The sequence below is a fragment of the Bactrocera neohumeralis genome, unplaced genomic scaffold, assembly GCF_024586455.1.
Source record: "Bactrocera neohumeralis isolate Rockhampton unplaced genomic scaffold, APGP_CSIRO_Bneo_wtdbg2-racon-allhic-juicebox.fasta_v2 cluster09, whole genome shotgun sequence".
NCBI lineage: Eukaryota > Metazoa > Arthropoda > Insecta > Diptera > Tephritidae > Bactrocera > Bactrocera neohumeralis.
This window is the reverse complement of record NW_026089622.1, coordinates 35,799,500-35,871,588: the sequence shown is the minus strand read 5'-3', so window position 1 is coordinate 35,871,588 and position 72,089 is coordinate 35,799,500. Positions and strand designations below refer to the sequence as shown.

Below are 72,089 nucleotides of genomic sequence, written 5' to 3'. Positions count from 1 at the left end.
TCTTAATTGGCGTAGACACCGCTTATGCGATTATAGTCGAGTTAACAACAGCGCGCCAGTCGTTTCTTCTTTTCGCTACGTGACACCAATTGGATATTCCAAACGAAGCCAGGTCCTTCTCCACCTGGTCCTTCCAACGGAGTGGAGGTCTTCCTCTTCCTCTGCTTCCCCCGGCGAGTACTGCGTCGAATACTTTCTGAGCTGGAATGTTTTCGTCCATTCGGACAACATGACCTAGCCAGCGTAGCCGCTGTGTTTTAATTCGCTGAACTATATCAATGTCGTCATATATCTCATACAGCTTACCGTTCTATGGAATGCGATATTCGCCGTGGCCAATGCGCAAAGGACCATAAATCTTTCGCAGAACTTTTCTCTCGAAAACTCGAAACGTCGACTCATCACTTGTTGTCATCGTCCAAGCTTCTGCACCATATAGCAGGACGGGAATTATGAGTGACTTATAGAGTTTGGTTTTTGTTCGTCGAGAGAGGACTTTGCTTCCCAATTGCCTACTCATTGTCCGAAGTAGCACCTTTTGGCAAGAGTTATCCTGCGTCGGATTTCCAGGCTGATATTGTTGGTGGTGTCTACGCTGGTTCCAAGATAGACGAAATTATCTACAACTTCAAAGTTATGACTGTCAACAGTGACGAGAGAGCCAAGTCGCGAGTGCGACGTCGCACGATAGGGAATCGCCTTGTCTGAAACCTCGCTTGGTATCGAACGGCTCGGAGAGGTCCTTCCGGATCCTGACGGACCTCTTTGTGTTGCTCAACGTCAGTTTACACAGCCGTAATAGTTTTGCGGGGATACCAAATTCAGACATCGCGGAATAAAGGCAGCTCCTTTTCGTGTTATCGAAAGCAGCTTTGAAATCGACGAAGAGGAGGCGTGTGTCGATTCTCTTTTCACGGGTCTTTTCCAAGATTTGGCGCATGGTAAATATCTGGTCGGTTGTTGAATTTCCAGGTCTAAAGCCACACTGATAAGGTCCAATCAGTTTGTTGACGGTGGGCTTTAATCTTTCACACAATTCGCTCGATGGAACCTTATATGCGATGTTGAGGAGGCTTATCCCACGGTAGTTGGCGCAGATTGTGGAGTCTCATTTTTTATGGATTGGGCAGAGCACACTTAAATGCCAATCGTTGGGCATGCTTTCGTCTGACCATATTTTACAAAGAAGCTGATGCATGCTCCTTATCAGTTCTTCGCCTCCGTGTTTGAATAGCTCGGCCGGCAATCCATCGGCCCGCCGCTTTGTTGTTCTTCAGGCGGGTAATTGCTATTCGAACTTCTTCATGGTCGGGCATTGGAACGTCTGCTCCATCGTCATCGATTGGGGAATCGGGTTCGCCTTCTCCTGGCATTGTACGTTCACTGCCATTCAGCAGGCTGGAAAAGTGTCCCTCCATAATTTAAGTATGCTCTGGGCATCGGTGACTAGGTCACCTTTAGAGGTTCTACAAGAGTATACTCCGGTTTTGAAACTCTGTGTTGCGAGGTAGGCAGTCTGTTTTTTCTCCGCTGCGACACGGCACTCCTCGTCGTACAAGCTGTTCTTTTGCACTTTCCGAAAACCAATGGTTTCGGTTGCAGCTGTTCGCAAGGAGTTTGAAATGCCGTTCCACAGTTCCCTTATACCGAGTTGTTGACAAGTGCTCTCAGAGAGCAGGAGTGCAAGTCGAGTAGAAAATCGTTCGGCTATCTGTTGTGATTGCAGCTTCTCGACGTCGAACCTTCATTGTGTTTGTTGACGTGCGTTTTTTGCTGCACAGATGCGGGTGCGAATCTTGGCTGCAACAAGATAGTGGTCCGAGTCGATGTTAGGATCTCGGAGCGCACGCACGTCTAGAACAGTGGAGACGTGTTTTCCGTCTATCACAACGTGATCGATCTGGTTGGTGGCTTTTCGATCTGGAGACATCCAGGTAGCTTAAAGCATCTTCTTGTGCTGGAATCTAGTACCACAGATAACCATATGTCGGGCCGCGGCGAAGTCAATCAGCCTCAACCCATTTGGGGATGTTACGTCGTTTCTTTGCCCACCCTGGCGTTAAAGTCGCCAAGTACGATTTTGACATCATGGCGAGGGCAGCGCTCATAGGTGTGCTCCAAGCTCTCATAGAAGGCATCTTTGGTAACATCGTCCTTCTTTTCCGTCGGGGCGTGGCCGCAAATGAGCGATATGTTGAAGAACCTCGCTTTGTCGTTTTGTTGAGTCTCTCTTCCACCACGAATGCCACACCAAACTTGCGCTCCTTTATATGGCCACTGTAGTAAATGCCATAAGAACCTACTCGTCCTTGTCCTTGTCCCGTCCATTGCATTTCTTGGACGGCGGTGATGTCAGCCTTTATATTCGTGAGGACAGCAACCAGCTGGGCAGTGGTACCTTCCCAATTAAGGCACCGGACATTCCAGGTGCATGCCTTCAATTCGTAGTCCTTATTTCGTTTGCCAAGGTCGTCATCAAAAGGGGGTCTCTCATCCGAGGCTGGTTGCTACTTTGCATTGGGGGTGTTTTTTTACATGGCGGGTCCCAAACCCAGCTCACAACCCTATGTAGGCGATGTTTCGCCTTCTCACTTTAGCTCGCCTCCAAACGGATGTTCTTAGGCTACCCAGAGGATACTTGGTCAAAGACCGGAAGTCGTGAGCTGCTTGAGTCATATGTAAAAGAATCGTTTCTGGCCACTCCCAAGTGAATGACGATCAGAGAACTATCCTCACTTGCGTGAACTTCTACACATGACTCCATCCTCCGCGAGACCCGAGTTGAACCTTTGGGTTTTGGAAGGTATTGGGGTAAATATGAGCATCGGTTAACTTATGCGCACACCGATAACTCGACTTAGGATCTTATTTATAAAATTGGACTATATCTGAACAAAATACGCGACCATTTTTTAAATCAACTTTATTTTTCATGTTTTGTAAGCTGTTTCGACTGCATTTTAATAAATGAAGGCTATCGTAAACAAAAAAAAAATATTTCCTTACTGGCTTAATGAGTCTCAAACCCCCCTCGCAATATTACACTTCCACACCATACACATTACATTCACCACATCATCATTCCACACCACACCTTCATTTCGCACCACATCATCATCACATTCCACATCACACAAAAAAGAACAAAAGGGACCGACGGACAAGGCACTAGTCTTTTTTTGGTTTTCGATTCGACACACCGCAGACGTGCTCCGTGCTCCAGCTTTTAATTTCGATTTTCGTACCGAAGTTTTTTTTAATACAAGGTGAGTGCCGGGAAGACTAATAGAATAAACACTTACCATTAACGTTAAAAAAAGAGGTGATATTGAGACACCAAACAAATTAGCTAAATTATGAAAATTGGTAAGTTGGTCACAAACAAAAAGTCAAGGAACAGGCCCTATATTTTGAAGTTGGGTAATGGCTTCAGGAATATATTTCTTGAGGACGTACCCTTTGCATGAGCCTCTATCAAAACAATAAGCAAACAGATGGGGCCAAGGTTCACGACTTATACCTTGCACCATTATGGTCATTGCAGTTGTGGCTGTACAATTGAGGCACTTGTATACTTACGTGCGGAAAGTATAAATCGAATGTGAGAGCGCAAACTCGTGAGATTACTTAAACGTAATAAAAATGTATTATTCAATATAATTACAAGTTTTGAAGTAATACGTTCTGTTTATTCTTTAAAAAATATTTTTATTTCTTGTGAGTTGGAGAAAGCCATTCGTCCTGTATTATAACGCATTCTCCTACATTGGCTTTCTTCTGGGTCGTTTTTCACCAATATCACTTGTGGAGATCTTTGAGATAGTCCTCCTTCCATCTGTGGCTGAGTTCGTGATGGAGAATCTCATTGTCTCTCATTTTATTTGAAGGAAATCCACGACGTCCGACAAAGCGCGCAAATGCTGCAAGAAAAGCCGTAGTAGTCATATCTGAACAAAGCTCGAGGTGTACTGCCTTTGTCGTAAAACATACAAAGACAGCCACATACCCTTTTCTAAATGAGGAAGACTTTAACATCGAGGCCTTTTTCTGGAAAGGTAAAGCAAAACCCCAGAGACGGTAAAGGGTAGAGCATAATTGCAGCGTTCAGGTGGTAAAGCTGCCATGATCTGCGTACGCATTTTGTGTTTGTACATGGTAAATGGTTTACACATGAAAATCGTCCTTTTGATTTGTGGCTTTAGTTCGGTATATAAAATTCTTGACGGACCATTTTTTGCATTAAGCGATGCTTACCATACAGTGTAAGCTGGTGGAGATATGCTAGATGAAGGTAAGTAAAACGGGATTTCTCTGGAATAATTATGAGATGTCGTTCGTTATAACTAAGGCTGGAGTTTGAAAATCTTCCATTTGCCCTTATTAATCCCTTAGTGTCCAAAAATGACTTAAGACGAGAACAGAGCTTCCCTTTTCGAGTGGTCGTCTTTCGAGAAACTGAAATAGCGAGCTTGGATGTATGTGACGAGATTAACTTTTGCATGTTGCAAGTCGGAATGCGTTAGTTGTACGCAAGGATCATTTGGTATTCCTTTCATTTCTTGGTTAAGTCTTTGGGTGAATTTGTTCATGTAAGTGACTACTCTTAGTGCTCTAGGAAATAATGAAAATCGGTGGAGAATATCATCCTCTTCTGGAGTGATATGAAAATTTTCAAATTTCCGACTTTCCGGAGGTATAATATTCCGAGCGGGGACTTTGGCCATAATATTGACTCAATTGTATATAATAATTGATCCGTTATCGCATTCCATTGAAGCCCTAGAGTTTTGGTTGTACTAGCCTTTTCAAATTTAAGGAAGTCTGTATTTAATAAATCTTCCTTTGTATATATATTATTATTTCAGGGTGATTTGATGTATTTCTTAACTTTCGCTAATGATTCGCACACTAATGCGATACTGTGGCTACCCTGTAGTTCGGTACCATCGGGGAAGAGCTAACGATATGACTAATTCCTAATCATTAGAACCAGTTCCAGCCCGATTACTCGCAATGTTATTTGACTAACGATTTTTACATTGCAATGTCCTACGAGAGTAATCGATCGGTGCGACGCTGCATTACCAGTCATTGGTGAAATGACTAGTTCCAAAATCGTTAGTGAATCGCTAATACAGAATCGCTAGCGTTTTCATTAATTCAAAATGGCTAGTGATTTGACTGACTCCAAATCGTTAGTGATTTCGTTAATTCGAAATTGCAGGTGGTTTGACTAATTCAAAATCGTTAGCAATTTCATTAATTCTAACTCGCTAGCGATTCTACTGAACCAGTTACGAAAATAAAAGAAATTTTTATGAAATTCAAAGCAATAGATTTATTAAATTCAATTATACATATGTATTTTTTAATTTATTTTCTTACTTAGTAGTTTTAAAATATGTACTATCTTATATTATATTGTTATTTATTAATCATTTATTTTCTTTATTTACTAAATGATTTTTTTTTTTTTATTACGCGTTTTTTTTTGACGCTGAAGGGCTTGGCGCAGTTGATTCTCTGGCGATCCAGCGTCTATCCCGGTAGGAATGGACTCTAAAATAATTAAAATATATTTGTTATCAACTGTTTTAATTAAAAAGCTTGTCCTGTTCTTACCAATAAGGGCGTCGAAAAAATTTGTAAAGCTTTTGAGCGAATCTTTGCCCAACACTCCATCAATATTGTACTGCATGGCCAATTCGTCTGTTATAATATTCTTCAGGTTTTTCACCACTCCAGAACCCTGGAGAATTTGAGTCATACATTTGATCTGCAAGAAAGTAAAGGGTTGAAACGGTAAAAATAAAAATAAAAATCGAAATTTACTGAAACGTATTTTAAATAAGGAAATCGAAAGAAAAAATATTACTTACGTAGTTCTTCTTTCCGCGAACTTCTATATTTTCATTAATTCGGCCCAAATCTGTTATGTTTTTAATTGGAAATTCTCTCATTATCGATGAGTCGTCGGTGCGTTCTTTCAGAAGCTGCTGAATGAGGACTTTCTGCTGCGCTACTTCTTCTAGGAGCACTTGGTACTGTGCAGAAATTTGGCTCATTTTTCTTTCCATCAGTTCTAGAAATAAAAAATATATATGAATGAAAAGAGGAATATACTTGTTGGCAGCTTATACTTTATCTTCGCATTTACATGCCTTTCTGTATATTCTTGATTGTAGCAAGTCTTTTAATTCGTTTTGGGTTCGGACCATCCATATTGCCTTCTGTAATTTATTACTTTTTATTTCGCAATTTTTATATTTATTTATTTTTTATTTTTATTTTATTTGTTACTTATTACTATTATTGTTATTTTTTTAGTTTTATTATCACTAGATTTCATGTTAATGTATCGTTTTTTACTGCTTTATTTTATTGAAGATATTTATATATGTATATTATAATATATTTAGTAATACGTATTTACAGGTAACAAAAATGTTTTCGCATGTAATAAAAATGGAGCATTGGTATTACAATATGTTTGCCTTCAAAGGGAATTGCGAAAGCCTTACATTCTAATTCTGATAAAGCAAATTTTGCAATATCAGCTCCAGAATCTGCTAAATCTATAACATAGATCCCTAAGAACGATGTAGCTGCTCTAAGATTTTTGAAGGCCTTTTTATCATTTTCTTTAGGTACTGCAAATAATTTTCAAAAGAGTAGCAAGATCCAGATCCAAGGTTTGCTTTAAATGCAGAAGACTGTGAACGTTATAAGAAACACTGTTTTCACCAAACAAAATGGGGAAGTTTTCTACAAAGTCATTGAGCATGAATTGGGCAGTGTCTAAGTTTGAATCTCGTTGCTTAGAGCAACAAAGAAGCCTATATGCGCAGTGCAATAAAAGGAAGGTGTAATAAATATCTTCATGTACCTCACCTTTCAGTGCTATAATGCCAGTGTATAATAAAAACTGTCTAAATTCGATTGCCTTCCAATGCACCAAATCTTCTAGAGGTCTTGGTTTTCGAACAAACTCCTTTGGAATGTGGTAGCTAATAGAAACTAGTTTTTTAGAAATGTTGTTTTTATTTAGAAGGGAAAGTTTAAAGGAAACTTTATTGTTCAACAATCTGCATAAAAATTTGCGCATAATGCCTAAGTCTATGAGATGCATACAATCCAATGGAATCTGGCTGACCATTGAAATGTTTAAATTTTCAAGTACGTTCTTTTGTGATACAAAATGTGAACTATGATGTTCAGGGTACTTTCTGTTCGAGAAATCCTCATCAGTTATTAAATCACTAGAGGTATTCCTGTATGTCAAAACACCATCTATTTTTCGACCTACCTGTGTACATTTGGAGCAACCATACCGGGAGGTATGTGACGGAGTTCCACTAATATAAGCTCGTGAGGGAGCATCACAAACTATAGCCCTAATATCTATTTTAATAGTCTTGTTTTTCAATTGCAAGCCATGTTCAATTAAGTCGGTAATTTCGGAAAATAAGGAGTTTAAATATTCCTCACAGCTTTTAGGTTTTGACTTTCCAACAAAAACACCAACAGGGAAAACTGTCATTCCCTGAATATTATTTATACGAATTAAAATTGGCGAAAACTGAATTCTTGAACTTTGAAAAAGCGGTAAACCATCTATGTTAATATCAATGTTCAAGGTGTCGTCTAACTGAATCAATTTGTCTATATTATTTAATTGCCATTTTAATCCTACATGCAAGTATTCGCCACCAGCAATAGTTGAAATATTTGGCTTGGACGGACAATCGGACTTATAAAAGGAACTCACATTAACATTTATACCGCGAAGAGTTTGTATCAAGTCTATTGCACATGCGCGTGAAACTCTATGTTTTATGTACCATTCTCTTAATTCTTCATTTAAATTGAAACTCTTTCCAGAATCTTCTTCAAAAACATTTAAATTTTCTTCTACTTCCATTTCCTGTAAATTATTAGCTATTTGCACATTGGGCACCGATTTTTCTGGCATAAAATCCTGCAAAGTAGCACTTCTAAACTTTTTAACGCACCTGTACCTCTCATTCCTTACTAGTCTACGCAGATGTCTCCCACCTACAATTTTCTTAGCTACCTTCATTTGTTTTTATTTTTTATTATTATAACTTCTTTATTATTATTATTTGTTTTGTTTCACTTGCAAAATTTTTTAACGTTAATATTATATTGATTGATTATTATGGTATTAATGTATACCTTATAAATTACTTTACACTTCACTTTTTTATTTTTTTATTCGACTTTAATTTTTTCACTAACAACACTAAAATAAATTATTTTTATTTAAGGAATGTCCGTTCTTTATTGACCTTTTTCGCCTGCTCTTCAACTAAAATTTACACTCAAGATCTAAACAATTTAGTGTAAAAATTACAACGGCAGACTGAGCGATCGATCGAACTACAATTCCTGCGAATTTCTGCAGAAATAGTACGGGACACTAAATTTCTGTTGAATTTTGATCTGCTCGCACATTGTTGTTATTGCAATTTCATATACGCATTGATTTTCGTTTTTTAGGGGTGGGTTTTTTCAGATTTGATGCCTCGTTGCATTACAAATCATTAGCGAAAAGACTAACTAGCGATAATGCATGAAATCGCTAGTAGAATTCGCGCTCTGGTAATCGCTTAACACCAGTCGAACTACAGGATACTTGATAGTATATCCTCCATGTATATTTGTATTTGCAACACAGAAGATGCTAAAAGCAAATTTGTATTTGTCAGTACATGTAATGTTCTAATGGCCAAATAGGGTGCGCAATTGATGCCAAAGGTTACTGTTTTAAGTTTGTGATTTGGACTATTGTTATATTTGCGGAAGACTATGCGTTGGAAACCGTGGTCATACCAGAATTTGCCTATACCTTTCTTCTATTATACATTCCCAATGAAAACGTATTTAAACATGCGCCAATTTAGAACTAGCGTCATGAGATCAGGTTGGTCCTGTGTATAGTACATCATTGAGTGATTTGCCTGAGCTCATACTCTTTGAGGCATTGAAAACCACTCGTATTTTTGTTGTAATTTTATCAGGTCATATTATTCCATGATGTGGAAGATAATAAGGTAAATATCTACCTTTAGATACTTTTTCATATGGTACAGTTTCTTCCACATGGTGAGGTCAAGATATTCGTCCATCACATTATCATATGCTGATTTATGCTCACTTTTGTTTATCATGCTTTTTTCCAGGCTTCGAAATTTCTGGACTGCTGATATTCTAGGGTGAACTAGAGCTATGGTTTCAGGAAAAGTTGATTTGTATGGTAGTCACACAACATAACGACCATGCTCGTTTCTTGTTGTTGTGGACTTGTAATAGGCTTCGCATGCCTGGTCTTTTTCTGAAAGTAGGGTAGTTTGGGATAATTCTTCTGTTTCCCAGAATTTTTTAAGTTGATTATTTAAATCCTCGTTTGAGATATTTTCCATTTTTGTGGTGAATGAAATGATTTTTTCAGGGACTTGCCACTTATAATCCACTCAAAAATTGTATTTTGGGCTAAAAATTTATTGGAGATTTTTTCAATACCTTTAAGAATTATTTGAGGTATTAAGTCACTGACTAATAATATGTCGATTTGTGATGGAGTATGAGAATTAGGATCTACTAATTTGAGACGTGATCATTTTTTCCAGAGTATTTTATTTCTCTCATAGCTTGGAAGCAAATTTGTAAGTTGCGGTAGAACGATGGCTTTTGCATCTATTCTTATATCCGCATTTGGAGATACTATGGTGATTGGGCATATTTTGGTGAAATTTTGGGTACTTGATCAGCGCATTTCCGAAATTTTGAAATTTGAATGTTTAATTGGCAATTTGAGCCGATTTTGAGCCTTTGATGATATAAAGAATATTTGAAAGCCTTGATCTATTAGTGCTCTTAGTTTGAATAAATCACCCTTATGTTCTATGGTGATGAGCGCAGTGGGTAAAAGAATTTTGCTTTCATTTTCTGAAAGTAGCGCTTGAATTTTTGCTGCTTTAGGGCAACATGGTTGTTCTTCCCTTTTTTCGGGATTTGAGGTTTCGGAATTACTTGATGCAGTTGTAGGGACCAATCCCGTCGTTTATTGAAATTTATTTTGCTTCATATTTTCAAAATTGCTTTCACAGTATTTTATCGTATGAGCATTCGACAGACAGTTGATGCAAAGCTTATGTTGTCTGACAAGATTGTTCCGGTCAGAAACTGATAGTTTTTTAAATTTCTCGCAAGATCTTGTTTTATGACCTGCCTTACAAATTTCACATAATGGTTGCCATTTATTAGTTTGGTTTGACACATAATGGTTAACATTTATTAGTTTGGTTTGACACGAATGTGTGACTTTTATTAACGTGTCTATTGTATTGCACATTATTGCTGGTATGAGGCTTAAACAAGTTTTTACCTGAGTCATTTTGATGAATATTTAGAGCTATGCATATTTTTGTTGTCAATTCGCTCAGCTATCTCGTATTGAGCAGTGAGGAATGTTTTCTTTTGTTCCAATGTGGGCATTTTTTTCCTTTCCAGTAGTGATTGTTCCTGTCGTAGTAACGTAGCATCAGGGAGTGTTTCTGCACAAATAGTTACAATCATAGGGTCCCACGATTTTGTAGAGATATTTTGTGTTTTTAACACTGATATGCAATTCTTGGCTGGTTTCTTGTTAAATTTTTGGTAAATACAATAAAGTTTTTATTGGGTTTCTATCATAACTCTTCCATTTTCGTATCTTTCGACTAGTGCTTCCAAAGCCAGCTTAAAATATTATTCATTTAAACCGAATGGGTTGACGACACTGCCTGCTTCCCCTTTTGTTTTGTATCTTAGATGGTATAACTTTTGTGCTTGTGAGAGTTAGGATGGTTTATATAAACGGCAGAAAACCTGTCCTGGAAAGAGGCCATTGATCATAATATCCATTGAAAACTTCAGTATCACAAGCTGGTACTTCATGTCTTCTTTTGGTATTGTAACTACTCCGGGAGAGGGAGCAGTGGCTCTACCCGCCTAAATAAACATATTTGTTCAGTTATCATTCCCTTTGTTAGTTGTTTTTTAATTCGTACTGATCTCGGCAGTTATCATACTTAGCTGTCGCCGAAGCTTTTATATTTTCTGGGAGTTCAGCGTCGTCAGTATCTAGTACTGTATCGTACGCTGCCAGAAGGCGTTCCCACAGATTAATAACAATTTCAAGTTTTATATTCAAAACTGATACCGTGATGTCAGTAATACAAGGTGCGTTCTAAAGTAAGCAGGACAATAACAAACAACAGTGCAAATGGTTTTTTCGGCAAAATCAATTTACTTTATTCAAAATAGTATCCTTCTGCTTCAATACAGCTTTTTGCACAGTCCAAAAGCATGTCGACCGAGTGTTTCAGATCGTTGGCCGGTATGGCCGCTAGTATGCCGGCGCAAGCCTTTTGAATGGCCTCTACGTCTGCATAACGTTTTCCCTTCATGGGCAAATGCATTTTTCCAAAAAGGAAGAAGTCACACGGTGCCACATCAGGTGAATACGGGGAGTTGTTAATGGTTCAAATGTCATTTTTGGTCAAATAATCGGTCACAAGTGTCGATCGATGAGACAGATTCTGAGCAATTTTTAGTCGTCAGTCAATTTGTGCGGAACAAACCGTGCATACATCTTTCGCAAGCCCAAATGTTCGGTCAAAATGCGATAAATTTGGCAATGTTCAATTCCGTTTCCATGAATTTCAATGATGATTTCGGCTGATTTTTGATGAATTCACGCACAGTTTCGATGGAATTTCCGGTGATCACGGATTTTGGTTGGCCCATATGTTGATCGTCATTTATGTCCTCACCACCGCTGTGAAAACGGTGAAACCACTCGTGCACTCTGCTACGGGATAGGCAATCATTGCCATAAACTTGTTTCATCAATTGAAACGTTTCGGCAAAAGTTTTACCAATTTTAAAACAAATTGTTACGTAGGCTCTTTTTTCGAAGCTCATTTTCACACCGATAACGCAAACATACCAACATTTAAAACGCACGAACTTCACTTCCAATCAATGAAATGTCATGAAATTCTCACTGTACAATCGATAAAGATAGCAGATACTAACGCACCAGTCGGTATATATCTTATAAAACTATCACTTTCAGTGGTAAATCTCGATATTGTATGATCTTTTGATCTTTTTTGTTTTATACTCTGCTTTGAGCGTATAGCTTCTGCACGTGTGCCTTGTGGTTTATCTTCATCAACCATATTCGGAATTTCTAATGATAGAGGTGCTTTTGGTTTAACATCTCTTGATTTGTCAGATTGCATTAATTTGAATTGGGTTTGAAACTTTTAGCTTAAAATTCTTGTTCGATAACAATAACAATTATTTTTTTTTAATGTGACTGAAAATTTTTTGAAGTGTATCAATGTATCTTCAGTTCACTCGCCCTTCTTTTGTATATTTGTATCTGTAAACATATCAAGAACGCGAAAGAAAAATGCAATAAATAAAATTGTTTGTATGTATGTATTTATTTTCATATGTTTTATATGTAGCATATGATGTTTTCGTTTTTGTATAGTTTTGATCGTATCATTTGTAGTTAGGTATAATTCTTATATATATTATGTATATATGTAAGTAATTAGTAAATATACCCTGCCAACCATGAGCGGGTAAAAAACCAGATAATCAGTGGGTAAGCCTGTGGGTAATCAATAGGGTAAACATGTGTAGTTTGCCATAGCCCGAGCGAATATTCTACCCACTCACGTACGTATACATGTGATCATACATCTTTGTTGCGCTCATTCAGCAGTGCCATATAAAAAAGTATATCTGTCCTGCTCTAATATCCCCAATGGACGGCTGATGCAAGGTTGCGTTTTCTCTTTTTAAATAGCAGATGCAGGGTTGCTTTTTAAACAGCTGATGCAGGGTTGCATTTTTTAATTCCTAATTTAAAAATTTATTAAAATTTCAAAGAAAACGTTTTAATTTTTAAATTATTAATTTTATTATTTTTATTAAATATTTACATAAAATTGTAATTTATTGTAATTAAATATATTAACGCTAACATTTCATAAATAAAAATATATTTAATTTAAAAAAATAAATTCATCTGAATAAAGATTATAAAAGACAAATACCTGAAATAAAATAAAGGTTATTAATATCTGAAAATAAATAATAATTACATTGAATTTGTAATATCTAAAAGAAAAAGAAAGATTAATTGTATAAAATGATAATAATATCTGAAAAAAGATTAATGTTATCTGAAAGAATAAAATATATTAAATCAAATAGAATTTACTCTGAAAGCAAAGATTTGTTAAATAAAAATGGTGATAAAATGTGAAAAGAAGAATAATTAAATAAAAATAATAATAACATCTGAAAGAAAAGATAAAAATTATTTGATAATTTAAAATAAAAAACAAACATTTGTTTTCACATATTATATTAGATTCTGCAGGCCGCCTTAAACGCATAAAATACATTCTATGTATGTATGTACGACATGCGTCTTTCAATCTTTTTTTTTATTACCCTTTTTGGGATTTTCTATTGTCACTATTGACAATTATGTTTTCTCCTTCGCACTCATTCAAATAAATCAAGAAATGAAACAAACTTTTTTTCATCGCATTTAGGTAAACAGAAAATAACCCGAAAATGTGCGTTGGTGTTAGTGTATAGAGAAAAAATGTGTAGCTGTATTGGAATATTTGTCACAAGCGGGTAGCCATGGTTGGCAGGGATATAATGAGCGAAGTGCACGTAAATATATGTGTGTATGTATACGCGTATTCATAATTGTTTGATGAGAGCGCGAAAGAATTGTAATAAATATTTATAATTTATATTTATATATGTTTGTATGTATATATTTTTTTCAGGATGGAGTCATGTGTAGAAGTTCACGCAAGTGAGGCTAGTTCTCTAATCGTCATTCACTTGGGAGTGGCCAGAAACGATTCTTTTACATATGACTCAAGCAGCTCACGACTTCCGGTCTTTGACCAAGTATCCTCTGGGTAGCCTAAGAACATCCTTTTGAAGGCGAGCTAAAGTGAGAAGGCGAAACATCGCCTACATAGGGTTGTGAACTGGGTTTGGGACCCGCCACGTAAAAAAAACACCCCCAATGAAAAGTAGCAACCAGCCTCGGATGAGAGACCCCCTTTGATGACGACCTTGGCAAACGAAATAAAGACTACGAATGTCCAGAAGAATGTCCGGTCCCTTAATTGGGAAGGTGCCACTGCCCAGCTGGTTGCTGTCCTTACGAAAATCAAGGCTGACATCACCGCCGTCCAAGAAATGTGATGGACGGAACAAGGACAAAGATGAGTAGGTCCTTATGCATTTACTACAGTGGCCATATAAAGGAGCGCAAGTTTGGTGTTGGATTCGTGGTGGGAGAGAGACTCCGTCGACGAGTACTATCATTCAATCCGGTGAATGCCACAATCCGCATCAAAGCGATGTTCTTCAACATATCGCTGATTTGCGTCCATGCCCCGACGGAAGAGACGGACGATGTGACCAAAGATGCCTTCTATGAGCGCTTGGAGCACACCTATGAGCGCTGCCCCGCCACGATGTCAAAATCGTGCTTGGCGACTTTAACGCCAGGGTGGGCAAAGAAAGTATCTTTGGCACGACGGTAGGTAAATTCAGCCTCCACGACGTAACATCCCCAAATGGGTTGAGGCTGATTGACTTCGCCGCGGCCCGACATATGGTTATCTGTGGTACTAGATTCCAGCAGAAGAAGATACTTCAAGCTACCTGGCTGTCTCCGGATCGAAAAGCCACCAACCAGATCGATCACGTTGTGATAGACGGAAGACACGTCTCCACTGTTCTAGACGTGCGTGCGCTCCGAGATCCTAACATCGACTCGGACCACTATCTTGTTGCAGCCAAGATTCGAACCCGCCTCTGTGCAGCAAAAAACGCACGCCAACAAACACAAGGAAGGTTCGACGTCGAGAAGCTGCAATCATTTTATTTATTTATGTATGTACGTATGCTCTCTCTTTTTTGCTCTCTCTCTATCGCTATTGTTCCTTGTTGTGTGTCTCACGCTGTCTCTGTTGAATTGTAGTTCTCTTCCTCTTCTCTTGTTTGCGGGTTAGACTCTTTCGACTTATTATTGTTCTTGTGATTTTTATATTATTTGTTATTTTTAAGAGTTGAGGTATTGATCTTTGTTTTGTGTTACTTCGTTCCCGTTTATTGCAATTTGTTAATATCTGCCCGCACTGGTTTGCACTTTTTAACTTTTCTTTTTTTTCCTTTTACGTGTATGTATGTATGTATTTAATTTTTATTTTTCGTTTTCTATTTTACTTTTGTGGTGTTTAGCTTCGGTGCCTCCCTAAAAGGCTCGAAGGACCTCTTGTACAATTGAGGCATTTGTATACTTAAGTACGGAAAGTACCTATAAATCGAATGTGAGAGCGCAAACACACGAGATTATTTAAACGTTATAAAAATTTATTATTCAATATAATAACAATTATTGAAATAATACGTCCTGTTTATTCTTTAAAAAATATTTTTATTCCTGGGGAGTCACCATACACGCACATAGCGCGAGTTGCGTCGTCAAACGACTCCACCACTGTCAAACTCGTCAACACACAAAAAAAGACAAGTATTTTTTAAATATTTTTATTTCTCTGAAATGTAAGTTGAATCTTCAGATTCAACTACATACATATGTACATATATAAGATATGCCGGGTCGTTGATGCTGAGGAATGTCAAGTCAGCACAACGGCTTCAGGTAAATTTAGGAAATAAGATTTTTGTAAAGAATAAAATGATGATTAATAAACTGGACGGCAAGCCGCTCAGTACGGTAAACCGGAGTTTTATTATATCGTAATTGGCGCAGTCGAACGGAACGGTTCCATATTCTCTCTCAGCTTCGCTCAGCTAGCAAAGAAAAGCTAAACAAAAGCTAAATAAATTATTATTAAACAAAAGTACTGTTATTAAAAGAAAAGTGGCAAAGATACAGCTAATTATATAAATCCCAAAGCAGAACAAAATAATACATTTGAGTTGGAAAACTATAGCAAAAGCAAAAACATAATTCAAAAAGTGAAAGAATTTGTGAAAGTGCAAAACAAAAATTATTTTGAGAAAAAATAAAGAAAACTGTTGAAAACCCTAAAAGTGAGCTCTAAAATATTCCATTGGATTACTGCATTTGGATTACCTTTAATACAAAAACAACTACATCAACAGCAGCAACAGCGGAGACAGCAGAAGCAGCTTTAACAAAACAAAAAACAACAATATCAACAGCAGCAACAGAGAAGACAGCAGCAGCAGCTTTAGCAAAACAAAAAAAAAAAAAAAACAACAGCAACAGCAGCACCAACAGCAAGGTAAAATAATATTCAACTAATAATTTAGTAATTTAAGTAGTAGTTTTATTTGAAGCCATTACTTTCTTTGTAAAAAAAAAAAAGAAAATAAAAAATAAAAAAAAAAAAAAATAATAAAAATAAAAAATATGGCAGAGCAAATAGAAATGCTAACTCGATGCTTGGCATCGTTAACACAGATAGCTTCACAAAATGCAGCAATAAATCAGCTTACAATTAGGCAAAGAGTCGAAAAAGACTTCAGATATGTATCTCCCTTTGAAGGAATTGTAAAAAAATTGCCATCCTTCATTGAAGCAGTTGACAGGGTACGAAGGGACTATGTAGGGCAGGAAGAAATAGTATTCAGGGTTATTTATGATTTGAAAATTGGTGGATCAGCAAAAAATTTTTTGCAAATAAACCCACCTGAAAATTGGGAAAGTTGTAAAACTAAATTAAGGCAACATTATAGACCCACAAAAAATCAAATGTTGATCACAAAAGAAATTTCGATTCTTAAAGTAAATAGTATAGCGGAATTAAGTAAAAGATTAAACGAAATCGTGGATGATATAACAGAATATAGTGCACTAAGCGAAAATGGTGACACTATGAGAGAAATTTTTCGGGAATGCTAATTCAGCGAATAAAGCAATTAGCATCAGGGACATTTGCATATACAGTGCAATCGGTCACATCATTAACGGAAATGGCGAATGAAATTTATAAATTTATTGGGTTGGATGAAGGAAATCTAAATCCTTATCTAAAAAAGGGGGGAAACAATTTTCAAGCTAATACCAAAAATAATGGTGTTAACAACAAAAATTTCTATTCAGGACAATATCGTTCACAAAATCAAAATTTTTCTGAACAACAGTATCGTCCACAATCCGGACAACGTCAAATAAACCTTCATGGACAGCAATCCAATCAAACAAGACAGCCTCGATGGCAAAATCGTACAAATTATTCAGAACAGGTTCGAACAAATCAAAATCATTATAATTACTCACAACAGCAAAGAAATTCAACAAATCAAAATCATTATAATTACTCACAACAGCAAAGAAATTCAGTAAATAGTAGACAACAAGTACAAAATAGGGGACCAGAACCCATGGACGTAGACACAATGAGTAGGAGAGGTGATTCACAAGAATCAAACACGAACGAGGAGTTTTTTACAAATTAGCCTCGGAATCATCAAACAAAATTATAATAATATTAACATTTTTTGAGAAAAAATTTTATGCTTTGGTCGACTCAGGTTCAACCATAAGTATAATGAAAAAATCTAGTTTCGAAAAATTTAAATTACCAGTGCTTGAAAGTGAAAGCACTTTGGTGAATACGTTAAACGGAATAATTAAAACGCCAAATGTTAAGGTAAAAAGCCCTTGTCCCAAAGAATTCAAATACCCAGAAAACGCCAGAATGAGATGGTTATTAATGGATTTTAATAAACCATATGATTTGTTAATAGGAAATGATTTCCTTTTTAAAAACGTCAAAACCATTGATATCGAAAAAATGACAATAATTTTGAAAAATGGTGTGAATCTTCCATTCTATATGAAAACTATGCAAGAGCAAGTTTATTCATTAGATATAAGTGAAGTAAAGAACATCAACCTTGATCATTTAAAATCAAATGAGAAAAAGGAAATCGAAAAATTATTAAAGCATTTCAATAAACTTATCTATAAAGAAGGGGACAAGCTCACAAATGCAAAAGCAGTAGTTCATGAAATTAAAACAGTTACGGATCAACAAATAAATTCAAGAATTTATAGATTACCTCCAAAACATGAAGAAGAAGTAAGAAGACAAATTTCTGAATTAGAAGAGCAAGGGATAATTAGAAAAAGTCACAGTAGATATAGCTCACCTATTCTAATAATACCGAAAAAGATAGATAATTCAGGAATACAAAAATTCAGGCTAGTGGTTGATTATAGGAGGTTAAACCAATTGACTGTAGACGATAAGTATCCTCTACCGAATATCGAAGGAATCTTAGATAAATTGGGAAAAGCACAGTACTTTAGCACCATAGATCTAGCAAAAGGTTACCATCAGATTTTAATGGCAGAAAGGGACATCCAGAAAACAGCTTTTGTCACTCCGGCAGGACTATATGAATACGTCCGAATGCCTTTCGGGTTGAAAAATGCCCCAGCTACTTTTCAGAGATTTATGAATGACATATTGAGGGAATATATAAATAAAATATGTGTCGTATATTTAGATGACATATTAATTTTTTCAACTTCATTAGAAGAGCACATAAACTCATTAAAAAAAATTTTTTTGAAACTACAAGAGAATAAATTAAAAATACAGGCAGATAAATGCAGTTTTCTTCAAAGAGAAACTACATTCCTAGGACACATTTTAACAAAAGAAGGCATCAAGCCTAATACTGATAAAATTATAGCAATTCAAAAGCTACCAATACCAAAAACTGAGAAACAGTTAAAAGGATTTTTAGGAGCAACAGGATATTATCGAAAATTCATAAAAGATTATTCTAAAATAGCTTACCCCATGATAAAATATTTGAAAAAGGGCAATAAAATAAACTCTAAAGATCCACAATATATTGAAAGCTTTGAAAATTTAAAAGCACTCATTTCATCTTACCCAACTCTCAAATTCCCAGAGTACGACAAAGAATTCAGTATCACAACTGATGCTAGTGACTATGCTATTGGAGCAGTGCTTTCACAGCAAGGCCAACCAGTATGCTATATTTCAAGAACTCTAAACAATCATGAGCAAAAATATTCAACGACAGACAAAGAATTTTTAGCGGTAATTTTCTCTATTACATATTTTCGACCATATAGATATATATGGCAATAAATTTAAAATAATAACCGATCACTGTCCGATCAAATATCTTGTTAATAAATATAAAGGAAAAGAATTTTCTCAACGCCATCAGAGATGGTTATTGAAATTGCAAGAATACAACTTTGAAATAGAATATTTAAATGGAAAAAATAATGTTGTAGCTGATTTCTTGAGTCGAATTGAAAACTCACCAAAAATAAAAGAAGGTAACGACAATGAATCAAACTTAGAATTGTCAGAAACAATTCATTCAGCAGATGAAGAACTGTTTGAACACTTTCCAATTAAATAAGGAATTTTTAATAAATATAAAATTCAAATTATATTAACATATAGACACAAACAGCAAATGCAAAGACTCCATGGAAGAAAAATAATTGAAATAAACCCAATGGATGAAAAAGAAGAGAACAAGGAAACATTAAAAAAATATATAAAAGGAAACGGAATTGTAGGAATATTTTCAGAAGTATCTGAAGCAGATTACCATAAAATACAAAAACTACTTATTGAAATGATTGCTCAAGATAGAAGTTTAAAATTTATAAAATGCACAAAAAGAGCATCAGAAATAGAAGAAGAAGAAGAACTACATAAGCAAATATCACTATACCATACAAAAGAATCTATGCATAGTGGCATAAATGAAACCTATAATACATTAAAAGATAAAATATATTTTCCAAAATTCAAAGAAGAAATACAATTGATAATAAATAATTGCCAAAAATGCCAACAAATCAAATACGATAGGAAACCCATTAAACCTAAATTTCACCTAACTGAAACTCCAACCAATAAAAATGAGATACTTCATGTAGATATATTTCATTTCAATAAGCAATCATTTGTAACAGTAATTGACAAATTAACAAAATTCGCAGCAGCTTACAGAATAACAGACAGAAACTGGAGAGCTAAAAAGACAATAATTATGGAACATTTTGCGAAATTCGGTAAACCTAAAAAAATTATTATGGATAATGAGTTTAGAGCAGAACAATTAATACAATATTTAAATGCCGAAAATGTAGAAGTCCATCACACAAAACCAAATAGCCATACAGGAAATGCAGACATTGAGAGACTGCACTCAACCTTGTTGGAAAAACTAACAGGAATTGAGGACTCTAGTCTTTCAACAGAAATGAGGATACAAATTGTTATATGCAACTATAACGATAGGTACCACTCAACTATCAAATGTTCTCCAAGGGACGCCAAAGAAAACATTTGTCCATCCATATTACAAGATAGAATAAATACAGTAAAACAGAAAACAATAGCCAAATTAAATCAAAACAGAGAAGAATATATAGAAAACAGACAAACAGGACCAATTAAAAACTACAAAAGAGTACGGCATAAGGATCAACCATATTTCAGAATATTTCCCTTACAAAACGTCCATCCGGCAAATATAAAAAGACCAATGAAATTAGCAAACATAGAAAATCCAAATGAGGATGATGACGATTCATTCAGTCTAAGGGCATTTAATGGAGATAATACTACATATATATACATGATTTTTTTACCCCAGTGGGTAAGGGGTCTTTCTAGAATATACCCATGGTAAGAGATGCCTGTCGTAAGAGGCGACTAAAATCCAATTTAAGTTTTTTTTAAATCAAAACCTAAAACGGTTATACATTTTTACTTTTACAGATGACGATAGTAATTATTTTTTTAACAATAATCATATCATTGGTGACAGCACTTTTGCAAATTACACCAATAATAGAAGATGCGGGGTATACAATTATACAAACAGCGGACATAGAAATAGTTAACGAAATAAGTACAGTTATACATACTATAAATCCGAACAAGATAGCAGACATAGTTGATCAGGTTAAAGAAAATATTGAAAAACTAAATATTGAAAATAAAGAAATTTTGTTTGATGAAATAAAAAATATAAAAGCAAAAATCACATCAATAACACCGAATATCAAAAAGAGAAATAAAAGAGGCTTGATAAATATAGGAGGAATAGCATATAAATGGTTGTTTGGAGTCATGGATGATGATGACAGACAAGACATTTTGAACCATTTAAAAATTATTGAAGAAAATGGCCATAATGCCATTGTAAATTTAAATAAACAAATAGTAATTAATGAACATTTAAATAGATCACTAAAGTTATTAAAAGGAACTATAGAATCAGATAGGAAACAAATAATAGAAACTTTAAATATAATAAACAAAGAGGAAAATAGAATTGAAAGTAAAATTTTGTATAATGATGAAATGAATAAACTAAAATTCATAGAAAGTAAAGTTCAAGAAATACAAAATAATATAGCGGCGGCTAAATACAATATGGTACATCCAAGTATGTTAACTAGGGAAGAAATTGAAAAATACGAGATTGATTTTTACAAACTAAAATTATCAAAAGTAGGAGTAGTAGTATACAGAAACGATACAATAATATTTGCAATTCAGATACCAAGAACATTTTTTCAAACTAAGATTCAATTAATAACCCCAATGCCAAATAGAAATAAATTACAAATTATTGAAAAAGAAAAATTCGTTATAAAAATTGGCGAAAACTATTTTGATTATGTAGAAAATAAAGCATTTAAAAATCTAAAATTGAGTAAAAGCTGCATATTTTCAAATACTTGCGAATTTAAATATAATAACAAAACATCAATACAAGAAATAAGCGATGACACAATATTAATAAGAAATGCAAAAAATGATGTAATAAAACAAAACTGCGATGACAGAAAAATTGTATTAAAAAATAACTATATAATCAAATTTGTAAATTGTAAAATGGAAATTTTAAAACAAGAATTTAAAAATAATAAAACAGAATATATTCATACAATTATATACCCTGCCGAAAAATTAAACCAAAGTTACACACCAAAATTAACATTCAATGATATTGCAATAAAAAATATAGAAAACATAAAAGAAATTGCAGAATTAAAATACCATAAAAATGTATCATATGGTATTAATATATCATTGATAATCATTGTAATGGTAGTAGTAGCAATCCTAGTAATAATATTAAAGAAAAAAACAACAAAAATAAAAATTGTAAATACAAGAACTCAGGAGAGTTCAAACAGTAACGCTGGGGGAGTTGCGTCGTCAAACGACTCCACCACTGTCAAACTCGTCAACACACAAAAAAAGACAAGTATTTTTTAAATATTTTTATTTCTCTGAAATGTAAGTTGAATCTTCAGATTCAACTACATACATATGTACATATATAAGATATGCCGGGTCGTTGATGCTGAGGAATGTCAAGTCAGCACAACGGCTTCAGGTAAATTTAGGAAATAAGATTTTTGTAAAGAATAAAATGATGATTAATAAACTGGACGGCAAGCCGCTCAGTACGGTAAACCGGAGTTTTATTATATCGTAATTCGCGCGAAAATACTTATCCGTATCCTTCTGGTTTTGGACGGATGGACTACGACTCATTGTTGGCGACACGATAGACTCGGGTATAAGCGAAAGAGATATCAAACATTCTAGTTCACGGATGGAATCTAATGAGAAGATGTCGTTCGGATGTATCTGTTTTAATGGTTTGGGTGGTGAGTACTAGAGTCGACTCTTTAATGGTCGTGTGGTTGTTGTGTTGTATGATGAGCAGTGTTAGGTGCTGATTATGATGCGTGTGTGTGTAGTGGTGTGTGTTATGAACTGTTGTGTGATGATGTGTTGTGATTTCATGTGATGTCGGATGTGGGATGTTATGGAAAGCTCATAAGTCATGTGAACAGTGGCTATTCTAAATGTGCGATTTTCATCGCCATAATTTTCAAGACCTATCACCCTATCAAATTTCCTATCATACTGCAAATGATATTTCAGTGACATTTCATCACAAAGAACTGATATGAACTTTTGTTCGAACGAAAATCCCTTACTCCTAAGTTGATGCTGCTTTGGGTGCAACATGGGAAACGAGGCCAATCTGTGACAAAATTATGTAAAGTGCCGAGGGAAAACTCAGTTGGTGCTTCAGGTAGCGGTAAGCAATTGGCGACATTTTTTTCTGTCCCTGTTGTCAGACCCCTATCTGTTTGCACGGCTTTATCACTATTCTTCATTAGTTCCTCCTCAAGAGGTGGCAGAAACTCTAAAATTATATCGCGGTCTTCATTTTCTAAAAGCGGAAGCAGCTGCCTCGATGCACCGTTTGCATGTGAGGCAAGGTCTTTTTGGGGAAGAAAATCTTCTACGCCCATTTCTATTTTCAAAAAAAGAATTTGGGGCGTTAAATATTGGCTCAATAATTAAATTATTGTCCGGAAGGGCTCTCGGACGCAATTTTTTTGCGTTACGCATTTCTTCAGAAAAATGCCACTCACACGCAAAAATATTGTTAGGTGTTTTTTCATCGAGATCTTCAAAAACATCTAAACGTTTGAGCTAACATTTACGCCTATTATAAAATAATATATAATACACGAAATGTTAAATATAATCATAAAATATATATAATAATAATAGTTCCTAAAAAATTAACTTTTATTTTAATAAACCCGTTCAATATTTAAAAGTTCGATATTTTTCGATTTTATAGCTATCATAAATATTCAAAGACAAGTCGTTACTAAATATAATATATATAATATATATAATATATATTATATTAACACTTCTTACTGTTATCGAAAACTTATTTTTAACATCTTCACACTTGAAAATATACGGAACTTCATTTAAATTTTACTATAATCCGAAATCCAAAATTACTATTTGAATTACAATATCGAAACACATATTTCAACAAATTATCGAAAACCATTTTTAATTAAATTCACGGTTTCGAATTTTCCACAAAGTCACCTAAATATGCTTATCACTTTTTGCACTATTTAATGTTTTTTTAATTACTTACCGTTCGAGATTCGTTCCACTGTTTGGAAAATTAAAAACTCTTCCTCGCTGCAGCCAGCAACACACTTTCTCCGTCCGTCGTCTCTCTTTTCCAATTGCTAAACGTCAAAATCAGCTGTTCGAGTTCAGGAGGTTTTGATGTTTAGCAATTGTCCTCTCACTTCCAATAAGAGATGAGTTGGACATCTCTTTATCTCTGGTGTACAATGCACAAGCAGAGATTGATGCTCGTTTATTTTCCATTAAATTGAAAGTGTATTTCGGGGAACAACCGAACTTGGCAAGTGTCAACTGAAATCATTACCATCTCTCCTATTTTTTGCAGTCGCTATCAGTTTGCCATAGTAAGTTGTAAATCACTCCGCGCATAAGTATTACTGTGGAAAAAAGCAATGATCATAAATGAAGTTTAAAAGGGAAAAGCTTCAAAAAAAGACATTATTAAGAAATTTGGAATTCCTTCCAGTAGCTTATCTACGGTTTTAAAATAAAAGGATAAGCTTTTAACCAGTGTCACAGTTAATGCATCCAGTATTAAACGCAAGAAGCTTCGAATTTGAACCTTTGAGTTCAAGTTGTTTGTTGAAATGGATATACGTCGCACGAGGTAGGAATCTTCTTCTGTCTGGGCTAATGCTGAGAAAAAAGCAAAACAATTCGCTAAAGCATTGGGCCACGGAGAATTTGAAGTAGGCTGGCTTGAAAAATTTAAAAATCGTTACGGCATTGTTCAAAAAACATTGTGCGGTGAAAATCCAAACTAGAGATGAATGGGTAACGAATGTCTTGCCAAATTGTTAGAAAAATAATTTTTAAGTGCTTACCAAATAAAACGATTGCGTTTCAAAATGAGAAGTGCTTTGGGGGAAAATAGCAAAGAGATGATTATTGTTATGGTGGTATGCAATATGACCGGTTTTGCTCTTTGCTGAGATGTTAAAGGCCAATTGAAAAATATTGAAATTGCTTTTTTCCCACCCAACATGATCTCGTTACTTCATCCAATGGATGAGGGCATAATTTGTAATATTAAAACGCATTACAGAAAAACCAATATTTTGTTACAAATGGAGGAGAACGAACCTTCCACGCGCATAAATTTGCTGGATGCCATACGAAAGTGAAGCAAAATGTGGGATCTCAAAGTAAAATCCAAGACAATTGCGAACTGTTTTAGAAAAGCAGGATTTGTAAAAGTTGGCACAACAAAGAACAATAGTATGCCTTGGCGCGGAGAAAACCACTATCCCAATTCGCCTTTTTAGAGTCTTCATTGCTTCATTTCTTCACAGTTGCTAATATTAATGCAACATTTAAAGACTACAACAATGTTGACTCTGATATCATCGAAAGTGTTCAAGAAAATTTTGGAGTACCAGCTATCTCATGTAAAGAAACAATCATAAAGAAAATCTGTGGCTAATAATTTTCTGATGTACATTATTACTTCTCTTTTAACAGATTCAGATGAATACACATAGGGACAACTTTCTTCATCCGTTGAAGGTTTCCAAACCTATTTGGAAATGAAAACCTACGCCAAATACTGTGTTTAATTCTTTAAATGTATTAGCCAATTATATTGAAGAAGAAAAGTTGAAAAATGAACATACTTCAATCCAAAATAACTGACTATTACAAATAAAAAATGTTGAAAGGAACAAAATTTTTTTTATAGCTGAGTAAATATCCAGCCCCTTGGAACTCCTTATAAAGAGTTTCGTCTGTATTAAGTAATTGTTAACTTAAATTCTCCCACTTTATTTTAAATATCATCAATATATTCGTCAAATTTGTATTATCACCTTCAGGCATTGGTAAATCGTTTACTTTTTTTAGTAATTCCGTCGACGGACTCGTCGCAATGCCCTGACTATTTCTTCCAATCATACCCATTATTGTCTTAAAAGCCTCCGAGTAGGTGAACTAAAGGCAACACTTGAAAATATGTTAACCAATTTCTGAAAACATTACAATTACGACAGTTAATTGCTCGTCCGCAAAGGCTGTACAAAATGCTATAAGAAATTGTTCCATTAGTTGTTCTGTATTCATTATTAGCGATTAGAAGGATTGAAGTGGCTGTTCTTTGTTTTTACTTTTTTTATACATATCCATTTAACGATTTATATAATAGTACCAGGGGTCAAATCATTATATCCGTGAACGTATCACTTGTCACGTAAATAACTGTACCTCGAATTACGACTTACGTGATCTTAACACTTCTATCGTAATCTGGCATCATGACATACGTGGACGAGTATATAAGCGTATCCCAAGAATGACAGAAACAAGATTGCGCAATGAAATTTCGGGGTTGACTTTACCAAGTTTGTGGCAGATGTACCCTGCCAAATTGTCAGGTCCGTCGTTGTTGAGAATCTCTAAGTCATCATTTTTTTCAGTTGGGTAAGTGGAGTTTAGATCAACTGACACACGTTGAAAAATATTACCTACAAAAATATAATAAACATACATACTGGAATAAATTGTTAGTTAAGATTATTAATATAATTAGGATAAGAAACAGTGCTTAGTATGCAAATCCCTTAATTTTTCAATCTATGTATGTGTAATGAACTTTAATATATTTTGCAACATACTTTTTAGAATTTGGGCACTTACCTAGCCGTTGTTGAAAATGCAGCTAAGGTTTTGCTCCAAATCATTACTGTGGAATTCCGAGGTTTTAATGGAAATCCAAAGGCGTTTAATTTCTGCTAACTGGTCGTTTTTGCACTTATCAAAGTTCTAACAACATTATTCAGCCTTTGTCTAAAAAGAATAAGAAATACACATACTTATTTAAGAAAAAGATACTTCATCAATATCAATTAGGACTAACATTTCTGTTTCCAAATGCAGTATTTTCTCGTCTTTCTCATCGATGCCCTCCTCTCCTGCAGTTTGAGGTACCTCTCCAACCTCGTCTTCTTGAATTACTTCAACAGGGCGGTATTCTACAACATTGTTGTTAACATCTCTTTTTTGGAACGAGACTCCATTCTTTTCTGCCATCCATTAGCCTCTGCAGGAGCAGTGGTTAACGTGGGAAAAGCGCTAGGTAGCAACTTAGTTGGATTCCGCGAACTTAAACCTGCAAGAGTAGTTATAAAAGTAAAATTATTGTAATCAAAATGCTATAATTACCCATTTCAAACTGCAAGTTTCTTTTGAAGGCTTCTGGCGCGAAGTGCACTTCACAAATGCATGCATTTTTAACATCCGTCCGTATTACGACAAAAATGAATCCATTGTTTTACTACTGCTTTATCTTTAGGGAAATGGAAAAATCTCCATTTCGTAGCACAATTTTTACCATTATTATTATTACACCCGAACACTGCGTAACGCATTTTAAAAAATATAAAATTTCACAATTAATACAACACTTGAAAACACATTCTGTTGCGCCAAGCGACATCTTTTGTAAATCTAAATCTAAATTAGAAAAATGAGATATAAAATTATTATTAGAACTTATGAAATTGAACTTATAAATATTGAATTGTACAAATAGCATACTTACCTTAATAATACATTTATATTACATTTATTTATTTCTTACCTTAATTCTATTACAATATTTAACGAAAGATAATTACTTACCTCTTGTATTTACATTACCACTAGCTTAAGCCGTTAGTTTTAAGATTTAGGCTAAGCAATTCCAAGAACGGAATAATTGAAGCATTGTATTAAGAAACGTGAAATCGAACGGACGTGTCCTTTTCATTTGTCGGAATCTTTTTTTCTCGTGACAGGCAATTAAGCTTTTAATTATTCGCGCATTCCCAGTTTTATTTTTTCGCATCTCAAAAACGCTTGAGATTTTTCATGGCGCCCGAGCAGGGACTAAGTGCGTGAGCTTAGTATATTTTTCATTACTTTCGTTTTCGTTTCTTAACTAATTGCCTGTCAATTCGTTTCGTTTTCGGTCCTTCGTGAAAGTGAAGTGGAAATAAATTAAACATAAAAAAGAGAAAACAACACCTAAAACAAATATATATTATAAAGATTTCAAAAAGACACAAAAGAGGAAAAATAATTATAAAACATAAAACACATAACTAAAGTGATAACAAAAAGAAAAAGTGGCGTGAAAAGTATTTAATACTTATATACATACATACACAAAAAGGCTAAGTGACAAGCATAATTTACATACATACATATTAGGCTGTTCTTACTTTGTATGGGAAAATTATTTTATTCGAAATTTTTGTCACGAAAGCTGAAAATAGTTGAGACTTGATAAAAAAATGAATCTACGAAAATTTCACGCTTCTCGGACCACGCCTTATAGTGCCGATAGAAAATTCTATTATTAATTGCACGTCAGTCATACCCCAATGGTATCTTCGTTGAATTATGTATGATACATTACAAAAAATTATTTACATTTCACAAATTATTATTTTATATTGCTTCATTCGAGTTTATTTCGTCTCTTACTATATCAAATTATCAATGCATTGAATTAAGAAAACAATTTTTTTGTTAAAATCAATTTCCAAAAACTATATTTCTCAATTGATGACAACTTACCATTTCGTCTAGACGCCTTTTGCTAACACTAACGTTATTGTTTTGGTATTGTTTGCACTATGATTCTTGGATGAGCAAGATAGTACCGTTACACCGTCTCGGCGTCAATGCTTTTTGGCGTTTCTCATTTTACGGTGAGCTCATTCTGTTTATATTTACAAGCAAGAAAGAGTGATTTGAAGTGAAATGGATTTAAGAAATAAAAATAAAATATTTTTGGTTGGTTCGATCAACTTGAGTATTCTGGGCTCGAAACTACCATCAAATAAGCAAGTGCTACAGGTACTTTTTTTTAATATTCGTGTAGTAAAGTTATCTGTGTGTGAAAGTGCAAATCTTGTAATTCGAGAAGTACTAATATTTTGGGAAACGGCTCGTTTGCCCACTAAAGAAAAGCACCATTGCACTAAAAAAATGCAAAAATTGTATGTCGAGTGGCGTTTTCTGCAGAAAAATAATAAAAAGTCCGGTGATTCTTAGCGTGAAAAAGAAAAAGCTTTTGTTAAAAATTTGGACAATTTATTTGATGTTGCGCATGCAGATGTTATGAAACTCGTAAAGGTTGAAGAAGATAGGCTTTTTCTTGTAGGAAAAAGACAGCAGGGTCGTGTTGGTTACCTTGGATCAGTCGATTTTAATTTATGTCAAGCAGAGGAAAAAAGGCAAAAAAGAAGGCATGATGAAGAAGAACGTCGGGAGCGAAATATTGCTGAACAAAAAATTCAACCGGGAAAAATATCATTTAGCAGTATTTCTGATGATTCAAACAAAGTGGATAGTGATCAAGCCGAAGCTATACCGTCACTGAAGAAATCGAGAGTAGTCAAGAGAGGCCAAAAACATTTTATAACGGCAAAATTAGTTTCTGTCCAAGATCGATGCCAAGTAAGTGTACGGAATGCAGTTTATATATTACAAGTGGTTGCAGAAGCTCTTGGCCACAATGTTGACGACTTGGTTATAACTCAAACGTCAATTTATCATCAAAGAAAACACCTGCGCTCTGTGCAAGCTGAGCTGATTAAAGAGAAGTTTAAATCATCACTTCCGCCATTCCTTGTTGTGCATTGGGATGGTAAGATGCTGCCATCATTAAGTAAGTACAAATTTGATTTTATTTACAAAGATTAGAGGCAGGTATCTAAAAATAACATACATTTTATAATCAAGATGTCCATGATAAGAGTGCTGAGCGGTTGCCAGTGGTTGTTTCAGGAATGGACCATGACCAACTTCTTGCCGTTTCAAACATGCCAAATTCAACGGGCAAAGAACAAGCAATAGCAGTATATAATGCGTTGGAGGAGTGGAATGTATCGGAAAAAGTGCAGGCATTATGCTGTGACACTACAGCTTCAAACACTGGCCGATTGAGTGGTGCCTGTATGCTCTTAGAGCAAATGCTTGATAGAGAGCTGCTTTATCGCCCTTGTCGACACCATATATTTGAGATAGTACTGAGAGGAGATAAGATAAGATAAGAATATTATTGAGGTTCTGCACCGCGACCTAGGGTCCATTGTGCCCTCTCCTGTATCACATGACCTCCCAAAGCCCCAGCAGTCTGAAAAATTCCAGTAGTTTGCCGGGCGCTAGTGAGGTGATGTGATCGCTGCTGATAAAGATGGAATCCAGGGTCTTAAGCCTTTTTCCACAGATTGCTGTGCAATGTAGGATAAAGTGTGCTGGTGTTTCCTGTTCCAGGTCGCAGAACCGGCAGTTAGCACAGGAGACCATGCCCATGTTGGACAGGTGCTTCCTGAGCTTACAGTGCCCTGTGTAGACTGCGACGAGGATTCGGAATTTCTCACGGGGGAGGTTAATTAATTCCTTAAACCTGGAGAGGTTATATCCTCCTAGGAGCAGCTTGGCGTGGCGCATACTTGCTGCCTGCCGCCTCCTCCGTGCGGAGCAGCTTCTTAAGAGTGTGGGGTCCTACTGCTACGAACGGCTCTAGTCCCCACATCTTGGACGCTGCCGCCGTGCGGGCCAGCTCGTCAGCCTTCTCGTTTCCTTCTACGCCCAGTTGCACAGGGACAGGCGGTTTAGCCTTCCTATGCATTCTTCCACTAAAAGCGATTTGGTCTCGTGCGATGAGATCGCTTTTAGTGCCGCTTGACTATCGCTGAGAATAGCTATGCGCTGGTTACGATAGTTGCGGCTGAGGTTGATTTCAGCGCACTGACTGATGGCAAGAACTTCAGCCTGGAAGATGCTTGGGAAGCAGCCCATAGGTATGGATAGCTTGGTTCGCGGACCCGCAATACCTGCCCCAATGCCTTCCGGTGTTTTCGAGCCATCTGTGTACCACTGAATGGTACTGTCTTCCAGCAGTCTTTCCAGCGTGGAATCATTCCACTCCTTCTTACTGCCTAGAGTTACTTTGAAATGCTTTTTGAAGTTTATTTTCCTTGTTGTGCCGTCTCTTCGGAGGAGGGCCAGCGGTGTGCTCTCCGCTAGAGCGTCCATCTGTCTAGAGGACATTATCTTCCCTTTCCCGCAGCCTTCTGCTGACATTAGCAGCATGGCGTGCTTTGCTGCTAGCTTGATCACCTGATGCAGCGGTGTGAGCTCTAATAAGACTTCCAGTGCCACTGTGGGGCATGTACGCATTGCCCCCGAAGCACAGACACATGCAAGTCTTTGCAGCTTTGACAGTCTCTGAATCACAGAGGACTGTGCTGCTTTTGGTGGCCCAGGCAACCGCTCCATAGGTGACGATGGGCCTTACTATCATGGTATACAGCCATCTCATGATGTTTGGCTTGCATCCCCATGATCTCCCGGCTAGGCGTCTGCAAATCATAAGTGCTCTAGTTGCTTTGGACAGCGTTAAGTCCAAATGCCTGCTCCATTTCAGCGTTGAGTCTAGGGTGACGCCAAGGAATTTGACCTCCCTAGACATTTCCACCTCTGTGCCTCCAATTGTTTGGGTCCTCAGGCCCGGAAGAGATCTCCGCCTAGTGAATGGGATCACGGTGGTTTTTGCTGGGTTGATGTTTAACCCTACCGTGTTACACCATTCCTTCGCCAAGTTTAAGCCCCTTTGAACAATGTCACAGAGAGTGTTCTCAAATCTTCCTCTCGCCATTATGACAATGTCGTCCGCGTACCCTTGACAGAGGATTCCATTGCTGGTGAGCAACTCGAGTAGTTCGTCTACTATCAGGCTCCAAAGCAGAGGGGACAGTACTCCACCCTGTGGGCAGCCCCTCGTGGTGCCAAAGCGAATTTTACTTTCTCCCACTGTTGTTTCTGCAACCCTAGTGCGCAGAAGGGCTTCTATCCATCTGCGTATCGAGGGGTTCACGTTCCTTCTCTCGAGTGCTTTGATGACGCTAGTGTGAGACGCATTATCAAAGGCACCCTCGATATCAAGGAAGGCGCAGATCGCAACCTCGCCATTATCCAGCGAATCCTGCAGCTCAGACGCGTGTTGGTACTGAGCGGTGTTTGTAGATCTACCCGCCCTGTACGCGTGTTGTCTGGCATGTAGGGGTGCAATCTTCAGCGCTTCCGATCTAATATGGTTGTCTATTACTTTTTCCATCCCCTTCAGAATAAAGGACGTGAGACTAATAGGCCGCAACGATTTGGCTAACGAATAGTCTCTTCTCCCTATCTTGGGGATGAAAATCACTTTTGCTATTCTCCACGGCTCGGGGATATACGACATCGCCAAGCTGTCTCTCATCAGCCCCAGCAGGTGTGGTAGGAGGATGTCCATACCTTGCTGCAATAGGGCCGGGAAGACGCCGTCCACTCCCGGTGACTTGTAGCTCGAAAAGGAGGCCAGTGTCCATCTGACTGAGTCTGCAGTGAACAGGTTCCTTGCAGTCAGCCAGTCTGAGCGATCCGGCCAGCGTGTGACCAAGGTTGGGGTTAGGTCAGCTTGAACCGTCTCCGGGAAGTGCGTTTGTAGGAGTGTTTCTGCCCTCTCCTCCGCGCTTGTCGTATATGTCCCGTCCTGTCTCTTTAGGGATAATACTGTGTCCGTCTTACCCTTCGACAACGCCTTGTGCAGTCGAGCTGCCTCCGGGGTCGAGGAAACGCTATCACAGAACTTCCTGAAACTGTTTGACTTGGCAAGCCTAATCTCCTTGTTGTAGGCTGTTAGGTGCTATTTGTAGTCCTCCCAGCTGCCTGTGCGCTTGGCTTTGTTGAACGCCTACGCACCTTGAGTCTGAGGGCTAAGAGTTTACTGGACCACCAGGGGCAGCCTTGTTTGCTGGTGGTCGCTTTCAATGGACAGGCACAATGATAGGCGTCCACAATGGACTGGTTTATGGCACTCAGTCTGCTCTCCAGTCCAACTGTGGTGGACATAACATCCGCCTGCTCCACTACACTTATATTCCTACTTAAGATCTCTTTGAAAGTGCCCCAATTTGTATTTCTAGGGGTACGAGTCGGAGGTCGGTCCCCGACTACCACCCTCAGAGCAAAACGAATGATCCTGTGATCTGACAGTGAGGGCTCTTTTGATATCCGCCACTGCGAGATCAACCCGATCATGTTGTCATTGCTTAGGGTAATGTCTAGGACCTCCCTGCGGACACTTGTTACGAAGGTTGGCTCACAACCCACATTCTCAATGTTAATATTATTACTAATTATGAATTCAAGCAGTGACTCACCCCTCATGTTGCAGTTCGTGCTACCCCCTTCCGTGTGATGAGCAGTTGCGTCACATCCTATGGTCAGGGGGAGATTGTTGGATTTACAATACTCCGCCAGACCAAGTATCGATGGGGGGGGTGCTGTGGCTGTCTCTCCCGGAAAGTATGCGGATGCAAGTACGAAGTCCGATCCTTCCTTGTCCTTCACCTGCGCCGCCACCAGGTCTTGCGTTAGAAACTCTGAAATACAGAAAAAGTCTATATCGGCTCTAACGACTACACAAGATCGGGGTCTCTCGCTAGATCCCAGATTACCTTGCTCCTTCTCATGTTGAGGCCTCTTACCTCTCCTCTGAACACCCAAGGTTCCTGGATTAGAAGGATGCCCAGGTTATTCCAGATGAACCTCTTCACGATGACTGCCGATGCGTGATGTAGGTTCACCTGGGCCACTTCTATGCCGGTGCTGGAGCCTACAGAATCGGTTCCATGAGAGACAGGTCCCCGTCTTCGTCCTCTTCATCGACCTGCATCTCCAGCCCTTCCAAAAACTCCTGGGTGGATGGCATCGTGTCTTCTCGCTCGTTGCTTTCGTCTGCATCCGCGGCGGTGGTCGCAACTTGCCCAGCCGAGATGGGTTCGTTGGGGGATTCCGCCGCTGTCCGAGTTACGGGTGGAGCTGGTGCTACGTTCATCCCCGTCTTAGCTTCTTGGCTCGTGGACGCAGCCTTGGGCCTCCATGGCCGCACCACAATCTTGCCGAAGCGGATATTCAGTCTGAATCCCTTCAGCCTTATATACTTGTAGGACTCGTTATCCATCGTGATGTTGAGGTTCCACCCGGAACCCTCAACACTGCTTGCTACAACTTTCCACGCCGAGGTACTTAAACCTTAGTTCTGGTTTCTCACCAGACTGAGCGCGAAGTCGTAGCTTTTATCTGCACTTCTCGGAAAGAACGCCACCATGTTGTGTAGTTGCGGTATTTCTTCCCCTCTCCTTACACACAGGGCCGGGCCCTTCCAACCCACTAGCCTTGGCGTGATCTCCTTCAGCCAGGTGGCCGACTTCTCGTCCTGGCAGTCGACCAGCAGCATGCCGCCCTTGAAGAAAATGCCGTTAAAGGCGCCAGTGAAACTGTCGCCGATAGACATGGCATTTACCAGGCAGTCCTGGAGAGCTGTAAGTTGCTCAGGCCCTAGGGCCTCCGCCGGGTAATTACGGGGCAACACTGCCATTCGGATGCTACTTACAGCCTCTGAGTATTTACGGCTCGCGGTACTTATTGGCTGCTGGTTGGGGTTGGAGCGCTTACCACTGGCCTCCTGTGGTTTATCTTCCCGTATTCTCTTGGGCTTTGGTGGCTCCTGAGGCGTTATTTGGCCACCCTTCCTTTTCTCTGATCGACTAGGTGCCTCTTGGGTCGCCGGCCTTGCTACGCTCCGTCCCTCCGACGAGGCTGCTTTAGCACGGCGACGCCTTCGGTTCCTGCGTTTTGTCGCGGCCGATCCACCATTGGTACCTGTGCGTCGTGCATTGTTAGGAGAGGGGTCTTTCCCACTGCTCCTACCCAGAGCCCGCCTTTCAGCTGACTCCGGGGTCATGCCGTCCTCAAGGAATCTTAGGTACCACTTAAGAGTGGCTCCACTCATTCCCGATCTACGTGGGTCGTCATGACCTCCTGGCCGTCCTGGCTCCGGGTTACAAGGAATGTTCCCTCGTTGCCGTCTTCTTTTACGTTCACCCCTTGATTCCACTTTCGTGAAACCACCCTCCTCTCCGCAGTCGATCCTGCTCGAGGGGGTTGCGGGGGTAGCGTTTGCGCGAATTACGGTTGTCGCGCTACGCTGAGTGCCGCTGCAAGAGGGCACATCGCCGTCGTCGCGCGCGTGCTCTTCAAAGAGTGCACGCTCTTCCGGCGACAGGGCGTCCAGGAAGCTAAACTTTCGCTTAGCCCCTGGGCCACTATTGCTTGCGGTACTATTGCTGCTGCTGTCCGTGTCCGCCGTTTTGATTGTCGTTGCTTTGGTCGTTGCCGTTGTTTTTGTTGTTTGTTGTTGTTGTTGTTGATCCATCTTGTTCTTACGACCGTTCGGCTCGTGTTGTAAGCCTCCCGGTCTAGTCTTAAAGAAGGGGAGTCTAAAAGTCCGCTGCGCCAGAGCCCCTTGACGCAGTAAGGCCACCGGTACTTCCCAAGGCGGCCCGGTGTTGGGAAGGCTCCGTACGAACACAGCCGAATTTACCTCCTGACTGCAAATCATCCAATGGGCACGGGTCGCATAACACCCTGGATTAGGAGGTCGTAGCTCTTGGTCACCGTGCACATGCAGCCTCTGCCAGCCACCGAGGGCGATGCTCTGCAGCATCATCTCCGGTGGCTGAGAGATGCTGTGCTGTGCTGCGGTTTAAGCCCCTGCACCACGACAAGGTGCCTACCATTCGCAGAGGCACTGAGAGGAGTGTTTGAAGCTAAACTTCCACACTTCACATCAAGCCCCGATATTCCGTTTTTTAAAGAATTTAAGAAATCTTGGTCAAAGCTTGACAGAGAAAAATATCAAAGTGGTATGGAGGATGAACATTGCCGTGAAAGCATTAACGATGTAATCGATGACATTGCAAATTTTGCTGCACAACAATTAAAAAAAAGTCTAGTTAGAGAAGACTATCAAGAGCTTTTAGAATTGACATTAATCTTCTTGGATATAAAAAGCGGTACACGAATCCGACTTCGTCCTCCAGGAGCAATGCATCAAGCCAGATGGATAGCACGCGCTATTTACTGTTTAAAAATATTCCTGTTCCGAGCTCAATATCCTATGCAGGAAGAACAAAAAGCAGCACTAGCTAATGTCTGCATTTTCATAGTGCGATTTTATATTAAGATTTAGTTCAAATGCTCCGACGCTACTGCTGCTCCCGTTGACGATTTAAATATAATAAAAAGTTTAAAATATTATGAAAGCATTGATTTTACAACCAGCGATGCTGCACTGCGAAAATTTTCTAACCATTTATGGTATTTGACAGAGGAAGCAGCCGCTTTAGCCTTTTTTGAGGACAGACTATCAGTAGAGACAAAAGTCAAAATGGTCAGTGCTCTTAAAAAACCCGGCAGATGCGATGGATGCAAAAAACTTATTCTAAGTTCACAAGACATGGGACAATTGTTAGGTATAATATGAGAATAATACTCTTAAATTTTTATTTTATTCTTAAATTATTGTCTTACAGACGAGACCATGGAGCATTTCATATCTTCCAACAGTCTCAAATTGTTTTCAAGGCTGCAGATAGATACCAGCTTCTCGGATTTCAACCCAGAAACATGGCAGACGCAGGCTTCATATATGGATGGCAAAAAAATAATAAACTCTCTTAAAGTAGTTAACGACACTGCAGAAAGAGCCGTAAAACTAATGCAAGATTACCATGGATTGCTAACCAAAAATGAAAGTGATTGGGGTTATATTTTGCAATGCATACAAGAACATAGGAAAATATATCAGAAGTGTTCAAAACAAAGTTTTAAAAGTTGTAAATAATTATAATTTTGTGTAATGTATCATACATAATTCAGCGAATGTACCATTGGGGTATGAGTGACGTGCAATTAACAATACAATTTTCTATCGGCACTATAAGGCGTGGTCCGAGAGGCGTGAAATTTTCGTAGATTCATTTTCTTATCAAGTCTCAACTACTTTCAGCTTTCGTGATACAAATTTCGAATAAAAATTTTTAACGAACAGGCTAATACATATATACATAACGTGGAGTGTGAAAAAATTAGAAAAAATCGGTACTCTACTTACATGCATATGTACGTTTCAAAAAAACAAGACGAAAGAGAAGAAATTGAAAGTACAGTGAGTTCCATAATAATCGTGCAAAGTGTTGGAAATAATCTCGGTTAAACGTTACAATTGAAAAATAATAATTATATTGTTTAAAAGTGACGTATAAGAAAAAAGTTAAAATTAAAACTGTGAAGTGCCGCTAAAAACTTCCGCTACAAACCTGCCGTTTCTTGTGCCGTAATAGTGAAGTACCACTATTACTTACCGCTTCCAGTGCCGCTACCAAACCCCGTAACTATAGTGCCGCTAAGTGTCCAATTTTGCTACGTCAACTCCATCACGTCGCTGCCATCAATCGCTGCCGCCATCACTCGCTGCTGCCATCAATCGCTGCTGCCATCAGTCGCTGCCGCCATCAAGTCGCTACTGTCATCAATCCGCTGCCGTCGTGGGAATGAGCTGCCGCTGCGTCCTGTGCCAAAGGGACGTAAGCGCCGGCAAACAGCCGACAACAGGTAACGAGTGCAAATTACTGAAAGCAGTGGAAAAAAAAGCAAACTACAACAAAACAAGTGCACTTTCAGTTTTTGGCTCTCCCTTTTCACTTTATATCATATTGACTATATTGTATTGGATTGTATTTATTATACATACATACATACATGTATATATTAGTACATACTCATACGTACATATACGAATTCAAGGTGAATAAGGGATTTTGGGATTTTGCGGTAGCGCTTTATTTTGAAATAAAGGTGAAAAAATTATTAATTGCAAAATTAAATTATCTCGTTTTTCGCAATTTTTTCGATCCGCGTGTGCAATTATCGGTAGTTTTTTCGCAATTTTTGTCGATTTTCGTTCGGACATTTTCCGATTAAATTACTATTAATTAGTGCTATTGTTCATATTGCGCATTTATTGGTTTGGCTTTCGTATACTTGGGAATCGATATTATTTTTCTCGTTTTCGTAATCGATTCCAAATATATTTGTTGTCAACTTTTATTGCTATTGGTTTGGCTTTCGTATATTCGGGAATCGATATATATTTTGTCGTTTTCGCCATATCGATTCTTAATATATCTGTTGCCAACCGTTATAGTCTTTCTTTGGGAAATTTAATTTAACCAACGCAAAATGAGCAAGCCAAAGCCAACTCTCGCAAACCTGTCTCCAAGCAAGGAGTTGACGGACTTAAAATCGTTAAGACGTCAAAGAACGGTTGCGAAAAGTAGTATTTTGCGCATTAAAACGGGCCTTCTCGAAAAGACTATGTCTTTAGATCCAATAGAATTGGAATGTCGTCTCGATATATTAAATTCACATAGTGAAAAATTAATGAAGTGCCAATCAAAGATTGAAGAAATTGATGAAGACGACATGGCCCGAGGGGAGTTAGAGGATATCATCGTTGAAACGAAGTCCATAATAAAGTCAATTTTAGCAAAAAATAAAAATTCACTTGCCGAAACATCTTTCGTAGCTTCTCACAGCTCAAGGCTCCCTAAAATGAATTTGCCGAAATTCAAGGGAGAATATACAGAGTTTAAAAATTTTATGAGTTTGTTTGAGAGCTTGGTTCATAATGATCCAAATATCCCAGATATAGAAAAATTTAACCATTCGGTAAATTGTCTATCTAGAGAGGCTCTGGGAACAGTTAAAGCGTTTCAGATGTCGGATGAAAATTATCCGAAAGCGTTGGCAAGTCTCAAAAAAGTTTATGATAATAAATGTTTGATATTTTTCAATACAATATCTAAACTTTTTGAGCTGCCAACAATCCCAAAGCCTTCTGCGCCTTCCCTGCGTTCAATGATTGACGAAGTGTCAGCGGTATATGATTCGTTGCTATCGCTGGGTGATGAAAAACAAATAACGAACGCAATAATCATACATTTAGTAATGACAAAGGTTGACCCTGCCACCCGATCCAAATAGGAAGAAGCGCTGGACTATGACAAACTGCCACTGTGGAAGGACTGTGAACCCACCCTAAATCGACGATACCAGCAGCTATCAGCGGAAGGAGCATCACACTCTAGGACGAAGCCCATACATACAAGCAATGCGAGTCATGGCAAACAACAACACATGGACAGGACCAAATCGGCGCTAGTTGCAGCAAATACGAGGCAGTCTCTTTGTCAACAGTGCAAATCGAGGGATCACCATTTAACTGCCTGCCCCTCTTTCAAGGCGCTTCCGGTGCAGCAGAGGTTCGAGTTCGTGAAATCGGTGCCCTTATGCATAAACTGTTTGCGTAAGGGGCACACGGTCTCTAAGTGCAGAGCGGATCGATGTCGTGTGTGCAATCGATCGCATCACACATTGCTGCACCAGTATCCAGTCTCCTTCCCCGCTGCACCTCATCCGCAACCATCCACCACACATGCCATGCATACTGCGAGTATGCCGGATCGGGTAATGTTGGCAACTGCAGTAATTTTAAGGACCAGCTGTGGAGATTACCTGCCTCCGAGAGCTTTGCTGGACTCAGGCTCCCAGGTCAACCTTATGACGGAGGACTTGGCACAGAAGTTGCGGAGTCAACGTCAGCACAAAACATTAAGCGTGATAGGAATTGGCAATTCCTATACAAAAGTGGTGTCAAAACTAACCGCATTTGTCAAGTCGCGGTTAAATAATTTTGAATTTTCGGCGGAATTCTGGGTAATGCGATGCATTTCGGCAAATCATCCAGACCATAAAATCAATGTTTGTGGCTGGAAAATTCCGCACAATATTGAATTGGCGGACCCAGAATTCCACAAATCTAAAAAAGAGGATATCCTATTGGGTGCTGAAACATTTTTCGATCTTTTAGCTGTTGGTCAAATTAAAAATGGTCCTAACCAACCAACTCTTCAGAAAACCCTTTTAGGATGGATTGTATCTCGCAAATACGCCAGCAATTTAAGTTCTCCTCCCAGATTACATAGCACATTATGCCAAGCTGAACAAAACTTTACGTCAACAGATTCAGTAGTCCAAATATTTCGGGCTCTAGAAGAATTACCTTCAGATTCAAATGGCATTAAATTCACACAAGAGCAACAAGAGTGTGAAAAATTTTTCGTAAATAAAACTCAAGTATTGTCTTCAGGACGGTTTCAAGTCAGAATGCCTTTTAAAGCTGAAGTTAATCGGTCACTTCTATGAAACCGCAGTTCGGCGGTTTCAGCCCCGGAGAGAAGGACATTAGAAGATCCAGAACTTCGTATAATGTATCTGGACTTTATGAATGAATATAGAGCACTGTGTCACATGAGCCCAACAAAAGATCCCGAGCGAGCCACACTACTTCATTCTGAATCAATGCGTTTTAAGGCCCGAGAGCACAACAACCAAATTACGTGTTGTATTTGATGCCTCGAGTCGATCTTCAACTCAAATAGCGTTGAATGAACTTTTGATGGTAGGTCCAACCATCCAAGAAGAGTTATACTCAACTCTTCTTCGTTTTCGCTTACATAAGTATGCACTAACAGCGGACATTACTAAAATGTACCGTCAAATAATTATGCATGAAGAAGACAGAAATTGTCAGCTTATTGTGTGGAGAGAGCATCCTTCTGAGCAAATTCAAATTTTTCGTCTTAACACCGTAACATACGGCACTGCGCCTGCTCCATTTCTCGCAACACGGTGTTTGCAAATGCTCAGTGATGCCAATACAATGAAATATCCACTCGGTTCATTGGCCATCAAAAGAGATTTTTATGTTGATGATTTATTAACAGGGTCCGAAAATTTTGAGTCTCTAGATCTTTTGAGAAGTGAGGTAATTCAAATATTAAACTCGGCCGGATTCACCTTAACGAAATGGTTTTCGAACCACCCTAAATTTTTCGACAGTGATTGCACTGAAAAGTCATTAAGCTTCAATGACAAAAGTTCCACTAAAACGTTAGGAATCCATTGGTTGCCGAAAGAGGATTTGTTTTACATGACACTTTTAACGATCTGCGAGCCACTAAACGAAACATATTGTCAGTTTCTACTCGCTTTTTTGATCCTCTTGGATTACTAGCCCCACTAGTTACCAAAGCAAAAATCTTATTGCAAGAGCTTTGGATCCAAAAACTAGATTGGGATGAGTCGATTCCATTGCGCCTTGACACTAGCTGGCAGAACTTTAAAGCCAACCTAATGCAGCTCTCATCGATAAGCATTCCTCGTTACGTAAACGTTGAGTCGAGTGCCGTCTGCCAAATACATGGCTTCTCCGACGCCTCAATAAGGGCGTACGGATGCTGCATATACATACGAAGCCAATCTGCTAGTGGTATTAAATGCATGCTGCTTACTGCAAAGTCTAGAGTGGCTCCGCTGAAGACCAAATCTCTTCCGCGTCTTGAGCTCTCGCAGCACATCTTCTTTCGAAATTATGGTCAAGAGTAGCGCCTATGTTGAGTCGACATTTCGAAAATATTACATTTTGGACAGACTCTGAAATCGTTTTACATTGGATTAAAACACATCCATCTTCACTACAAACCTTCGTCGCAAACAGAGTGTCCGAAATCCAAGAGTTGACTGACAAAGTACATTGGCGACATGTGCCAACGAAACAAAATCCTGCGGATCAAGTGTCTCGGGGTTGTAACGTGGACGAATTGAAAAATTCAATATGGTTTGGCGGTCCACAGTTCCTCCTAGAAGACCCTGCATTATGGCCACTTAATAACCACTTCCAGCTCTCACCAGAAGACGAAGCATTAGAGAAGAAGAAAACTACATTTATGTACATTAATTTCGACTGTTGAGAAAAATTCTATATTGGACCTCATTGAAAAATTCTCTTCTCATAAAAAATTGCTTCATGTGGTCGCATATATGTGACGATGGATCAGGCGACCACCAAAATCTTCCAGGGGCCAAGATCTGACTTCAGAAGAGCTAAACTTGAGTTTTCTAAAAATTGCACAGGTGGTCCAACATTCAGAATTTTCGGATGTTATTAAAAAATTGAATAAAGGCACCACCCTACCCGCAAACTTGCAAAAACTCATCCCGTTTTTGAATGAGTACTCGGATATGTCGTTGTCGTTCAAATTAGTCCGACTAGGAGGTCGCCTATTAAATGCACCTCTCCCATACGATGCCAAATTTCCGCTTTTATTAAATAAAAGTTCGCACTTCGTTATAACGTATTTACGGTTCCTGCACATTCGAAATCACCACGCTGGGGCTAAAGCGTTGGTTGCGCTTCTTCGAGAACGCATATGGCTAATTAATGCCCGAGAAGCTTGCAGTAGAACCGTAAGAAACTGTATACATTGTTTTCATTACAAGCCGAAGTTGCAAAACCAAACAATGGGAAATTTGCCAGTCGAAAGACTTCGAGCACTACGGCCCTTTCTTATATGTGGCGTAGATTTTTGTGGTCTGATATACACAACGTTAAAAATACGCGGCCGACCACCCGTAAAAACATGTATTGCAGTTTTCGTTTGCTTTACTTCCAAAGCAGTTCATTTAGAATTAGTTTCAGACCTGTCAACTAATTCATTAATTTTCGCCCTAAAAAGGTTCATTGGTCGCCGAGGAATGCCCCAGAAGATGTTCAGCGACAACGCAACCAACTTCGTCGGCGCCGATCGCAAGCTGCGCGAGCTGAAATAGGCGTTTCTGGCCCAGGCAACGGAGTTGAAGGGATTCGCCGCAGACGAAGGGTTCAGCTTCACCTTTATACCACCGCGGGCGCCGCACTTCGGCGGATTATGGGAGGCCGCGGTGAAGTCCGCCAAACATCTTATCGTACGCGCAATCGGCAACGTGCTCCTCACGGTAGAGGAGCTATCAACACTGCTGGCCGAAGTGGAAGCAATCCTCAATTCTCGGCCCCTAACACCTCTGAACCAGGACCCCAACGACGGCGAAGCGTTAACTCCGGCGCATCTCTTAATAGGGTGCTCCCTGCGATCACTCCCACCAGCACAGGTAGCAATGGACCCAATTCATTGCTGGGAGAGATGACAACTTGTTTGCTGTCTCAAGCAACAGTTTTGGCGACAGTGGTCCAAAACATACCTGACGGGTCTTCAGGAGCGCACCAAATGGTTACCCCCGAAACGGAATCTGCACCCCGGGGATCTCGTCCTCGTACACGAAGACAACACACCACCGCAGCTGTGGGTAACAGGACAAGTCGTCGCAACCGTCGAAGGGCAAGAGGGCAATGTGCGAGTCGCAGACATAACAACGAAGGCGGGCACGATTAAGCGCCCCATACACAAATTAGCCTTACTTCCATTGGATGTTGAAGGAACCTGATCCTGTCAAGGTGGCCGGTGTTGCGCCAAGCGACATCTTTTGTAAATCTAAATCTAAATTAGAAAAATGGGATATAAAATTATTATTAGAACTTATGAAATTGAACTTATAAATATTGAATTGTACAAATAGCATACTTACCTTAAAAATACATTTATATTACCTTCATTTATTACTTACCTTAATTCTATTACAATATTTAACGAAAGATAATTACTTATCCCTTGTATTTACATTACCACTAATAAGCCGTTAGTTTTAAGATTTAGGCTAAGCAATTCCAATATCTCCTGTCATAAAACAAACAGTCATCGCACTCGCGACTTGGCACTCACGTCACTGTTGACAGTCATAACTTTGAAGTTGTAGATAATTTCGTCTATTTAGGAACCAGTATTAACACCACCAACAATGTCAGCCTGGAAATCCAACGCAGAATTGCTCTTGCCAACAGGTGCTACTTCGGACTGAGTAGGCAATTGAAAAGTAAAGTCCTCTCTCGACGAACAAAAGCCAAACTCTATAAGTCGCTCATAATTCCCGTCCTGCGTCGATGGAACGATAAGCTGTACGAGATATATGACGACATTGACATAGTTCAGCGAATTAAAAGACAGCGGCTACGCTGGCTAGGTCATGTTGTCCGAATGGACGAAAACAATCCAGCTCTGAAAGTATTCGACGCTGTACCCGCCGGGGGAAGCAGAGTAAGAGGAAGACCTCCACTCCGTTGGAAGGACCAAGTGGAGAAGGACCTGGCTACGCATGGAATATCCAATTGGCGCCACGTAACGAAAAGAAGAAACGACTAGCGCGCTGTTGTTAACTCGGCTATAATCGCGTAAGCGGTGTCTACGCCAATTAAGAAGAAGAAGAAGAATTCCAAGAACGGAATAATTGAAGCATTGTATTAAAAAACGTGAAATCGAACGTTTTTCTCGTGACAGGCAATTAAGCTTTTAATTATTCGCGCATTCCCAGTTTTATTTTTTCGCATCTCAAAAACGCTTGAGATTTTTCACAATCGAATTCACTTTCAAAAGCGCGGGCGAATAATAAGTCAACCATGACGTCAGCAAGAACAGCTGACTGAAAGCAAACATGCGCATTGCGCAATCTTGTTTCTATCATTCTTGAGCGTATCCGTTCGTTCGAAATGTCATTCGAATGAAAATTGGCAATCGTAATAGACAAATGTATGAAAATGTGAGCAATTTTTTTTAAATTTTATATTTGTTTTTATAGTTTTTAGTAATAAAGAACAAAAACAAGAAACCAATGAATGAAATACCTCATTAAAAATACAAAAAAATATTTAATTATATGAACAACATTTTTGTATTTTAGCTTACATTAAAAAAAAATTATTTACAAGGTTAAATAAATATGCATTTTTAAATTAAATTTAATAAAGAATACTTTATTTTGTCTCTTTTCTTTTTTCCGACTGCGATTAAGCGGATCGCTACCCCACTGTCTATTTCTTGTGTGTGATCATAATCGCAATTTTGAGGGTCATAACTTATTTTAAACTTTATGCAGATGTTATGTAATAACGCATAAACGTTGGCAAATCTAGCCACTTTTGTGGGATGATACCGTTCTCTCTTGCCATATCCTAAAATTCTTCACTGTCTCTTTAAGATTCCAATGCTTTGTACAACGAATTTTGTTAATGAGGTTTCATAATTAATTTTTTTATACATACGCTATCGCTACGGTCTCTTAGGTATCTCCGCACTGATTTTTCATTCTCATCACTTTCACTAGAGCTCAAATAAAAAAAACTAAGTCTTTTGTTAGTTTATTGAAAATTTGCAACAAATTTGACAGTTCCACATCGATTGTGACCTAAAAATACGATCTAAAGCAATGTGGATTTTAAAAATTATTGTGATTTAAAAACAGGAAAAGTATCTACAGAGTAATAGCTACCACAACAGGGCACTGGCCATTTGGAGAACATGCGTCCAAAATGGGTATGCCCTACAACAACATCTGACGAAGCTGCGAATTAGCAGAGAACAAGGAAACAATTTTCCACTTTCTTTGTGAATGCCCAGCCCTAGCACTGAGCCGACACAGAACACTTGAAATCCATCAAGCACCAAACCTTGAATGGATTTCTTCTTCTTAATTGGCGTAGACACTGCTTACGCGATTATAGCCGAGTTAACAACAGCGCGCCAGTCGTTTCTTCTTTTACTTGCGTGGCCAATGCGCAAAGGACCATAAATCTTTCGCAGAATTTTTCTCTCGAAAACTCGTAACGTCGACTCATCGGTTGCTGTCATCGCCCAAGCCTCTGCACCATATAGCAGGACGGGAATTATGAGCGACTTATGGAGTTTAGCTTTTGTTCGTCGAGAGAGGACTTTACTTTTCAATTGCCTACTCAGTCCGAAGTAGCACCTGTTGGCAAGAGCAATCCTGCGTTGGATTTCCAGGCTGACATTATTAGTGGTGTTAATGCTGGTTCCTAAATAGACGAAATTATCTACAACTTCAAAGTTATGACTGTCAACAGTGACGTGAGAGCCAAGTCGCGAGTGCGACGACTGTTTGTTTGATGACAGGAGATATTTCGTTTTGCCCTCGTTCACTACCAGACCCGTTTTCTGTGCTTCCTTGTCCAGCCTAGAGAAAGCAGAACTAACGCCGCGGGTGTTGAGGCCGATGATATCAATATCGTCGGCATACGCCAGCAGCTGTACACTCTTATAGAAGAAGAAGGTACCTTCTCTGTTTAGTTCTGCAGCTCGAACTATTTTCTCCAGGAGCAGGTTGAAGAAGTCGCACGATAGGGAGTCGCCTTGTCTGAAACCTCGTTTGGTATCGAACGGCTCGGAGAGGTTCTTCCCGATCCTGACGGAGCTTTTCGTGTTGTTCAACGTCAGTTTACACAGCCGTATTAGTTTTGCGGGGATACCAAATTCAGACATCGCGGCATAAAGGCAGCTCCTTTTCGTGCTGTCGAAAGCAGCTTTGAAATCGACGAAGAGGTGGTGTGTGTCGATTCTCCTTTCACGGGTCTTTTCCAAGATTTGGCGCATGGTGAATATCTGGTCGGTTGTTGTTTTTCCAGGTCTGAAGCCACACTTATAAGGTCCAATCAGTTTGTTGACGGTGGGCTTTAATCTTTCACACAATACGCTCGATAGAACCTTGTATGCGATGTTGAGGAGGCTAATCCAACAGTTGGCACAGATTGTGGGGTCTCCTTTTTTATGGATCGGGCATAGCACACTTAAATTCCAATCGTTGGGCATGCTCTCGTCCGACCATATTTTGCAAAGAAGCTGATGCATGCTCCCTATTAGTTCTTCGCCGCCGTGTTTGAATAGCTCGGCCGGCAGTCCGTCGGCCCCTGCCGCTTTGTTGTTCTTGAGGCGGGCAATTGCTATTCGAACTTCTTCATGGTCGGGTAATGGACGTCTGCTCCATCGTCATCGATTGGGGAATCGGGTTCTCCTTCTCCTGGTGGTGTGCGTTGACATTCAGCAGGCTGGAGAAGTGTTCCCTCCATAATTTAAGTATGCTCTGGGCATCAGTGACTCACCTTTGGGGGTTCTACAAGAGTATGCTCCGGTCTTGAAACCTTCTGTAAGCCGCCGCATTTTTTCGAAGAATTTTCGGGCATTACCCCTGTCGGCCAGCTTATCAAGCTCTTCGTACTCACGCATTTCAGCCTCTTTCTTCTTCTGTCTGCAAATGCGTCTCGCTTCTCTCTTCAACTCTCGGTATCTATCCCATCCCGCACGTGTAGTGGTCGATCGTAACGTTGCGAGGTAGGCATCCTGTTTTTTCTCCGCTGCGACACGGCACTCCTCGTCGTACCAGCTGTTCTTTTGCTCTTTCCGAAAACCAATGGTTTCGGTTGCAGCTGTACGTAAGGAATTTGAAATGCCGTCCCACAGTTCCCTTATACCGAGTTGTTGACTAGTGCTCTCAGAGAGCAGGAGTGCAAGCCGAGTAGAAAATCGTTCGGCTGTCTGTTGTGATTGCAGCTTCTCGACGTCGAACCTTCCTTGTGTTTGTTGGCGTGTGTTTTTTGCTGCACAGAGGCGGGTGCGAATCATAGCTGCAACAAGATAGTGGTCCGAGTCGATGTTAGGACCTCGGAGCGCACGCATATCTAAAACACTGGAGACGTGTCTTCCATCTATCACAACATGATCGATCTGGTTGGTGTCTTTTCGATCCGGAGACAGCCAGGTAGCTTGATGAATCTTCTTATGCTGGAATCAAGTACTACAGATAACCATATTTCGGGCCCCGGCGAAGTCAATCAGCCTCAACCCATTTGGGGATGTTTCGTCGTGGAGGCTGAATTTACCGACCGTAGTGCCAAATATACCTTCTTTGCCCACCCTGGCGTTAAAGTCGCCAAGCACGATTTTGACATTGTGGCGGGGGCAACTCTCATAAGCGCGCTCCAAGCACTCATAAAAGGCAACTTTGGTCACATCGTCCTTCTCCTCCGTCGGGGCGTGGGCGCAAATCAGCGATAACCTCGATTTGATGCGGATTGTGGCTAGACGTTCATTCACCGGAGTGAATGATAGTACTCGGCGACGGAGTGATGTCGGCCTTTATTTTCGCGAGGACATCAACCAGCTGGGCAGCGGCACCTTCCCAATTAAGGGACCGGACATTCCAGGTGCATGCCCTCAAATCGTAGTCCTTATTCCGTTTGCCATGGTCGTCATCAAAAGGCGGGTCTCTCATCCGAGGCTGTTTCAACTTTTTCATTGGTATTGTTTTTTACGTGGCGGGTCCCAAGCCCAGCGCACAACCCTATGTAGGGAATGTTTCACCTTCTCACATTAGCTCGCCTTCGAACGGATGTTCTTAGGCTACCCAGAGGATACTTGGTCAAAGACCGGGAGTAGTGAGCTGCTTGAGCCATGTGTAAAAGAATCGTTTCTGGCCACTCCCAAGTGAATGGCGATCAGAGAACTTTTTCTCACTTGCGTGAACTTCTACACATGACTCCATCCTCCATGAATGGATTTCTACTAAAAGCATATCAGACATAAGTAGCTTCATCGAAACCTCAAAATGGTTTGAAAGAGAAGGTGAAACCTGATAGCGGATACAGAAGGTTCTACGAATAGTGCATCAAAATGGCATAGCAAATGCTAATTGAGCCCGAAAACGTTAACTTCGGCTGTACCGAAGTTAATATACCCTTCAGGTACATTTATTTTAGTAATTATGTGTTCAGTTTGTATGGAAGATATATGCTATAGTAATCCGATCTGAACAATTTTTTCGGAGATTATATTATTACCTTAAGCAGTAATCCATGCCAAAGTTTTCCATACAAGCATTTGATTCCGATCATTCAGTTTGTATGGAAGCTATATGCTAAAGTAATCCGATCTGAACAATTTTTTCGGAGATTACATTTTTGCCTTAGAAAATAATTTATACCAAATTTCATGAATATATCTTGTCAAATGCATTTTTGCCTTAGAATATAATTTATACCAAATTTCATGAATATATCTTGTCAAATGCAAAAGTTTTCCATACACAGAGCCAAAAACTTCACCTATAATCAATAAGATTGACTTCTAAAAAAGCTTTTCGGGCAAGGAGAGCTAGGGGGGAAAAAATTGTAGAAAATTTTACTAGAAAGTCTTCTTAATTTTAGCCTATATTTCTTCTAAAATATCTTGAAAAGTAAACCGGCTGAAAATAAAAAGATAACTTCTTATTTTTTAATTTGTTTTTGTAATTTTGTCAAAAAATTCAATTGTGAGAAGAAATCTACTTGTTTTTATGAGAAAACTATTAAAGAGCAAATCAATAAGGACATCCACTTATTTTTACTAGAACCTTATTAAATTGATTAAAAAGAAAAACCCATTACTTTTAAAAGAGTTCTTATTAATTTAAAATTTGCTATTAACGTCTCAAAATGCTTACATACATACATACATATTAATTTTTGTATATTGCATCAGCCAATTTAGAAAAATTTTACTTGGCGACAGTGATATTCTTTTTATCCCGTTGCTTTGTTGTGCGTGCCGTTTTATCCCGTTACTTTTTTGTGAAGTTGCATATAACATGTAAATGGCACATGCCACATTTCAGTTGCTTTTGTGTTGTATTGCTTGCTGGTTGTGTTCCAAAAATTATTATACGGATATTATATTCAAAATGTGCGATATTCATGAGGAATTCTTGGAATTATTAATGTCTTGGGGATTGCTAAACCAAGTAATTGATACCCTGATTGAACGGGGGGTCAATTCCTTTCTCATTCTTGAGAAAATGCAAATTGACGACGTTGACGCTTTTTTCGATAGATGTGACGCAAAATATTTCGGAGAACGCATAAAATTTAAAGCCGGTTTGAGGGAGTGGCGAACAAAAAAGGTAAGATGATTCTTTTATTTTTAAATTATCAATTCAGTTCGGCTAGGAAAAAAATCAGTTAGTACTTACTTTTATACTAAAATTTAAAGAACTACACACTCAGTCATTCACTCGAAAACTCACTGATTTATAACTCATTTCTGTTTTTAAGGGTATTCCATTTATTTGTGACCAGGAGACACAAACTGCAAACACCAAAGTCTTAGATTGGCTGAAAAAAATATGCAGTGATTTGGCTTCCGTCAAATCGGGAGAATGTAGTATGCTACCTTGTTCGCCTCAAACGAAGAATTTCAATCTACGCGAGCTTTTAAAAACGTCAGTAAAGGGACAACTTGCTTTAAGTTATCAAGAAAGGCACAGCTACTTGGACAGTAGAAACCAAAAAAATATAACACATTGCATCGTTGACAACTACATTGGTTTAGGACGCAAAATGCAATACTCAGATATGAGGGAATGGGCGAATGAAATTGTTGCGGTATTTCCTAAAGAAAATAAGGTAATTGCACGAATTCGATTACAACTACTAAAAACTTACAAAAATTTTTTGTTACTCTTATATATTAGGAATTTTACTTTTTGGAAAGAAAAATGGGAAAAAAGAATCCGAGTGGTAAATTGTTCTCGCGTTGGGCTAATGTCATCAAAGCTGGAAAGCAAAGCCCAAAGCTCATGAAGATGTTTTTGACGGTATGCAATACTTTTTACTCCTACTTTATAAAATAATTTGTTGTTTTAACAATATTTAATTGAACTTCTTGCACTGCAGACAACGTTTTGGAAAAAAAGTGTTGGTTGGCACATAACTGCACACCTTGGGAAAAAGTTAAAAAGTTTTGGGTAGATACATGCACGCTTAGAAATAAATGTAAGGGATCTCTGTCGGATTTGCTAGCAGAATGGCCGCGCTACAATGATTTTAACGGTTACGAATTGGTAAGAAAAAAGCACAAAGTATTTATTTTCAAATAAACATTCATTCAATTAAAACAGGTTGATATTGATTTTAATGCCATGCATCCAGATATTGGAAACGAGCTGTTCTTAAAACTTGACAAGTTTTATAAAGTAATCCTTCCTATCTTAAATGCGGAAGTAAAAGACCAAGCCAGCCGAGAGTTATTACTTTCGAAACTCCTTTACAAAAATTTATCAAATGGTAAGAAAACATGAAAACTATACAATATTAAAATATTAATATATTGAATTAATTTATAATTTCAGATTCTAAATATTGCGTTGTGTTGTTACTGCTCTATGCGGTTCTTCAACCACAGCGTCAGAGTAAAACCCACAAACCAACGATTGGTGACGCTCAATCAGAGTTTATAACACTAGCAACTACACCAAATGATATATTAACAAAGATTTCGTCCAAAATTGAGCAATACGCGATTAAAAAACAGCAATTGCAGCCTCACATCATTGCAGTAGGTGAGGACTATACAAGTATATCAGAATTCTGTATATTTTGCGACGGGCTTAAGTGGAAGTGCCCGACTTTAATGAACTGTATTATAAAGTTAAGTTATGTATTCCAAATTGAGTATTCCCATAATAGCAAGCAAGTTTGGGTATTTTTAGAACAATACTTTTTTGGGCTTAAGTCTGAAGATTTTCCTTCAGTTTCAAATTTACTCAGCAAGTTAGATAACTAATTTTTTATTTTCTTTCTTTTCTTTTTAATTGTTAAAAATGTCCAAATTTGCTTGCTATTTATGTCACAAACCGAAAATAATATAAGTATTGTAGTGAAAAGTCATAGTTGTCTAAATTTTTCTGAGAGATTCCAATCATATTTGGTTGCCAGTGAAAAACATAATTACACTCTCATCAAATTTAATTCTTTAGATGGTCCGCCAATAGATTTTTATGTTTTAAATAATGGTCTTAAAGTTATAAGAGCCAAAAAATATTGGTAAAAATACCTTTAATTTTCTATTAAAGTTATAAGAGTTATAAGTTTTTCAAATATTTATGTTATAAAAATTACAAGGAAATATGTAAAGTCAATTTTAATTATAATATATATACGTAAGTATTTAAACTAGCTATAGCTATGCTAATGCTGAATTAATAAATAAAAAAAAAAAACAGTTTAAAAAAAAACTCGTGTTACATTTATTTTCAGAAAGTATTAATTTCAATTTAGGAGAAAATAATATCAAATTGATAAGATCATCGGCTTGTTAAAATTAAGATGATGTTCCAATAATAATTAAGACTCCCATCTTATTTATGTTAAGGAGAGTTTCTGCTTAGTTTTACAGGTTATCTACTTGATTTTATTAAGAAGCGTTTCCTCTTAATTCTAAGGGTCACCTTCTTAATTATATTGAAAAGTTTTCACCTTAGTTTTATAGGTTATCTATTACATTTAACTGAAAAGGATTTCATCTAAATTCTACCCGTCATCTGCTAAATTATATTGAAAAGGTGTTCACCTTAGTTTAATGTTTTATCTTCACATTTTTATTAAAAGGAGATATCCAGTAATAATAAGATGGGCAAATCTTCTAAACTTTGTTCTATTTTACAGGGCATTTTAGGTGGCCATTTCGCTCTATGTACCAGCACTAGATTCAGTTTGTATGGCAGCTATATGCTATAGTTAGCCGATCTGAACAATTTCTTCGGAGATTACATTGGTGCCTTAGGAAATAATTTATACCAAATTTCGTGAATATATCTTGTCAAATGCAAACATTTTCCATACCAGCATTTGATTCCGATTATTCAGTTTGTATGGCAGCTATATGCAATAGTGTTCCGATCTAAACAATTTCTTCTGATATTACATTATTTCTATGAACAATAACTCACACCGAATCTCGTGAAGATACGTTGTCAAATGTGAAAGTTTTCCATACAAGAATTTGATTCCGATCGTTCAGTTTGCATGGCAGCTATATGTTATAGTGGCCCAATATTGGCAGTTCCGACAAATGAGCAGCTTCTTGAAGAGAAAATGGCGTTTACAAAATTTCAAAACCATATCTGAGGGACTAATTCGTATATATACAGACAGACAGGCAGACAGACAGACGGACAGATAAACAGACGGACATGGCTAAATCGACTCAGCTCAACATACTGATCATTTATATATATACTTTATAGGGTCTGAAAGTATCCAAAATGTTGAAAAAAGAAAGTTATTTATTTACTTATACTTTCATAATTCATTCAATGCATTTATTGAATGTACATCGTCTATGGGGACAGCACCATGCAAGCAACTCGATGGTATTTATTTAAAGCCTCCATACGATAATTTTTGGGACAGTCGATATTGGGACATTGTGTAAATTGTGCAACCATGGTGTTGTTGGATCGTATTCTGGCAAAGGCACTACCAATGCATTGTTATTCGCCAAGCAACGCACATTTTTTACAACTGTTTCTAATGGTCGCATACATCAGAATTTCTATCTGCAATTAGAAACAATTCAATAAATTTTTAGGAACAACATATAATCAAGTACTTACTTATAAACACAATGTTACGTTTTTGATGACACACCAGCAAATTGAAAAGTTTTGAATGTCATTTAAAACCACATAAAAAACACTGATTAAATAAATAAACAGTTAATTTAGACATTACGCGCTATGCCTACCAGTATAGCAGGTTCACCCAAATTCTGTTCAACCATTCCAACGCTCATTTTTTGGTTATCACTATTGTCGAAACTAAAAAAAAACAAAACAATAAAAAGGTTGTGTAACACCAAGTTCATAAAGCCATAATCAATAATAATGGTACTGTTAATCACTTTGCACCCATTTATCACTTTCACTAAAAGTAATAACATACATTTTCAAATAACATGGAGTCTAACCCCAATTTCTTGTTGAAATTACTAGTTGCACTCTCTAATATGCGACGCGTTTATTCTTGCATATCTTTGGTGTAGCGTAATGTATTTCACACTGAGGCTCACCCAAATTTAACAGCATATGTCGAATTGTTGCATGGTATTCATAGATTCCACGATATTTCAATTACTCTATTAACTGCATCTTAATCCTTTTCTTATTGAACTAGCCTGTGAATCTCTTATTGTTGGTGGCAGATTTGAGTTGAGTTCTTGCGCGTCCCATGAGGCTTGGTCGCAATTTCGCCATTGTAAAATCGCTGCCAGTGCAAGTTATAACATTTACCAAGAAAATATGAGTTGTTGCATGAAATTTAAATAGTACATCAAATATATTTAAAGCTTCTACTTTCAATTATTCAAGTTTTCTTGTTCTGAAAAGATTCTAATATTATAAACATTAATAAAACATTATTGTTAAGTTTGCTAACAGATGGCTGCTAACCTGAGTTTGAGAAAACAGCACTTAGTAATCATTGGCTATTAAATTACTATAAAATAACGTTTCTTGCAGATTCATAAGATATCTTCGTTTTAATGAGGAAGCATTTCGTTTTTTTCGTAAATGATTAAATTAATTTAACGTTTAAAATATTATCCATGCACATGACCGAAATATATTAATTTTATTCACATTATTTCACCAGGAAGCTTAATATTTAATGTGAAACAGCAATGCATGCGTCGTTTCGAAGTTTTAACTGTCAATCAAACCGAGGGAAGTTCTATGTAAGCCAGCAATAAGTCCATATATATTATTAGAATATCCCCTATCAACTGAACCTATCTTAAATTCGAATCTGTTCCTAGTTTACGTAAGGCTGTGTGCCAAAAGGTAACACCCTTCCCTGTGTCGAATTCCGGTGAAAAAATTTACTATTATGCAAAACAGTTTTTCATTTTGGTGTGCCAAAAATTGAAATTCGAAACAATCGCAGTTATGACGTTTGAATTTTAACTTCTTATTTAAGTTATTAAATATAATCGTAAAATATTAATCATTTATTGAAAATCATATTTTCTCTTTCGATGATAACGTTTGTCTGCACCCGATAATTACATCTCAGGATATCAATGACATTGTGCCCGTTTTTAAGCACTTCTCACAACACAAAACTTTACAGCATACAAAAATTGTATACATTTCATCGCTTCTTTAGAAGTAAAATATTATTAATTTTAAGATCACAGTCTATTTATTCTTTTGAGAATTAAAGCTTCTCAAATTCAAATACACATTTATACAGCGAGCCGCTTGTTTCAAGACCGATGCGAAATACAAAATAAAACAAGCAAACGCTAATTGCTTCAACGAACCCTAATATGTCGGAATGGCTCCGTTGAAACTTCCTCTCTTTTAGCCGTGGCTCTACACGGGTTGGCTACCGCATCTTATACAAGGTTTCTAGAGTAGCGGGCTACTTAGCGAGGAAAAGAGCGGGCAAAGAATGGCTCAAGAACCTCTAAATTCGAGAAGGCAAAAAGGGATTAGAGTGTGATGCCAACGCACACCGCACGAAACGCGGTATATAGTGAACGTGCTTTTGACAATGCATCTAACGCAAGTTTAATTAGAGAACTAGAGAAGAGGAATATGGCAGCTTCAGAACGCAAGATGGATGGAAGATGTACTGCGTACTAGGATGGCTGGGACCGCTAGAGTGGAGATTCATCTTCAAATTACGGGAGAGTGCCCTCAGGTATTGTTACTAAACTGCTAACGAATGGCATTCGGTGAGAAAGGTACTGGCATTGCTATAATGGCAAGAGACAAGCTCGAAGGCAAAGGGATGGTAGAATTCGGTTGGATTATTTATTAATCCGTCGATATGAACCATGGTCCATGTTACCAAAAGAACGTTCGTGCTTAAGGACCCTAACCCTTGGCGGCAAAGGATTTGTGATGTCATATAACGCCACATTCCTGAGACACCTGCTCACTTTGATTTCGGCATTACCGAATGGGTATACTTCACGTAGAAGTTTACAGTTATCCCCGGCAGTACGGCCAACTGGAGCGGGCACTAAACTTTCCATACCCATTAGATGTTTTGGTTTTTATTATAGGATAGTGTATAGAAATAAATATCCAAGGCAACTATCACAATCAACGTACTGCCATAATAAGCGATAGTCTAGTAATACTAAAAACGATCTCAGCTTATGAAATCAAAACGCATTTGGTGCATTAGCTATATTTAAGTTGACTGCGTGATGAGGAATGGTAACGACGGTATTATCGTCTACCCGTCTTATTTCTATGTTTGACTGTTTCATTTTGAATGCTAGATGTTGTCGTCTACCTACCAACTGATATTATAAAATATACGAGTTGAGTTCCTTTCCAAAAATCGTAGGAGCTGTCTTTTAATTTTTTAATTTATGTCAATGTCGTCGTACATCGCTTACAGTTCATCGTTCCATCGAACGCGGTATTCACCATAACCAATACGCAAAGGACCATAAATCTCGAAAACCCGTAACGTCGACTCATCAGATGTTGTCATCGTCTTTGCCTCTGCACCATATAGCAGAACGGGAATAATGAGTGACTTATAGAACTTGGTTTTTGTCCGAGAGAGGACTTTACTTTTTATGTAGATCCCCCGATATCGGGAGATCAGATCAAGAAAATATATGTATATAGTTGCCGCTGATTTATGGTTTTTGAGATATTTAAATTTCAAAAATTCAACGATTTAAAATTCGTGTTTCTCCGCCTTTTAATGATTTTTACACTTATATAATAATTTTAACTTTTATATCTATTAACACTTTACTTATTTGTGTCTACCCATTTATTTTATATTAAATAGTGCAAAAATAACTTTTCGTCAATACATAACTTTTGTTCAATTCTCTTTGTTCATTCAAAACAAAAGGGTTGTATTCTAACAAATGATCAGTGTTACCTTATCTACATATTTTACAAAAGAACCAAAAAAATTAAGAAAACAAATAATACCCCAAACTTCTTCTTCTTAATTGGCGTAGACACCGCTTACGCGAATATAGCCGAAGCCAGGTCCTTCTCCACTTGGTCCTTCCAACTGAGAGGAGGTCTTTCTCTTCCCGGCGGGTACTGCGTCGAATACTTTCTGAGCTGGAGTGTTTTCGTCCATTCGGACGACATGACCTAGCCAGCGTAGCCGCTGTCTTTTTAACTCGCTGAACTATGTCAATGTCGTCGTATATCTCGTACAGCTCATCGCTCCATCGAATGCGATATTCGCCGTGGCCAATGCGCAAAGGACCATAAATCTTTCGCAGAACCTTTCTCTCGAAAATTCGTAATGTCGACTCATCGGTTGTTGTCATCGTCCAGGCCTCTGCACCATTTAGCAGGACGGGAATTATGAGTGACTTATAGAGTGTGGTGTTTGTTCGTCGAGAGAGGACTTTGCTTCCCAATTGCCTACTCAGTCCGAAGTAGCACCTGTTGGCCAGAGTTATCCTTCGTCGGATTTCCAGGCTGATATTGTTGGTGGTGTTTACGCCGATTCCAAGATAGACGAAATTATCTACGACTTCAAAGAAAGTGGTCCGAGTCGATGTTAGGACCTCGAAGCGTACGCACGTCTAGAACACTGGAGACGTGTCTTCCGTCTATCACAACATGATCGATTTGGTTGGTGTTTTTTCGATCCGGAGACAGCCAGGTAGCTTGATGTATCTTCTTGTGCTGGAATCTAGTACCACAGATAACCATATGTCGGGCCGTGGCGAAGTCAATCAGCCATTATCTGCACCAACCTTAACCAATGCATCGTTTCCACCACTTTAGTATCGTCTATGACAGATATAGGGGCTAAATCGCTAAACCTGGTGGTACATTGAACAAATTAGCGTATCAACGCAAGAAGTAACAGCAGCGTTTTCCAGCAGCTGTAATATATGAGCAGGACGGGAAAAATAGTCATATTTTAACATAATAACTTAGATATTGGAAAACTGATTACAAATTTTTTATTTCTTAAACCTTTTACTCTAGCTATACCAAGCAATTCGGTCATCATACCTCCTCCCAATCGCCTCCAAGTTACTTGCGTCAAAAAAAGAAATTGAAAAGGCATCCGTAGTCAAATCAAATGGTTTTGAATAATTCGGGTAATGACCAGATTTCTTAGCATATCCTTAGCTCCCATAGGGGATGGGTACATCTCTGAGAAAACTGGTTCATTGTCCTCCGTGGAATTATTGGCGACAATAGTTTCTCCAGCTTGTTCCAGTAGGTCGGGTTGGTATCTTGGGGTAACTAATTCCGACAATGAACTGGATGACGAACTTGTCCGCTCTACTGCTTCTTCTAGGAGGGTCGGACCATTGCATTGCGGTATATTCCAATAAAGAAGATTTTCCGTAAGGAGGGGCAGGGATAGAAATTGGCAGCAAGCATGCGTCATGCAAAGCTGCTTGAGTACTTGGATACCCAATTTAGTGGGAAACATTCACCACTGAATTTAAATTGTTGATAGTTCACTTTCAACCGCGTTAAGTATTAGATGTGCGTAAGTAAAAATGCGGTGGATTTCAGATAGATTATAAGAAAACGTTGTTTTTAAAACAAAACTATGTTATAATGAATGGTGATCGAAACGATTGTCAATTTTTATTCCTATGTCCCGATAATCATTCGGCTGATCGAATCCGGCGTAAAATCGTAAAATATAGTAGTAGTAGTAAAAATAGTGTCGGTGTGTGGTGCTCTCATAAGTAGTGTAAAATGTGGACTGTGAGCGATGAAATATGGAGTGCGGTGAAGGTTGCGGGTCAGTGTTGTGAGTCTGAGTCGATGTTGTGTGCTAAAGTGGTATGTTTGTTGATGTAGGATGATGCACATTTATACATCCCGGCCCCCCTAGGCGAGTATTTAACAGTTACAGAGTTGCTACCACGTTACTGAGGCCTGTTGAAAAGCGGGATTGCGGCCTAGGCTGGCGCCTCCGGTTCGGTGTGCGATTGTGGTGACGCCAGAAATGGGGGACCTCGGTAGGGAATGCTGGCCTTCGCGGTTGGGGTCGGATCCGGTGGTGCGTTGTAGCAGTGTGTGATGGTGACGCATGCATACCTGGACTGATAGCCTGTTGTACACTCCCGCGTGAGATGGGTAGGCACCAAACAATTCAGGTGTGTCACAGTGTGGCAACCGATGTCAGTGGCGACATAGAGCGTATTGAAGTTGTGGTGGTTCCGGAGTCAGTGGTTGCGTGTCACTAGAGCGCGGAACAGTAACGGCCGAACGTATAGTGGACGTAGGTGCAGTTGGCATATCGGCATCCATATTTATCTGAAAAAATTTTATTTTAATTATCATATATATATGGGCGTAGGTGCCACGTAATATGGCACGAGTGAGTTGTCATGTGGATCGACCCTTTTCTTGCTTTTTGTTGGTATGTATTACTAGTGGACTATTTCGCAATTTTCTTTGTTTCTTTGTTCATAGTTACGGTTCACTATTTACGGTTAAAGTGTCGGTTCTATCGGCGGTAGGCAAAAAGCATAATTTAACGAGCGGTCTCGTTAGAGTTCCCGTTTTTGTACGGCGAATATGACCGTGGGAGCCGTAGTAAAGTTTTTATATGCGGCCAAGCCGCCATTCGGTAGGGGGGAGACAATCGTCATTGATCCACAATCTCAAATTTTAAGCGCACTTTCTAGTGCTTTCCATCGGTACCTTCTGTGGAGGTCCCTTAAAAAATTATCTTTCCATCGGCGACTGAAATCATGATAGAGAATTTTAATTCTCTTCCATCGGTTTAAAAGGGAGAGCGACTGCACGCTTAGTCCAGGTGTGGCCAGAATGGGCGCTCCTTTAAGAAAATGCCCTGGCGTGATGGCAGTAAAGTCTGAGGGATCTTGCGATAGGCCGTGAGTTTGGAATGGCTTCAATTCTAGTTAACAATGTTGTGAATTCTTTACTATTAAATTTGTGATTGCTAGCTAGTTTGTGAAATGAGACTTGAAGCTTTTTACAGCTGATTTCCATAAACCACCCATATGAGGAGCGCTTGGGGGATAACCTCTCAATTGTTACCTTGGGGAGCGTATTTTTGGACAATGTCAGGTGAGACTTGTTTTATGTAATCCACAAACCGTCGTTCAATAGCTCTTTAAACTCCGATAAATGTTTTATATTTATTGTCAGCACTGGCTGCGTGTCGCCAAGTTGCTTATACTACTAAGTCAAGTATTTGAAACGTTCGATTAGAAATATATGTTTTCCACGCATGTGGTGGCTTTTCTAACCAGGCTAGAACTATTTCAGAATCGGACCATAAATATATATGTATTTCGCCATGATAGAAACTAGTTTTCTGCACGATAGAAACTAGTTTTGCGAGTAGTAGAGCGCCACAAGGTTCAAGTCTTGGTAGCAGAGATAAAGAGATGTCCAACTCCTCTCTTACTGGAAGTGAGAGAACAATTGCTAAACGTCAAAACCACCTAAACTTTGACAGTTGACTGGATTGGGGAGGTTTTGACGTTTAGCAATTGGAAACGAGCGACGGCCAGATTGAAATCTTACCAAAAAAATGTGTAAACGGACGAATTTGTTGCCGACGTTCAAGATCGCTAATAAAAATTTAAAACAATGAAAATCAAAGAAAATGCGAAATTTAAATATATTATATTATATATATATATAGAATTAATTTTCAATTACAAATGATTAACAACATTTGATAATTGAGAATTAACAGGCTTAATTCACCTTATTAAGTATTGAAAGATCAAAAGTCAGTTGTTTTATTATACCATAAAATCTTAAAAAAGGGTTTAAGTAGTTTCGTCATATATTAAAAGTCCAATATATAATAATTTGCAATCGTAATAAATGTTGGGTGTTTGAATTTAAAATGCCCAAAAATTTTTATTTTGTTCGATCTGGCCATAATGGAAAATGTTATAAAAAACGCTTATTTTGAGGCCCTCTCACACTGGAATAAGTTGGGCATCCCATTATCCCTGCTTGGTAGACTTATCGTTTTTAGAGGCGTAACTTTTGCTCTTGTCACTAGTAGGTGGCTTGTGGTTGCAGTATCGCTTTGTGTGCGCACATAGATAGTGGCACATTATGCCTTATCAGAGGCGTCACAGAAGCTATGTAATTCGACTATGTGTTCGGGGGAATAGTTTATCCACCGTGGAATTTGTATCTGCGAAATGTCAGTCAGATTATTAGCGAACTGGGACAATTTTTTGTAGAGAAGTGGTTTCACTTGTTCGTCCCAGTCGGTTCCGTCTAGCCATAATTCTTGAATCAGAATTTTCGCTTCTATCATAATTGGCGAAAGCCATCCTGCGTAGTCGAAAAGTTTTGCCGCTGCGGATAACATCTGTCTCTTTGTGATGGCTGATAGTGCGGATATGGACACAGTAGAATACGAAAACTGGTTCGATATCGCTTTTCCATTGGACGCCTAGTGTTTTTGTTGTACTTTCCATTTCGAATATAAAGAAATTAGTGTCAAACAAATTCTCGTTTGGTATATTTTTTAAGATATTTGGGTGTTCAGCCGCGATCTTTTTTAAGGAAAACTCTGCGGTGTTGAGGGCATTTATTACCTGTGATAAGGACTCGTATGCTTGAGGAAGACTGTGCCTTCCAGACAGGATGTCGTCTACATATGTTTGTGTTTTCAAAACTTTTGCTGCCAGAAGAAATTCTGACTTTGTGTCTTCTAGCAGTTCGTATAATGTACGAATGGCTAGGTATTGGACACATTTTACGCCAAAAGTAACTGTTTTTAAGTTAAAGACGCGGAGTGGACTATTCTTTAAGTACGACTATTTGTCGAGACATTTTTTCGACATCCCCATTGAAAACGTATTTGTATATACGCCAATTTAATATGAGGAGCCTTAAATCTGGTTGGAGTGTGGGTCCCCTGAATAGAATGTCATTAAGGAAATTCTCCGAGCTGGTGTATTTTGAGGCATTGAAGACAACTCTAACTTTTGTTGTTTTTTTGTCTGGCTTAACTAATGTATGATGTAATCTAAGTACATGGAGCTGTTCTTATAAGATAGCATCATAATCTTGTTTGAGCTCACCTTTTCTGGAAATTGTTGTTTTAGTGGTAGTCACACGACGTACCGACCATTATCTGATCTAGTAGTTGTGGCTTTGTAAAAGTCTTCACAATACTGATCTTCAGGGATTGTAATTAAAATGGGGGGAGTTCTTCTAACACTCACGTTGGGTACTTTCTTGGCGATAAGAAAGATTGCTCCCACAAAAGTAACAATTTTTTGGTAATGCAGATGTACACAGTGATGGATTACCGCCTAGGCCCGCGAGGCCCGGGCCTAGGGCGGCATAATTTGGGGGGCGGCAAATTTTTCAGAATGTCAAAATTTTAGATCTGTTATATAATGTAACGAAAATACAGTTTAAGGATTTATTCAGATTTTTTTATATAAATTTACAAATAAATTTCTATGGAATAGAATGTAATTCATTTTCTGATTAACTTTTTTATTCGTGAGTGCAATACTGATAAAAAATTTTTTGTAACAGAAATAATTGAATATTGATAAGCTTTTTCTGACGAATTTTCAAAGCTCTGTTAACTTGTTGTATCTTTAGTAAAGTTAATCTTACAAGTGGGCCGCTTCTAAAATTGCACAATGTTTTCTTATTTTATTTTCAATGATTCCGGTGTTTCATATATGAATTGATATAAGTATTCATTTAAAATTCATCTTTTTGTTTGTATATAAAAATATTTTTATTCTTAAAAATGATTTCTATAGAAACAAATAAATGAATATATTCATTTTATAGCCAATTTTTTAAAAAATAGAAACGATTTGAAGAAAATAAAAATTTAATAACATTGATATTTCATTTCCGCAATATTGTGAATTATATTGACGAATATGAACGAACTTTTATAGCTTAAAGCAATAATTCGTAATTATTGTAAAATGTTATTAAAATTGAAGTATATATGTATATGTATGTCGATATATACTTGCGTGGTCAAGCAAATAGCACACATAGTGATAAGAAGCAATAAGGGCTTATACAGTTGACAAAGTTCTTTAAAAGGCTAAAAAGGGCTAAAAATATCATTATTTGTTTATTAATTTATCCATTTAAGTAAAAAATAACAATTAGCAATTCACGAATAATTATGTAATATTAATTGAAAAATTTGAGCTCCCTCTAAAATGCCTTGGACATTCAAATAGCACAATTTACCAAACCTGCAAAAATTATGTGAAATTAATGAAATTTAATCAACGATTTGGTTCCATAATATATTTACGTTTCTAATACTTGGTACTATATTCCCGATTTTGCATTACGGCATTACATCTGCGTACCATACTTTCTACAAGCTTCTCATACTTCTCCTTTGGGATGGAGTACCAAGCTTCCTTAATACCTTCCCATAAATGTTCAAAATTTGAGAAATTTTTAGCCGCAATTTTAATTTTAACATCGTTCCATAGGTTTTCTATGGGATTAAGGTCAGGGCTATGCGCTGGCCAATCCAAAACATTTATATTTTCTTTCATAAGCCAATCCTTTGTGACCTTCGCCGTATGCTTAGGGTCCTTATCTTGCATTAAAGTCCAGCGAAGGGGCATGCAATTAAAAGCAAATAGTTCCATTTCGTTCCTTAATATATCTAAATATTGATACCGATCCATTTTACTGTTGAAGGGTTCAGAGATTGGAACAACTCAAAAGCGCGCATTGAAGCTTATGAAAATTCTGATTTTCACAAAACTAACATTAGTCACTTCAAAGCTCGAGCTGTCATTCAAGGCCGTGTTGATCAACGTTGAATGAGCAGCTCGTGGATTCCACGCCTGATATTGCTCATGTTGCTCAACTCACGATAATTATTAGATATGTACGTAACAATGGTAAAATTGATTAAAAGATTTCTGGAATTCATTCCAAATACTGGCCATAAGGCTAAAGATATTGAAGATGCTTTGTTAAAATCTCTTGAGGATAATGGTTTAAATATAATGAATTGTCGTGTTCAATCTTACGATAATGCAAGCAACATGTCAGGTTTACATTCAGGAGTGCAAGCACGAATCAAAACAACTAATCCATTAGCTGAATATGTTACTTGTACTGGTCACTCTTTAAATTTAGTGGGAACTTGTGCAGCTGAATCTGTTACCGAAGCAGTTGACTTTTTTTCTACTTTGCAAGAATTATATAATTTTTTTACCGTTTCGACGCATCGTTGGGAAATTTTAAGACAGCATACAAGTTTAAGACTTAAAAGCCTTTCTCAAACTCGTTGGTCGGCTCGACATGATGCATGCTACACATTAGAAAAAAAGTGGCCTGGAATAACTGTTGCACTAAACTTCATTGGTGAAAACAAAAATGAAAAACCTATTACGTGAGCTGAAGCTAAGGGACTGCAGCAAAAATTACAACATCTAAAAACACCAATTCTAGTCATTGTATGGAATGCAATTTTGGATCGCTTTAAAGCTGCGAGTAAGAAGCTTCAGGATGGAGTCATGTTTAGAAGTTCACGCAAGTGTGGAAATTTCTCTTATCGCCATTCACTAGGGAGTGGCCAGAAACGATTCTTTTACACTTGGCTCAAACAGCTCACAACTTCCGGTCTTTGACCAAGTATCCTCTGGGTAGCCTAAGAACATCCGTTCGAAGGCGAGCTAAAGTGAGAAGGCGAAACAACCCCCACATAGGGTTGATGACGACCATGGCAAACGAAATAAGGACTACGATATCATGGCATGCACCTGGAATGTCCGGACCCTTAATTGGGAAGGTGCCGCTGCCCAGCTGGTTGATGTCCTCACGAATATAAAGGCTGACATCACCGCCATCCAAGAAATGCGATGTACGGTACAAGGACAGAGACGAGTAGGTCCTTGTGGCATTTACTACAGTGGCCATATAAAGGAGCGCAAGTTTGGTGTTGGACTCGTGGTGGGAGAGAGACTCCGTCGCCGAGTACTGTGATTCACATCAAAACGCGGTTCTTCAACATATCGCTGATTTGCGCCCACGACCCAACGGAAGAGAAGGACGATGTGACCAAAGATGCCTTCTATGAGCGCTTGGAGCGCGCTTATGAGAGTTGCCCCCACCACGATGTCAAAATCGTGCTTGGCGACTTTAACGCCAGGGTAGGCAAAAAACGTACATTTGGCACTACGGTCGGTAAATTCGGCCTCCACGACGAAACATCCCCAAATTGGTTGAGGCTGATCGACTTCGCCGGGGCCCGAAATATGATTATCTGTAGTACTAGATTCCAGCACAAGAAGATACATCAAGCTACCTGGATGTCTCCGGATCGAAAAGACACCAACCAGATCGATCATGTTGTGATAGACGGAAGACACGTCTCCACTGTTCTAGACGTGCGTGCGCTCCGAGATCCTAACATCGACTCGGGCCACTTTCTTGTTGCAGCCAAGATTCGAACCCGCTTTTGTGCAGCAAAAAACGCACGTCAACAAACACAAGGAAGGTTCGACGTCGAGAAGCTGCAATCACAACAGATAGCCGAACGATTTTCTACTCGACTTGCACTCCTGCTCTCTGAGAGCACTCGTCAACAACTCGGTATAAGGGAACTGTGGGACGGCATTTCAAACTCCTTACGTACAGCTGCAACCGAAACCATTGGTTTTCAGAAAATGCAAAAGAACAGCTGTTACTACGAGGAGTGCCGTGTCGCATCGGAGAGAAAACAGACTGCCTACCTCGCAACGTTACGATCGACCACAACACGTGCGGGATGGGATAGATACCGAGAGTTGGAGAGGGAAGCGAGACGCATTTGCAGACAGAAAAAGAAAGAGGCCGAAATGCGTGAGTAATGCTCGAAAATTCTATAAAAAAATGCGGCATACAGAAGGTTTCAAAACCGGAGTATACTCTTGCAGAACCTCTAAAGGTGATCTAGTCACCGATGCCCAGAGCATACTTAAATTATGGAGGGAACACTTCTCCAGAATTAAGAATAGTTTTTAATTATTCTTTAAAAAATATATTTTCCTTCGATTCCTCGAAGGTTCCTTTATTTAAGTATTTAATATTTGTATACAAAATATCGTACCTGACTACATATGTCTAAATCTATATTCAAACTAAGAACAAGTGTTGTATGCGCGTCACTCTTTTATAGCAGTGCAGTCAACTCGTGTCGGCTTCCGATTGGCTAATTCCGGTGGCGTGGCATCTTGGGTAATGTTATGCTTGTTGCTGTTGGTCACGTGGTGGCTGTACATTCTTGTACGATGATGCCCCTCCATGTGTTGATCACGTTGCACATGCGTGATGTGGTATTGGCTTGTGGGCACGTGGTAGCTGTACATTCTTGTACGATAATGCCCCTCCATGTGTTTGTGTGCTTTGTTGGTGGTCTGTTGTTGCTTCCAAGCTATGAGAGAAATAAAATACTCTGGAAAAAATGATCACGTCTCAAATTAGTAGATCCTAATTCTCATACTCCATCACAAATCGACATATTATTAGGCAGTGACTTAATACCTCAAATAATTCTTAAAGGTATTGAAAAAATCTCCAATAAATTTTTAGCCCAAAATACAATTTTTGAGTGGATTATAAGTGGCAAGTCCCTGAAAAAATCATTTCATTCACCACAAAAATGGAAAATATCTCAAACGAGGATTTAAATAATCAACTTAAAAATTCTGGGAAACAGAAGAATTATCCCAAACTACCCTACTTTCAGAAAAAGACCAGGCATGCGAAGCCTATTACAAGTCCACAACAACAAGAAACGAGCATGGTCGTTATGTTGTGTGACTACCATACAAATCAACTTTTCCTGAAACCATAGCTCTAGTTCACCCTAGAATATCAGCAGTCCAGAAATTTCTAAGCCTGGAAAAAAGCATGATAAACAAAAGTGAGCATAAATCAGCATATGATAATGTGATGGACGAATATCTTGACCTCACCATGTGGAAGAAACTGTACCATATGAAAGAGTATCTAAAGGTAGATATTTACCTTATTATCTTCCACATCATGGGATAATAAGACCTGATAAAATTACAACAAAAATACGAGTGGTTTTCAATGCCTCAAAGAGTATGAGCTCAGGCAAATCACTCAATGATGTACTATACACAGGACCAACCTGATCTCATGACGCTAGTTCTAAATTGGCGCATGTTTAAATACGTTTTCATTGGGAATGTATAATAGAAGAAAGGTATAGGCAAATTCTGGTATGACCACGATTTCCAACGCATAGTCTTCCGCAAATATAACAATAGTCCAAATCACAAACTTAAAACAGTAACCTTTGGCATCAATTGCGCACCCTATTTGGCCATTAGAACATTACATGTACTGACAAATACAAATTTGCCTTTAGCATCTTCTGTGTTGCAAATACAAATATACATGGAGGATATACTATCAAGTATCCTGTAGTTCGGATGGTGTCAAGCGATTACCAGAGCGGGAATTCTACTAGCGATTTCATGCATTACCGCTAGTTAGTCTTTTCGCTAATGATTTGTAATGCAACGAGGCATCGAATATGAAAAAAACCTGCCCCTAAAAAACGAAACTCAATGCGTGTATGAAATTGCAATAACAACAATGTGCGAGCAGATCAAAATTCTACAGAAATTTAGTGTCCCGTACTATTCCAGCCGAAATTCGCAGGAATTGTAGTTCGATCGATCGCTCAGTCTGCCGTTGTCATTTTTACACTAAATTGTTTAGATCTTGAGTGTCAATTTTAGTTGAAGAGCAGGCGGAAAGATCAATAAAGAACGGACATTCCTTAAATAAAAATAATTTATTTTAGTGTTGTTAGTGAAAAAATTAAAGTCGAACAAAAAAATAAAAAAGTGAAGTGTAAAGTAATTTATAAGGTATACATTAATACCATAATAATCAATCAATATAATATTAACGTTAAAAAATTTTGCAAGTGAAACAAAACAAATAATAATAATAAAGAAGTTATAATAATAAAAAATAAAAACAAATGAAGGTAGCTAAGAAAATTGTAGGTAGGAGACATCTGCGTAGACTAGTAAGGAATGAGAGGTACAGGTGCGTTGAAAAGTTTAGAAGTGCTACTTTGCAGGATTTTATGCCAGAAAAATCGGTGCCCAATGTGCAAATAGCTAATAATTTACAGGAAATGGAAGTTGAAGAAAATTTAAATGTTTTTGAAGAAGATTCTGGAAAGAGTTTCAATTTAAATGAAGAATTAAGAGAATGGTACATAAAACATAGAGTTTCACGCGCATGTGCAATAGACTTGATACAAACTCTTCGCGGTATAAATGTTAATGTGAGTTCCTTTTATAAGTCCGATTGTCCGTCCAAGCCAAATATTTCAACTATTGCTGGTGGCGAATACTTGCATGTAGGATTAAAATGGCAATTAAATAATATAGACAAATTGATTCAGTTAGACGACACCTTGAACATTGATATTAACATAGATGGTTTACCGCTTTTTCAAAGTTCAAGAATTCAGTTTTGGCCAATTTTAATTCGTATAAATAATATTCAGGGAATGCCAGTTTTCCCTGTTGGTGTTTTTGTTGGAAAGTCAAAACCTAAAAGCTGTGAGGAATATTTAAACTCCTTATTTTCCGAAATTACCGACTTAATTGAACATGGCTTGCAATTGAAAAACAAGACTATTAAAATAGATATTAGGGCTATAGTTTGTGATGCTCCCTCACGAGCTTATATTAGTGGAACTCCGTCACATACCTCCCGGTATGGTTGCTCCAAATGTACACAGGTAGGTCGAAAAATAGATGGTGTTTTGACATACAGGAATACCTCTAGTGATTTAATAACTGATGAGGATTTCTCGAACAGAAAGTACCCTGAACATCATAGTTCACATTTTGTATCACAAAAGAACGTACTTGAAAATTTAAACATTTCAATGGTCAGCCAGATTCCATTGGATTGTATGCATCTCATAGACTTAGGCATTATGCGCAAATTTTTATGCAGATTGTTGAACAATAAAGTTTCCTTTAAACTTTCCCTTCTAAATAAAAACAACATTTCTAAAAAACTAGTTTCTATTAGCTACCACATTCCAAAGGAGTTTGTTCGAAAACCAAGACCTCTAGAAGATTTGGTGCATTGGAAGGCAATCGAATTTAGACAGTTTTTATTATACACTGGCATTATAGCACTGAAAGGTGAGGTACATGAAGATATTTATTACACCTTCCTTTTATTGCACTGCGCATATAGGCTTCTTTGTTGCTCTAAGCAACGAGATTCAAACTTAGACACTGCCCAATTCATGCTCAATGACTTTGTAGAAAACTTCCCCATTTTGTTTGGTGAAAACAGTGTTTCTTATAACGTTCACAGTCTTCTGCATTTAAAGCAAACCTTGGATCTGGATCTTGCTACTCTTTTGAAAATTATTTGCAGTACCTAAAGAAAATGATAAAAAGGCCTTCAAAAATCTTAGAGCAGCTACATCGAAAGATTTATGAATGCCCCTTTTCAACATCGCCTGGCCATTTCGACACTTATGTTGAAGGTAATAAATGTTTTTCCAAGGGATCTGTCCTCAGTAGTTCCCAACCTGATAATTTTTGTTACATGGAAGGCAATTTACCAGTAATAATTTATGAAATAACAGATGATTCAATAATAGGTAGAAAATATGTCAAAACAAGCAGCTTCTATTATACGCCGTTTGTTTCTAGTTCCTTAGGGATCTATGTTATAGATTTAGCAGATTCTGGAGCTGATATTGCAAAATTTGCTTTATCAGAATTAGAATGTAAGGCTTTCGCAATTCCCTTTGAAGGCAAACATATTGTAATACCAATGCTCCATTTTTATTACATGCGAAAACATTTTTGTTACCTGTAAATACGTATTACTAAATATATTATAATATACATATATAAATATCTTCAATAAAATAAAGCAGTAAAAAACGATACATTAACATGAAATCTAGTGATAATAAAACTAAAAAAATAACAATAATAGTAATAAGTAACAAATAAAATAAAAATAAAAAATAAATAAATATAAAAATTGCGAAATAAAAAGTAATAAATTACAGAAGGCAATATGGATGGTCCGAACCCAAAACGAATTAAAAAGACTTGCTACAATCAAGAATATACAGAAAGGCATGTAAATGCGAAGATAAAGTATAAGCTGCCAACAAGTATATTCCTCTTTTCATTCATATATATTTTTTATTTCTAGAACTGATGGAAAGAAAAATGAGCCAAATTTCTGCACAGTACCAAGTGCTCCTAGAAGAAGTAGCGCAGCAGAAAGTCCTCATTCAGCAGCTTCTGAAAGAACGCACCGACGACTCATCGATAATGAGAGAATTTCCAATTAAAAACATAACAGATTTGGGCCGAATTAATGAAAATATAGAAGTTCGCGGAAAGAAGAACTACGTAAGTAATATTTTTTCTTTCGATTTCCTTATTTAAAATACGTTTCAGTAAATTTCGATTTTTATTTTTATTTTTACCGTTTCAACCCTTTACTTTCTTGCAGATCAAATGTATGACTCAAATTCTCCAGGGTTCTGGAGTGGTGAAAAACCTGAAGAATATTATAACAGACGAATTGGCCATGCAGTACAATATTGATGGAGTGTTGGGCAAAGATTCGCTCAAAAGCTTTACAAATTTTTTCGACGCCCTTATTGGTAAGAACAGGACAAGCTTTTTAATTAAAACAGTTGATAACAAATATATTTTAATTATTTTAGAGTCCATTCCTACCGGGATAGACGCTGGATCGCCAGAGAATCAACTGCGCCAAGCCCTTCAGCGTCAAAAAAAAACGCGTAATAAAAAAAAAAAAATCATTTAGTAAATAAAGAAAATAAATGATTAATAAATAACAATATAATGTAAGATAGTACATATTTTAAAACTACTAAGTAAGAAAATAAATTAAAAAATACATATGTATAATTGAATTTAATAAATCTATTGCTTTGAATTTCATAAAAATTTCTTTTATTTTCGTAACTGGTTCAGTAGAATCGCTAGCGAGTTAGAATTAATGAAATTGCTAACGATTTTGAATTAGTCAAACCACCTGCAATTTCGAATTAACGAAATCACTAACGATTTGGAGTCAGTCAAATCACTAGCCATTTTGAATTAATGAAAACGCTAGCGATTCTGTATTAGCGATTCACTAACGATTTTGGAACTAGTCATTTCACCAATGACTGGTAATGCAGCGTCGCACCGATCGATTACTCTCGTAGGACATTGCAATGTAAAAATCGTTAGTCAAATAACATTGCGAGTAATCGGGCTGGAACTGGTTCTAATGATTAGGAATTAGTCATATCGTTAGCTCTTCCCCGATGGTACCGAACTACAGGGATATGTTGTATATATGTGTAGTTGTAGGTAATATGAATCATACGTGTATGGCTGGGTGTTAACTCTCCCCTCCTTCGGTGAAAAGATCTCCTGATCTTTTTATACGCTAGTGGTGGCGTCCTTTTTGATGAGATGTTCCATACCTTGTTGTTTTAATATTTCTTCGTATTGTTTCTGCTGTCTTTCTTGTAGTTTGAGTGTTTTACATTTCATAATTACATAATATAACTTAAATCCTAGATATAACATTATTCCTAATACAATAATTACTGCTATTGTTATTAGAGTGTTTCTTATTGGGTGTTCTTCGTAAGGAATTAATAACTTATGAAATTTCTGTATATTATTAAATTTATATTTAGTATCTGTTACTAAAGTTTCTAAGATTTAAATATTTTCTTGTCCTTGTGCTAGGATATATTGTTTTATTTCTTCATTTTGATTATGAAATATTTCATTATTAATTTTTGTTTCATTTGTAAATTGTATCAAGTATGTTCCCTCGTAAGTTTCGTTATTTACTCGATTTATTCCACTAATTAGTACACTTCCTTCACTGATTTCTTTAATTTCTTCGTTATTTTCTTCTACCGTTTTACATTGAGCTTGTAAGTTTGATAATATAGGGATTGTGCAGTTATCAATTTTGTTTTCTTTACATATATATTTGGATAAAATGATTGATTCCACTTGCACATCTAGATATTTTATTGTCTAAAACTAATTTTCCATGTTTATATGATACATCGAATGTCTCGCATTTTTCTTTTATAATTGTGTATTTATATACTACAATAAATGTGTCATTAATTCTACATACATGTATATCGGAATATTCCATAATATTTATTACCGGAATTTCTGTATTTTCTGATTTAATTATTTTTTCAATATCATTAATATTTATTGATGGTGAATAAAAGTTTTTATTTCTTGCGAAATTAATTGTTAGAGCTAAGCCTTCTAATTCTTTGTGAATTTCCTGCAACATTGTGTGTTGGGTGATTGTTTTATAGTTGAATGTTTCTAACAGTTTCTCAAAATGGGTGTTGATCAA

At 37.8% G+C, this 72,089-nt stretch overlaps 1 protein-coding gene and 2 long non-coding RNA genes across 3 annotated transcripts; 2 read left to right on the top strand and 1 right to left on the bottom strand.

Annotated features, from left to right (window-relative positions):
- Positions 1–24,131: 24,131 nt before the first annotated feature.
- On the bottom strand, positions 24,132–27,568 carry LOC126764323 (uncharacterized). Its single transcript, XR_007667935.1, has 5 exons — positions 27,285–27,568; positions 26,980–27,231; positions 26,760–26,909; positions 26,345–26,587; positions 24,132–24,508 (listed from the first exon to the last, which is right to left on the bottom strand). It is a non-coding gene; the product is annotated as an uncharacterized LOC126764323 (long non-coding RNA).
- Positions 27,569–36,390: 8,822 nt separating this feature from the next.
- LOC126764241 (uncharacterized) lies at positions 36,391–36,846 on the top strand. Its single transcript, XM_050482049.1, has 2 exons — positions 36,391–36,475; positions 36,536–36,846. Exons 1-2 carry the CDS (start codon positions 36,391–36,393, stop codon positions 36,844–36,846), a joined length of 396 nt encoding a protein of 131 aa, XP_050338006.1.
- Positions 36,847–50,432: 13,586 nt separating this feature from the next.
- LOC126764354 (uncharacterized) lies at positions 50,433–50,926 on the top strand. Its single transcript, XR_007667967.1, has 3 exons — positions 50,433–50,468; positions 50,548–50,714; positions 50,772–50,926. It is a non-coding gene; the product is annotated as an uncharacterized LOC126764354 (long non-coding RNA).
- The last annotated feature ends 21,163 nt before the right edge of the window (positions 50,927–72,089 follow it).

Excerpts from the sequence above, each read along its gene's own strand:
- LOC126764241 (XM_050482049.1), top strand. The coding sequence starts at position 36,391 with ATGGTCAGTGCTCTTAAAAAACCCGGCAGATGCGATGGATGCAAAAAA. Across the intron at positions 36,476-36,535 it reads AGACATGGGACAATTGTTAG|ACGAGACCATGGAGCATTTC; the intron begins GTATAATATGAG and ends ATTGTCTTACAG.